We start from the raw sequence: 53294 nt of genomic DNA on the forward strand, positions 1-53294 counted from the left end.
GAATATATATTTAAATAGGGGCGAATCCAAGTATAAAAATTGGGTCACGTGAACACATGGTCACCCGACTAAACTCGGTATATTATGTATATAATTTGTAAAATATATCTACTATTAATTAAAGGAACACATGCTCAAACTAAAACGAATGGAGCACTGGCTAAGTGCTACCTTTAATATCTTAGGGGTCGTTTGGTAGAAGGTATAAGCTGGGATATCCCAGCATTAATTTTTATACCATGTTTGGTAGAAGGTATAAATTTATCCTGGGATAAATTTATACCTTGTACCAAACATGATACAAAAATTAGTGCTGGGATATCCCAGCTTATACCTTCTTATCCCACTTATACTGGGATAAATTAGTCCCGGGATTATAATCCCGGGATAATTTCGACTATCTACCAAACGACCCCTTAAGGTTGTGGGATCGGACTCTACTAAATGCACTTTTGCGTCTTTTTTTTTAAAGAAAAAATCTAAGGTGAACTCATACTGTTGAAATTCTGAATTCGCCTCTATATCTAAATTCGAACCGTGTAAGGCCCATCTAAGAGAAAGCACTCCCGAATTTAACTTAATTTTACTGCCGAAAACAAAAAGGAAACAAGTAACTAATTAATGAGGAATGCTACTCCGATCCCATTAAACGTAAATTGTGTGTAATTATATAATGCTCGAAATAGTGAACCAAATCCGGCCACGTCTTCAAATTGACGAATAACAAAGTTTCAAGAATGAAATGTGGTACTCATATGGCCAGCTGGACATATGCTTGAAGTTAGCAATATTGATTAAGTTGAATTTTGCTACCCTTCAAATGCTTCAATAAAGTACTATTTTTGAAAGAAAAATGTGTGATATTGATATAGTTCTGATAAGTTTGAAACCAATTTATTAGCATAAGGATGTGGTTAATGGCTCAACGCCTGTCCAAAAGTTAGAGGTTTACTTTGTGATGGATTATGGATGATAGCTACTTACTGATGTGAATCGACATATGCATTGAGATCTTCTTATCATAATTTCAGTCATTACTGGTTTTAAGTCTCTCACACCGACCTTTTAATCGTGATTCATCAATTTTTTTTACTTTGATACTCCAAATTATGATTTCTTTTATTATCTCAAAGAAAAGATATATATCCTTAGATCGATTGATAGGAAACAAACGATGGGATAAGGAAAATTATGGCCGAAGGCACCTTATGTCTAGCAATGGTCGATTTTTATACTAAATATAAATATAAAGAGAATTTAAAAATATAAATAATAAGAATACAATTTGACCCGCAAGGGTGGCTCAGTTGGTTGAGCATGGGGCTTTCATAATGGAGGTTTTAGGTTCGAAACCCCCTGCTTACGACAGCAGGGGATTTGCCTTATGAGTCGAGCTCATCGCACGGGGCTTGCCTAGTGCGGGTTATCTCTCCTGTGTGGTTTGCGAGTTATTGCACAGGAGTTGGGTTTACCCTGTGCGCACTCAAAGAATAGCATCTGCGGGTTCCCATGTCATAAAAAAAAAATACAATTTGCATGTCGTCTTAGACAACTGGTTAAGTGCTTGATCTGAGCCTTAACCAGTAGTTAACCTCAATATTTAGTACGTTTTGAAATTCTATTAAAGCTTCAGTTATTAAAAGAAAAAATGCAAATGTTACAATGCTTTTGTTATAAAACTACATAATTGGAATAAACAAGAGAAGCAAACTAATAACTTTGTAGAAAGGAGGGAGAGATTGTATTTCACTTCTTGTTGATATCTCTTAACAAATTGAGAACTTAACCATCTATTTATAGAGATGGTGTCACACCCCATTTTAACCCCGGAGGTTAAAATTAGAAGTACGACATATTGGAGATTCCTGTTTTATTGTTTGTGTTTGTTTTAAGGAGTCGCCACCTAATTATTTATGGTGAATTAGGACACCTAAAGTTTATTAAAGTTATTTTCTAAAGTTAGTTCTGTTTAAGGTCTGCGAAACTTAAGATTCTAGGTAAGGGTTCAATTAGTCTAAAGGGAAGGTATTAGGCACCCTTTAAGACCCATTAACAATGGTTGACCGACCGGACTTATGATTAGTTAGGCTAAGTGTAAATAGTATTATAGGATAGAAAATAGCTTTGTAAATATGGCCAAAGTTGTAAATAGCCATGTAAGAATGCTATTTAAAATAGGACTTGTAAAAAATAATAATTTGTATAAAAGAGTACTTCTAATGCTATTTTGAAAACACGACTTATAAACGTTGTTAAGGTTTTAAACGAAAGTACAATAGTATTGTTTAAAATAATACTTGTGGAAAACATAATATTTTGCGTAAAAGAAGATTCTAAATGTTTAAATGAGACTTAAAAGATATTGCTAAAGCCTTAAATGAAAATATAGTAACGTTATTCAAAAATAGGATTTGTAAAAGGTAATAAATTTATATAAAAGAATATTTTCGATGCCATTTAAAAAAAAAAGTATTGTAGAGGAGATTCGACAAACGCAAATTTGAAGATGATATTGCATGAATAGTGTGATATAAAAACTCTAGACTTATATTTTCTTTTCTTTTTGTAAAATGGGATGTAAAACAAAGGAGTGAATTTCTTTCTCTTTTTATTAATTCTTACTTAACCATATTCAACTAAAGAAAATGTGTAATTGAATAGATCGTGAAAACGCTTATAAAGTCTAATCAGATTCTTATTTTGTATGTTAGTGACGTTTTGGAATTATGAGATAGTAAGAATGAAAAATGATTTCTTTAACCCAAAAGTATGTAGTCATATTATTTGTAAATCAATTACTCAAATAAATGTTATAGATACTATAAATAGTTTGAAACATAAATAGAAGTGAATATAGTTTGTGTAATTAGCTACCCTTTACTAAACTAAAACCCTTAAGGTCATTAAAGTTTACCCAAATTGACAAATAAAATGTTAATCATACAATACACATTAAATGCACACAAAAAAATAAAAATAGAGGGGTAGATATGATGTAAATGGGCTCAGCCCATTTTGGACCGCTGTGATCTGTTTGCAGTTGGGCTTCGGCCCAGCAACAATTTATATATGTTGTTGCTGTTATCACGCTTATTGGGCTTCGGCCCAGATTTCATTTTCTCTGTTTGGCTGCGGATTGGCTGCAACTATATGGGGCTGACTCGAGAGGAGTTGTGTTGGGCCTTTGGCCCAACGCCAAAATGCGGGAGAAGATGACGAGTCGCTTGGACTCGTATGTGAGATATCATGCAAAAAAAAACAAAAAGAAAAGGATTAGTACATGATCGACGAATAAAACTAAACATACCTAATGTAAACTTGAGAAGGAAAATGCACAAATGACCTTACAAACTGCATAGTTAGCCTATTATGAAGTAAGGCAATTCAAATAGCAACCAATTTGTTCACAGAATCTTAAACAAAGAAAACAACTCAAGGGATGGGCCTCCACAGCCTTAAAATTTTCAAAGAGGAACCAGGAAAGAAAGAAAGAAAATAAAAATAAAAGACAAGGCCATTTCTTCCAATTTTCAGAGATAAAGAGTCAAGCGAAAAAGAATCCCAGCTAAATACTCAACAGTTTAAGACAAGAGGATGATATACTCGACTAATGCAAGTATGCATAGCATATACAGTCTCAGTTGAACAACATCGCAGAATAAAAAAAGATCCATTTAACATGTAAAATCATACACCTCATTTCCAGGTAAAACTAAGTTGATAATCTAGAAGAGACTACTCATTTTGGAAGGCATGGAAATGAAAAAAAACAAAGCCGAAGGCTGCCTGATAGTAGGATTATATCAAACAAGTCTACCACTGCACAACTAGACATGACCAGGTATAGAGATCAATCAAAGCAGTGGCACAACAGCGCAATTTTAACGAAGGATGAAGGCAAGAGTAATTAAAATAAACAAACAACAAACCTCAATAGAGGAACAACCACTATTTAACAGAACACTATTTTTCAGAAGCAAGAAAATGATAGCATGGTGATTAATCACATAGGTATCAGTAACTAGATTCGAAGAAATCCAATATGTTAAGTTCAGAAACTTGGACAGCCTTAGAGTCAAGGCCTACTAATCCACAGAGAAATCAGAACTTGTAGGCAAATGATGAGAAGCAAGGAAAGACACAATGGGTTAAAGCCATTTATTCCAGCACAACGGAACAATGAATTTTGACACAGATTTCCCATTCACAAACTTATGACTTCAACTTAAAAGAGTAAAACATCATTCGTGTTCCATTTAATGGGCCTTCGTAGTTCCAACAGATGTGACCAAACTATGAACGCTACTGCTATACGCCACAGCTCTTAAATTAGTATCTAGAAGCAGCCTCAAACTGAACGTTCCTTTGTAATGACTTCAGTTCCATATGGACAACAGACGAGACTAATTAATTCGACACCCATTCACACAAAACAGCTGCATTCAACAAGGATATTCATGTTTGCAAATGGACATATTTAACGACATAGAGATGAAAACAGAACATGGTAACAAAAAATCCATACTTCGCATACATGTTGCAAGCTGAAACGACGTTAAATATCTAAATTCGTAAAACTCAGCCTTGCTTGATTAATTCCAGATTCCTAATAAACAAGACAAAACTCGAATGATACCCACGATATTCAGAATATAGAAACCAATAACGAGCAATCCAATGAAGCAAACAATTAAAGTTCAGATCCAACTTAATATCATTATGACGCACAAGCCAATAATTCAGAGTCCATATAACTGATATACACGATATATACTCCAATGTACAAATTCTTATAGCTCAAACGCATGCAGGAACTGTATACATCTAGTATATTTTAGGTATATCTCCCATACTCTCAAACAGAAAATCAACACTTACACAAATAGGACACGCTTGAACATTATAATTACCAGCAAACGTCTTTGGCTATACTAACATACCCGAGTGCCGCAATCATTGAGAATACGCTATATTAACTAATCTAAGTTCGACTAAACCAAATCACTGCCAACCCAGCTGTTAACTAACACATCATCATAAATTAAAACCCAACATGCAGAATACTAAAATTAAAGAAAAGGGAAAGGTTTACTGACCTTTTGTAGGTGCAATGAACGGGGCGTCGGAGTCTCGAATCTACGCTCGAACTAAAACGAACCCGAAACAGAAACGGAATTTAAACAGGAAAAATCCCAGATCTAGAGTAGATAAAGTAGGAAATGTTTAGGGTATTAAGTTATCTCCCTTTTTATGTGTCAAACCAGATATAAAAAAAAAATTAGGGATTCCTTTTTTTCCTTCCCAGAAATCCCCAAAAAATTGAAAAATCTTTCTCCTCAGTTCCCCCCCATTTGCAATTCAATTCCCCCAGATTTATAGGGTTTCGTTTGGTTTTAAGAAAAGAGAGAGAGAGGAGCGTATGAGAGAAGAAGTGGGGAACAACGTGTTGTGGTGAATGGAGAGAAGCGGGGGAGTGATGTCGGGTGAGTGGAGAGGAGCGTGTTGTGGTGAGTGGAGAGGAGCGGGGGAGTGGGGTAGCGGTGGCGAGGAGATGAAGAAGAGAAAGAGAGAGAGCTGAAGAGGGTGGGGGTGTCGGCTGAAAGGAAAAAAAATGGGAAAGAGAAAGGGATTAGGGTAGAAAGGGGAGGGGAAATGGATGGGCTGGACCGGGTCGGGTAATGGGCTGGCCAATAATTCGTTTGGGCCGGCCTATTAATTTAAATATGGGCTGATATAAATGTGGGTTGGGTATTAAAATGTGGGTTGTTTATTTGGGTAGGAAAATAATATTGTATTTGTATTTTAAGCCATTAATTGGCTGAAAATTGTTGACCGTTCCTCCGCTATTTAAATATTTTGGGATTCTAATTTTAATAAATGGTATAATATATATTATGTAAAGACAATAAATAATTAATATGTAGAAGAATAAAGATTTTGCAAAATGTGGTCTTGTAATAAATTTAACGAGTCCAAACCCGAAAAAAACGAAACGATGACTAACCGTTTAAAATTTGTGATAGAGTAATACTTATAATGTTAAAAAATAAAAGTAGCGAAAATAATAGTTGTGAAAATAAAGTATTTAGCTCGTCAGTAAATTTAGAAACCCGGGTAAATTAAATAGGAGAGGGACAAAATTGGGTGTCAACAGATGGTAAATCTCTTGATGAAGTCATCAATGACAACACCAAGAGTTAAAATCAAACTTGTGTTGCTTCATTTTCTTCATTTCATACATGCCACCAAATGTACATGTACCTACTCTTATTTAGGACATGTGAAAAACCTACACTATATGGACATTCATATATATATTTTATAACACTCCCCCTTGGATGTCCATTGATAGATAATATGCCTCGTTAAAACCTTACTAGAAAAAACCCAGTGGGAAAAATTCTAGTGAAGGAAAAAGAGTACATATTTCTAATAATATACATTTGGTTGCCTCATTAAAAACCTTACAAGAAAAACCCAGTGGGACAAAATCTTGTATGGAAAAAAGAGTACAACATGTATTAACTCTCCCTGATGAGAACTTCAGTCCAAATATTTGAGTATTCGCATTCCAATCTTGTGCACCATCTTCTCGAAAGTTGCAGTTGGTAGAGACTTGGTGAACAAATTAGCCATATTATCACTTGAACGAATCTGTTGCACGTTGATATCACCATTCTTTTGGAGCTCGTGTGTGAAGAACAACTTTGGTGAAATGTGTTTTGTCCTATCTCCTTTTACGAATCCTCCTTTTAATTGGGCAATGCATGCTGCATTATCTTCATATAAGATTGTGGGTATTTTATCACATTTCAAACCACACTTTTATCGAATGAGATGTATCATTGACCTCAGCCACACAACTTCACGGCTCGCTTCATGAATAGCTATTATCTCAGCATGATTTGATGAGGTAGCCACAATAGACTGCTTTGTAGATCGCCAAGGTATGGCAGCGCCCCCACAAATAAATACATAGCCTGTTTGAGATCTAGCTTTGTGTGGGTCAGATAAATACCCTGCATCGGCATAACCAACAAGATCGGGACTGCAATTGCTAGAATAAAATAAGCCCAAATCGATAGTCCCCTTTAGATACCTCAATATGTGTTTAATTCCGTTCCAGTGTCTCCTTGTAGGAGCACAACTATGTCTCGCTAACACATTAACTGAAAATGCTATGTCAGGCCTTGTGGTATTGGCAAGATACATTAGTGCACCAATTGCACTAAGATATGGTACTTCTGGACCAAGAATTTCCTCATTCTTTTCTTGAGGTCGGAACTGATCTTTATTCGCATCAAGTGATCGAACAACCATCGGAGTACTTAATGGATGTGCTTCATCCATATAAAATCATTTCAACACTTTCTCTGTATAGGCAGATTGATGGACAAAAATGTCATTTGTCAAATGTTCAATTTGCAAACCAAGGCATAATTTTGTCTTTCCAAGATCTTTCATCTCAAATTCCTTCTTTAAATAATCAATTGCCTTTTTGAGCTCTGCAGGAGTTCCAATAAGGTTTATGTCGTCAACATATACAACAAGTACAACAAACTCCGATATTACTTTCTTTATAAAAACACATGGGCAAATTGCATCATTTGTATAGCCTTCCTTTAACAAATATTCACTAAGGCGGTTATACCACATGCGCCCAGATTGCTTTAAACCATTAATAGATGACGTGCCTCGTTAAAACCTTATTAGGAAAAAACCCCGTGGGAAAAAGTCCTAATGAAGGAAAAAGAGTACACATATCTAATAATACGCTTTGAGAGCTGCCTCATTAAAAACCTTGCCAGGAAAACCCAAATGAGACAAAACCTTGGTCAAGGGAAAAAGAGTACAGTGCGTATTTGCTCCCCCTGATTAAAGCATCACATAATTCTTGACGATGATGTAACAAATCTTGTATACCAACTTATCATATCTTGAGATTGACAGAGCTTTTATCAGATCTGTCAAATGATCATTTGACGAACTGGTTGATGATCTGCATCTTCCTTTCTCAGATAGAGTTGCATCATCGCCGTATAATATTGTTGCAATTAGGACAAGTACATCATGACTTGCTTCATAATCTCTTGTTGTCTTTCTATGATTTGACTGTCATGACAATAATCCTTCATGGAAATAGATAAAACATCTGGATTGAATTCTTATGTCGATCAGATGAATGCCCTGTATGTCCAAAAACACTTAACAGTATTGGTTAGGACAAATACATTCATGTCAGGGCTTTCATTTGCAATGTGCAGTTGATCTATTTCAATAACTCCATGTTGGAGTAAATTATATCATGCCTGTAGTTATAGCAAGATATATAAATGCATCAACTCCACAAATATATGGTACTTCAGGACCATTTCAATTTTCTCATTTCAGCAGATATAATCAAGTGCTTTTGGAAACTCTTCAAGAGCTCCAATAATATACAAGTCATCAACTTGCATAATAATATGAAAGGTTCTGATTATCATATAGAGACAAGGGTAAACATGATCTTATTGGTACCCTTCGTCAATAAATATTCATTAAGGCGATTTCAGTACATCAACCTTGATTCATTTAATCCATTTAAGGATTATAAACAAGTTTCCCAAGAATTTGTATATGCTTCAGGCATTTTGAACCCTTCAGAAATTTTCATATAAATTTTGTCAAGTAAGCCATATAGGCTGTGACAACTTCCGTCATTATAAATAATGTGACATTTTCTGATGTTTGGACTGCTGGCCCAATAAACATTACGTTTACCAAGATGCATCATTTTACTTGGTGATTATCTCTACATCAACATGCTTTAAGATACGTAGAAATAAAATCCTCACAATCTTATACAATATTGCGCGCTATATTGTATCAAAATATTGTCGACAAGATATCATGTTGTATCGGTTCGCAATTCGACATAACTTACTGAGATCTCATCACTTCATTATTTTCAGGTACCTGAACCTCGCATAAGGTTTCATGAAGTGTTATGTCGTCGGCTCTTCAAGAGCACTTTGCCTCCTTATTATGATCATTTGCTCCTCCCTTTTTTTCAAGGATTATTATATTTGGAACCGATTGGTTTACCATGCTCCATGCATGTTGTAGACTCTGTCCTTCAGGGACATTAGGAGCATTTTGCAGATGAAATATGAAATAGTTGGGTCAGCAAATGCTTCCAGCATTTGACTTGAATTATCTGAGGATCATACTGATGATAATTCACAACATATTTCTTAGCTGCTTATTCTCTCCCCCTTATTTTAGTGACATATGTCCCCATTTTCTTTGGGAAAATCCATCTGTGTGTATCATGGTATATCCATTAATCATGTACCACACATCAAATGCTAAAAGATGGAAATATCTAGTTCCTGACCCTGAACCAAATATGAGGGGAGAATTTATCAAAATTTATTGATCTGAACCATACAAGTGCTGTTGTATGCAATATATCATATCTCAGACTAACATCTGAAACTCTGTTCTCATAAGCAATGGTTTAGCTGTATTATGGAGGCATCTAATGCCAAACCAACTTAGATATAAACCAGCATTATCAAGATGATTGTCTTGATTACATATTCTGAAAATTGTGCTTCCAACTCAATCATTTTGAGCAAGCAACTTCATAAATGTCAAACTGCCAGTTGACAATAAACATACATGTGGCCGTCTCATAGATGCATCTATTTAAGACATTACATTACAAGTGAAGGGGCCCACATTCACCTTTTATATTTTTCAGAATTTTGGGGATTCAGTCCCAATATTAGCTGGTGTAATCAACTTATCATAAGAACAAGCAACACAAACAAATTCTTGAAGAATCTTCTAGTTCTTCAATATGTTTTTAATACTCAATTAGCACATCAGATTTAAATCAGGACGATCAAAATGGTCTTGTCAACTGATAAAATTATCTGTACCCGTAAACTTCAAGTTTACCATGACGAGTGCTATTTCTTTTGATAAACTTCTGGTTTACTATTGCATGAAATTGTATATCAATAAACTTCTGGTTTATTGTGGTATGTGATCTCATCATGCTCGGGTAACATTTCACTTGTGTATTTCTTAACCATAGTAACTTGAAGATATTTAATATTCCGATCATTTGTAGTCTCAATATGATAACCATTTTTATTGTTAGTAAACTTCAGGTCTACTACAGTGTTCCGATCGTACCAATTACGGTCTACGATGAATGGTATTATCATATATAACATCTTCAAGAGACTTCAATTTATTTATCATAATCAGATATTATTTGGACATTGCTAGTGTCATGATATTTGTAAATAAATAATTAGCTCTTCTGGAGCCTTTGATCATTAATTTCTATTACCAAATATTTCTTAAATACTTCTGGTACCATGAAAGCAAATTTTGATACTACTTGTGTCACGAAATAAACATTGAATTCTAAACTTCAATATTTCAAACATCTCCTTCAGGGAGATTCATCATTAACTGAGTATTTTGTATCTAAGCACAAACACATAATAATCAAATGCACGTTTATATTTATAAGCTTTGCTACATATTATCACATTCACTTCAGGAAATGGATATGTATTTGTAACATTTATCAAAAATTCTCATTCTTCAGGAATAGAACAAAATCATCTCTACGTGTTCTGAGCATATCAAATTATGATAGCTTAATACCTCTTTTAAGATGTTGCTACTTCAGGAGCAAATCAAGGTATCCACATAACGTAGAGTATTTTTCTCTAACATATCTTCAATTGTAATCACAATATGCTTATGATAATATTATCACTTCATGTGACATAGGCATAAATTAAAAATTATCATAAAAAACATGATTAAGATAATTTAAATATTACATATCTGGATCATTACAAACTAAACTTCCGTGTTGTCCAGTAGTTAAAATTCCATGATTAACAAGAATAGATACATATAGTAGCTATATTCAAAAAGCATTTGTGCAACTTATTGTAATAAGAAAATATTGAAGTCATTGACATATATAATAACATAATCAATAAATCTACCAGACTTATTTGAGGTATATATAGCCATAAATTTACGTGACAGAAAAGTACTTACATCTCAATTACTTTCCTTTGAGGTTGAGTAATAAAGCTACGAATTCAAAGTGCAAACCTTCCTCATCAAAGGTTTTCGTAGACAGAGTGTTCGGATCAGTATCATACCCCAATCAAAAGAGCAACTCGTCAATCTATTGGAATCCAATTAATAGTGGTAGAGTCTCGTGCTGATAACGTGTTATAAAACTACATAATTGGAATAAACAAGAGAAGCAAACTAATAACTTTGTAGAAAGGAGGGAGAGATTGTATTTCACTTCTTGTTGATATCTCTTAACAAATTGAGAACTTAACCATCTATTTATAGAGATGGTAAATCTCTTGATGAAGTCATCAATGACAACACCAAGAGTTAAAATCAAACTTGTGTTGCTTCATTTTCTTCATTTCATACATGCCACCAAATGTACATGTACCTACTCTTATTTAGGACATGTGAAAAACCTACACTATATGGACATTCATATATATATTTTATAACAGCTTTGATTTAGTATCCTCTGGAGTATAATCGTCTTAATCACTATACCAAAACTCGTGATATAGAACTATTACAACTGAACTTCAAAAACTAAAAAGTAGTCCAGACGAGTACTAATAATACTCTTGAATTATTATTTTTATTAAAATCATAATATCGTTATAAAGATTCTTTCTCTTACTTACTTCTTTAAATGTCCTTTTCAATGGAAAACTTAATTTGGCAAGAGACACTGGAACAAGCTCTAATTATATCACGTGCCTAATTCTTATCACTACTAGTCTACTACACTGCTGAACCATTTTTTCCCCAAACTAGACCTGTTATTGAGAAACCACGTTCTACTATTTACCTGACAGGACAACTTGTACCTTTTTTTCTTTTTGGGACAAAATTGTTGAAGCATATGAACATTAGTTTAGGTTTGAAGGGTTCTAGACATACATCGCTCTCGTATCTTGATATACGAATTCTGTGCAGTGCAGTAGCTAAAGAAGTAAATATTTGTAGGTATTTTTTTTTCCCAATAAGCCAGAGTCCGCGACTTAAGTAACACAAAAAAAAAAAATTGAACCAAACTAGTATTAAAAAATAAATAAATACACATTAATAGGTTTCACGCGCGAATTTCGTGCGTGAAAGGACCAAACTGCAAAAATGCACTTTGGGCCTTTCACGCACTAAATTCGTGCGTGAAGGAGGGGACCATAAAACCGACCCCTCCTTCCCTTCGACGACTCCATGTTTGAGGATTTCGTGTTTGATACGGCACCATCTGCATCTCCTGCACCGGAGGCCGCTCAGGAGCCCTCTCACCAGGCATCTCAGGAGGCTGTCGACACATAGGTTTGACTTTTACAAAAAAGTAAAATAATTTATTAATTATTTTTTTTATTTCAGGTTAAATCTAATCTAAATTATTTATATATTATTTCAAGTTCATTCCACTGCGCCTGTGGACCCATCTCCTGCACCGGGCCCCACTCAAGAGACCGTTGAGGAGCCAGCTCAGGAGCCCTCTCACCAGGCATCTCAGGAGGCCGTCGACACACAGGTTTGACTTTTACAAAAACGTAAAATAATTTATTAATTATTTGTTTATTTCAGGTTAAATCTAATCTAAATTGTTTATATATTATTTCAGGTTCATTCCACTGCGCCTGTGGACCCATCTCCTGCACCGAGCCCCACTCAAGAGACCGTTGAGGAGCCAGCTCAGGTGCCCTCTCACCAGGCATCTCAGGAGGCCGTCGACACACAGGTTTGATTTTTACACTAAAATAAAATAATTTATTAATTATTTATTTATTTCAGGTTCATTTTAGAATAAATCTAAATTAAATTGTTTATATGTTATTTCAGGTTCATTCCTCTGCGCCTGTGGACCCATCTCCTGATGAGATTGACGAGGAGCCATGTTATGAACCGGCCCCACCGCCCACCGTCATTTCCCATAGAAAGCATGTTATGAACCAGGTTCCGGGTCGAAGAAGGGAAGGAAGGGAAGCAAAGATGATCATGCGATAGAGCATGTACAGATTAAGAGGAGGAAGGGGGATGGAGATGATGGTGGTGGTGGTGGGGTTAGCCTTAGGCCTAGCCGAACTCTAAAGGCTCCCACTTGTGGGACCTGAGATTGTGAATGCTGTAAATAAAATGTACATTTTATGTTATTATTTTCTTAATGATAATTAGTTATCTTAATAATAACTCGTGCAACGGATTGAAAAAAATGTGATTTTAGTAGGTTAAAAAAAAGTAACCTATTAAATTTGTGCGTGAAAGTGAAAGTGAAAAAACTTAAAGTGTTAGGAAAATTAACCTTTCACGTAGGGAAGAAGGGGTCGGTTTTATGGTCCCCTGCTTCACGCGTGAATTTTGTGCATGAAAGGCCCAAAGTGCATTTTTGCAGTTTGGTCCTTTCACGCATGAAATTCGTGCGTGAAATCTATTAATGTATTTTTTTTTTTTGGGACTAGTTTGGTTCAACTTTTTTTTTTTTTGTGCTACTTAAGTCGCGGATTCACCATTAGGTTGTGAGCCTAAGGTGTGGAAGGTTTGGCTTGATGCGTACCATGTTATATTAGTAAGAGAACTTACAATGACTAGAGGAGGACATGGAAAACCTTGCCTCTAGCCTACAAAAGATGAATTGACAATGCAATCCATTGAGAGGAACTAGCCTATACAATGTTCCTTCCAGAAACTAAGAGTACAAATTAGCTTACATAAAAAATACATTTTTCAAATCTCCTTCTGAAAGTAAGAAGTTGTCACTTATCAAGTTGCAACAGGCCCTTTACTTCTCTAGGAAGATCCTGATAAGAAAGATATAAGGTCCTGTTACCACTTGTAGTAGCCTTCTTAGCCAAAAGATTTCCAATCTGATTTGTTTCTCTATAACAATGAGTGATGATGACATTAGCTCCTCTTAGAATGCTTGATGTAGCTCTCACCAAATGTTTGAGCTTCAAATTGTTGGTGTCCCACTTGATTAGCATATCAGTTCTCAATAAGGAGTCCATTTCTATGTGGAGGTTAGAGAAACCATTTTGAATGCACCAATTGATTCCAAAGCTTGCAGCCTCCATCTCAGCATGATGGTTACTAGGACAGTTAATAGGAATAAAGAATCCCATGATAAAATCCCCTTGGTCATTTCTCACTATTCCTCATATTCCTGCATTGCCAGTATTGCTCACGTAACTACCGCCATCAGGTTTCATTTTGATCATTCCTCTAGTTGGTAATTTCCAATATACTGTGGTACACTTAAGAACAGGACACAGTCTTTCAATGTTATCACAAGTGTTAGACCAATAACCATCCATCTCAATGGTAGGAAACGTGTTATTGATGATAGCTTTGATGTTCCAAACACACTGCTTAACCATATGATACTGAGAAAAGTTACTTCTATCACCATAAGTGCAAACAGTCCATGATTTCTATATTTCTCAACATATGACTACAGGAGTAGCTTGTAAAAGTAGTTTATGGACTCTATTGTTTGGTTTAACACTCCACTAATGCTGAAAAAGTGTTCTAATATGGGTATTGTTGTGGATCATTCCCAAAGGAGCTCCCATGAAGTTCCATATTTTCTTTGCTACTTCCCCTTCTACAAACACATGTTTTATGGTTTCAGTTTGAGGTGTTGGACAACATAAGCAATTAACATCCTCTCTGTTACTAAGCCAAAACATTGCTTCTTTGAAGGAAAGTTTGCCAAAATACAACCACCAGTATATGAATAAGAATTTAAAGGGAATAGAGTTGTGCCAGATCTTTGATAGACCAGTAATCAAAGTTCTCTACTCCCTAACCACTTGCCAACCACTTTTATTAGAGAAGTGACCATCTTCAGACTTCAACCATATAGCATAATCCTTCTCATCATTGAACCCCAGAGGAATAGTACTGATATGTAATGCAATTTGAGCTGGAATCATATTATACAGTTTCTGCAAGTTCCATGAATTGCCTACAATGAATTCTTTAACTCTGAGCTTGTAGTTTCTGTTGTTGATCAACATATTTGTAGGTATTGTGCGATGAACATATGTCTTTTTGGGTTATTCTTGTGGTAAAAAGGATTACAAATTGCTCAATCTTTCTACTCATGCCATATTATTCTCTAGAGATATTGTGTTCCTTGAGCACACATTTCCTTAATACACTAATACTTCTCTTTTTCCTTTTCCTCCTAATGATCATATTTTTACTGATCTTCCTGTTAACCAATCCACTATTTCAGTTCCTGTTCAACCTTTTTCTTCTTCCAATGATTCATCCACTTCTGCACCAACCCCCATCCTTCTAACCTACTCATAGTCCATCCACCTGCTCCTATTCTACCTACTAGACAGAGTACCAGACCCAAACATATCGTCTAGGGCACCTTGCAGATTTCATTTGCACTCCTGTCTTTCATCCTTCTTCTCTTCCTATCTCTGAAACTTCTAAACTATCGTTTGCTGACCTGTACCTGCATGAGCCTCAATTTTTTCAACAGGCTACATCTCAGCCTGCTTGACAAAATGCCATACTAAAAGACTTTCATGCTCTTGAGGCAAACCATACATAGGAGATTGTTCCCCTTCCATCACACAAAAAGGTCATTCCTTGTAAATGGGTATACAAGATAAAACAAAGATCTAATGGCACTATTGAAAGATACAAGACCAGACTTGTGATTAGGGGTGACATTAAAAAAAAAGGAATTGATTACAATGAGACTTTCCTCCCAGTTGTGAAGCTTACTACTATTAAATGCCTTTTTTTTATCGTGGTTAAGAGACATTGGACTGTTTTTCAGTTAGATGTCAATAATGATTTTCTTAATGGTGATCTCTATGAAGGTTTCTATATGAAAGTGTCCCCTGGTCTTTAGATTTCTTCTTCCTGTTCACAGTCTTCTACTCCCTTTGTTTACAAACTCAAGAAGTCCTTGTATGGGCTCAAACAAGCTTTCTGGCAATAATTTTCTAAATTATTTGAGGCTTTGTTATCCAAAGGCCACATCCAGGGGCGGATTTAAAGGGGCCCGAGGGTGTTCACCCGAACACCCTCGGCAAAAAATTACAGTGTATATATAAGATAGATTTTCTGTATTTATGTACATATATTAACTTTTGAACACCCTGAACAAATGCAAAAGGTTAGCTCAAGCGGTCCAGGGTGTTCAAAATTGTCTCTATTGTCGTAGGTTCGATTCCCATTGAGAACATTATTTTTTTATATTCAGCTTTTGTTTTTTCCGAACCCCCTGAATGAAAATCCTGGATCCGCCACTGGCCACATCCAAAGCAAGAATGATTATTCTCTTTTCACCAAGTCATCTGATCCTTCCTTGGTTGTTTTAGTGGTATATGTTGATGACATTTCATTGGTTGGTTCTGATATATTTGAAATGACTACCCTAGAGACTTTCCTTGATGATCATTTCAAAATTAAGGATTTAGGTTCGGTGCATTATTTTTTGGGCTTGGAAATCACTACTCATCCTTCTGGTTATTTGATGAATCAACACAAATACACTTACGATTTGTTGGAAGAATTTAATTGCTCTCATTTTACCCTTGTTTCTACCCCTTCGAATCTTGCAATTAAGTTAACCCCTGATCTTGGCGAACCTTTGTCTGATCCTACCACTTACAAAAGGCTAAATGGTAAACTAAATTTTCTACAACACACCAGGCCTGATGTGTCTTTTGTTGTGCAACATCTTATCCAGTTCTTTAACTATCCAAGGGTTCCTCATATGTTGGCTGGTATTCATGTGTTAAGGTACCTCATGAATGCTTTTGATCAAGGGTGTCCTCTTCCCATGATTACTCTCTTGTGGCATTCTCTGACTCAGATCAGGCTGCTTGTGCCTTGTCTAAAAAAAATCAGTTAATGGGTTCTACATTACTTTAGGTAGTTGTCCATTCTCTTGGAAGATTAAGAAGCAGCCTACTATATCTAGTTCATCTGTAAAAGCAGAGTATAGGGCCTCGAGAAAAGTGGTGGCTGAAGCAGTTTGGCTTGTTAGATTGTTAGGTAATCTTGGATTGAGTATTTAACTCCTGAACCAATATTTTGTGACAACCAGGCTACTTTACATATAGCTAAAAAATCTATTTTCCATGAACGCACGAAGCATATCGAGCTTGATTACCATTTTGTTCGTGTTTCTGATCTGGTTTCTCTTCATGTTGTGAGATCTGTTGACCAGTTAGCTGATATTTTGACAAAGGCATTGCCTGGTCCTCTTCATCATTCACTTTTGTGCAAGCTAGCCGTGCTTGATCCCTGCAGCTTGAGGGGGGATGTTAACATTAGCCCATCTCCAGATGTTGACCTAGGCCCAAGCTAATGGAGACCCGGTCTAGATATTTTGTTTTGTAATTGCTTTAAGTTCTTGTATTTTTAATTTAATACATATATAAGAAACATGTATATTTCAGATTGACACTTTTGGCATGTTAAACATTCAGATGAAATAAAAACTTCTCTCTCTTTTCTCCCTTCATTTTAGGGTTTCTCCACTTATATCTCCGCATCGATCTCTAGTTTTAGTGATCTAACACAGATAGCCAAAAAAGCAGAAATTAAATGCAGTAGCTGATTTGATTATAAATAGTCCCTTCGGTTTATATTAAATAAGTGTCCACTTACATTATCAAGAAGAAATTAACTTTATTTTGAGTAGATTTAATTTCAAGCTAAAAGATCCCTAACTTAAAAGATATACGTAGTATATATAGCCTACAGTATAAAATCCTACAAAATAAAGAAGGTTCTTCATTCAGTTGAACCTAAGTTATCCAGTCCTCAGCCTAGGTTAATTAATGGACGATTTAGGTGAACATGTATACTAAGTAATAGAAGTCCTCAACCTAGGTTAATTAATGGACGACTTAGGTGAAAATATATACTAAGTAATAGAAGCATATGCACAAAGTCATATCATCTATTTATTGATTTGGTGTGAATACTCAATACTAGGGGCAGAAGTAATGAGGTGCAAGGGGCTTCAATTGACATCCGTCGCTTGAAAATTATGCTATATATAAATAAGGTAAAAATAATTTTTTCCCTATATATAAACTGTTGAATCCTTTTGGCATAAGATTTTTTCTTTTTAAATTTTCTTATTTAAATTCCTAGCTCCGCCACTTCCTGATGTAGATAAGCTTTTACCTATCTAGCTAGTAATAAATGATTTTGACTGGGCACATGTTACGTTTCCATTTTTTTTTTAATTTTTCCATTGTAGGTGGCGTCTCTCTTGTATTGATAAAGACATAGAATACAACAAAGAGGCAAAGGGAGCGTAGCTACCACCCTTCCTGGGGCTAAACGGGGTTACAAAAATTCCCCATTACCCGAAAGATTGCAACAAAAGAATCATATGTCCCTTCCTATAGGAGCAAAGAGAAAAGAGATGAAGGAGGCATATGTAGCAAAATAATAAGCCCTATACAGTAAAAATCTTCAGCGGCTTCTAAATTGTATCTTCACATGCTTGCGCCTGAACGATGGAATTTGGATTAAATCAAGTCTGAAGGGGCCGAGAGCCTCTTTTGGGAGGTTATTACAGTTGTAGACGATCATATCTTGTCCCCTTGTGCTCACTTTAGCCATGGCATTCGCTACTTGATTCCCTTCCCTAAAACAGTGTTGTGTCACCACGTTTATGTGAGAAATTATCTTTCTAGTCTCCTCAATAATATGGTACAGTTGCCAAGGTACAGCACAAGCATAGTTCAACATATCTACAACCAACTTAGAGTCACACTCTAAAATAACATTGTGCAAACCATTCTACTTGCACCACCGAAGCCCAACGAGGGCAGCCTTTGCCTCAGCGTAGTTGTGGCTGCCCGAATCTAAACTTTTTGCAAACGCCATATACATATGGCCAGCGAAGTCCCTGATAACACCACCTGCCCCGATGTGTCCATCACCGTATTTACTACCATCCGTATTTAATTTTACCCTATTCAGTTCGGGCCTTTCCCACTTAATAATGGAACATTTGAAGTCGTCTCGAGAATTCATGAGAGTATTGCAAATCTCTGGCCAGCTAGATTCCCAGTTGATGTTCAAATCATATTTAGCCAGGATCCATTTGAGATGAAAGAGAATTTGATAGATAATTCTGGAAACATACATCTTTTTCTCACCGAATTTAGCGGCGCACCTAGATTTCCACAACTCCCAGATAGTGATCAAAGGTAAGACTGTAATAATTTCCTTGTGGACTGAATTAAAATGCTTGGCGCTCCACCATTTCAACAACATAGCAATAATAGAAACATCCTCCCAAATGATACCGAGAGGGACCCCAAAAAATTTCCACACTTTGGTTGCACAGTCCCCATTTACAAAAGCATGTAGCATAGTCTCTCTTTATGGCATGAAACAACAGTGACATCTAGAGACGAGTGAAATGTTGAATCGCAATAAAATGTCATCGAAAAGAAACTTTCTTTTGAGAGCTCTCCATATTAGGAAGGACATTTTAAAACGGAGAAATTTATGCCAAAGCTTAGCAAGAGTGTTCATGTTATTTATGGACTGCCTCAACATGTTCCAAGCAAATATAGTAGAAAACTTACCTGACACTGACGGCATCCAAATAGCAAGATCTGGAGTATCAGGATCACCAACCTCAATGGAATTAATGAGCTCAATAATATATTCAGGAAGTTGGTGAAGCTCAGGAAAGGCCCATTCTCCATCGATTCTGGCATCTTTCACTAGTAGCTTTAAATTTGCCCCTGCTGTTTCGACCATAAGTGCTAGGGCCCCTTGACCGGTCCAATTGTCCCACCATAAACTGATATCTCCCCTGTTAATCCTCCAAAGAATATTTTTTTCAGCTTCCATTTTTATCTCCATTAATTTCTTCCAACAATGAGACTGCCCAGATTGATATTTTCTCTCAACTGGTCCAACTCTTTTGCAATATTTGGCAAGTAGAAAATCTGACCATAAGGTTCTAACCGATCGAAATCTCCACCATCTTTTGTAAGCAAAACTCTCTGATATGTCAATAATTCTTCTAAACCCCATCCCTCCTTCCTTTGTAGGATAGCATAATTTTTCCCATGTAGACCAATGGAATCGATTTTTTCCATCAGAGGATCCCCAAAAAAATTTTGCCAAGTAAGCTTCAATTTGTTTTATGACAGTATTGGGAGGATTAATAGCAGCCAAGAGATGAAGGGGTTGGGATTGCAAAACATGTTTGATGAGCACTGCCCTTCCCCCTATAGATAAGAGTTTACCTTGCCACCCATTGGTTTTTCTTACAATTTTGGACACCACTTCATTGAATAAAACAATCTTCTTTCTTCCCACATAAAGGGACATCCCAGATAAGTTATAGGAAAATCACAGTGTTTGTAGCCAGTTGATAGTTTGAGCGCCCGGATTAGATTATCAGCAGAATCTGGAGCCACTAAAAAGCAGCTCTTATTGGCATTGATCAGCTGACCCGAACACTTATCATAGAACCTAAGTTGTTGAAGGACCAGCTCAATAGAAGACCGAGTTCCAGATGTGAAGATGATCACATCATCTGCATAAGCAAGATGCGTAATCTGAGAGCCACGAGGCTGCATTTGAAACCCGGAGAATTGGGGATGCAAAGGGAGTCTGTTTAACAATTTGGAAAGAACCTCGTCCCCTAGTAGAAATAGAGATGGGGATAGAGGATCCCCTTGTTTTAAACCTCTGGTAGAATGAAAGAAGCCCCTCTTGTGGCCATTAATCAAAATGGAGTACCAATTCCCAGAGACAAGTCTCAATACCATATTGATCCAAGTGTCAGAAAAACCAAATCTTGTAAGAACATTCTTCAAGAAATCCCAATCAACTCTGTCGTAAGCCTTGGACATATCTAACTTCAAAACTACATTTTCCCCGATCTTATTTTTTCTTATGTCATGAATCACCTCTTGAGCAAGAAGAATATTCTCCGTGATCAGCCTGCCCGGAACGAACCCACTTTGATTTTCTGAAATTAAAACTTTGAGCATTGGAGACAATCTAGTGCTCAAAATCTTAGAAAGGATCTTGTTGGTGAAGTTGCTCAAGCTTATTGGCCTGAATTCTGTGAAAGAGACAAGGTGTTCAACCTTTGGAATAAGCACGAGACAAGTGCTTGTGTAGAATTTGGTTAGATTTGAACCCTTGAAAAAATATTGAACGAATTCCACGACGTCATTCTTGATGATATCCCAACTGGATTGAAAAAAACAGCCGCCAAATCCATCAGGCCCCAGGGCGCTGTTTTTGTCAAGGTCAAAAACAGCTTGCCTTATTTCCGCCTCCTCGGGAAAAAAACACAGTCTATCATTATCTTGCTAACACAGCACCTTTTCAATACAATTACAATGGTCGGAGACTGTAAGCGACCCCTCTTTAGTGAACTGGTGAAGGAAAAATCTGATCGCTTCTTCTCCAATATCGTGATCTCCAGAAATCCATTGGCCGTCCTCCTTTTGAATTTTGTGTAAAGTGAGTCTTCTCCTTTTTTCATTTATAATAGCATGAAAGAACTTACTATTAGAATCGCCATCTTCCAGCCATTTCACATTTGATTTTTGTCTCAAAATAGAGTCCTCGCATTTAAGCCATCTTGTGTGTTCAGCCTGAGCTCGATGAATCTCAGCTTTACTGTTCACATGATCATCATCAACGTATTGAGTTTCCAAATGGACCATTTTTTCTTCCCACTCCTTTACTTTCTTGAAAACATTCCCAACCTGATTTCTGGACCAGCTACTCAAAGATCTAGCAGTGTGTTTCAATCTTTGTTGAAGTCTCCACATTATATTCCCTTGTACCTCCAGTTCCCATGTCTGTCGTCCCATATCTAGGTAGTCTGATTGATCAGCCCAAAAGTTGAGAAATTTAAAATACTTGAAATGATTAGAGATTGTCATATAACACCTTGCTAGCATAGGTGTATGGTCAGAACCAGTGCTAGCAAGATGTTCTACCTCAAACCTCTGGAACTTAGCAGTCCATTCGTTGTTGATGAGAACCCTATCGAGCCTCTTCCAAATCCTCTGGCCAAAGCCCCTAGCATTGCACCACGTAAATCTGGGGCCAGAGAAACCCGCATCCACCATACCACATTCTTCACTACAAGCTAGAAAATCCCAACTTTTTTTCATTCTATGTGGTCTTCCACCTTTCTTTTCATCTGCCTCCCATATAGCATTGAAGTCCCCTGCTATACACCAAGGACCATTAATATCTTGATTGCAATTCTTCAAACTTTCCCACAAAGGTAGCCTGAGATGAGTCTTGGTCTTAGCGTAGACAACAGACAACAAGAAAACCTCGTCTGAGCCTTTAAAAGTTAGTTTGAAAGTCACTTGCTGGTCATCTTCTTTAAAAACAGAAGCAGAAATAGCAAAATTCCAGAATGCCCAAATTTTTCCATTACTACTAGAGTGACATCCATCAAAAAATAAACCTCTTCTGAAATCTTCAATTTTTGTTTGTTCCACCAATGGCTCTTGGAGAGTTACAAAATGGACTTTATACGGTTTTGTGAGGAACTTTAGCCTGTCAAAAGCTCCCCGAGATCTTACCCCCATAATATTCCAAATAAAGCAATTAAACATTAAACCAATTGAGAGGTGGAACCAATTTGAGAAGCTTTCCCCTTGGCCCTCGTAACAGGACCAAGGTCGAAGTCAATTTTTTCAACTTCCTTTCTTTTTCCCTTTGAATCTTGAGAAGAGGTTGCCTTTGAGAATCATTTGATTCAAGTGCTGATCAGCTGCATTAATAGTCTCCCCTTCGTGCCAAGCAGTTCACGGGGAAAAAGCTTTTATGAGATTCTCCTCGTCCGAAGAATTACATTCTTCGAACTCCTCAGCAATCTCCCTTTCTTCATCACTCACTTTATCTTCACTATCTTCCGATTCATATTCACTTGTATCAACATCATCCGGAATAAAAGGATCCTCTTCGACAACATTAGATTGCAGACTACGGCCATCAGTCCTATCATTTGAATTCCAGATGTCAACAGTGAGATTTATCCCCATAAGATCATTAGCAAAAACCACCCTATTAGAGTCACCTTCACCCGTATGCATACTAGACGACTCCCCAGCCCTTTCATCAGAGGACGACGAACTGGGCAGAGGAGGATCAAAATCATCTTTGGGAGCAGGGGAAAAAACACTTTTAATAGTAGGGGCCGAAGATGAAATCCTCAGAGGCTGAGAATTAGCAATTGAGGATTTTGCTTGAACTGATTTGGTCATTAGAGCAGGGACAATATGGGATTTTAACATTTGGGAGGGAGGGGTGTTAGGGACCATGTCTCCGTCATCAGAATTAGACCCAAAAGGGTTGCTTACAGCATCCACAAAGTTTTCCAAGTGATGAAACATATTATTCACTTTCACAGGGATCTCCTCTACAACCATCAGAGAAGGCTCGATAGAATTCACCACGCTGTCCTGGGCTAAGTCATTTACAGGCGGAGCAACCACAGAAACACCTTGTAAAGGCTCATGAGTGTCCTTCTGCTCCATAGAAGTATTAGGCTGATCGCGAACATTAGAAACTAGTTTAGGCCTCCAGCTAGAAACAGATGGTTTGACTCCTTTGTGAAAACTATTCTTGGTGTTCCTCTTGCTCTTACCCTTCGCATTAACAATCGGTTTTGATGGCCTTTTATCTTGGCGGAGCTTTCCTTCCCTAGGATTGGCTTCATTTTTCATCGCCCTATCGACATTGGCCCCATCTATCGGATGAAAATTCCTGCTGGTTCCAGCAAAATCATTGGTAAAATGAGGAGCTTCAATGAAATCCTTTGCGTTCTGCAAAATTGCTCTTTTATCACAGAGTGCCAAAAATTCTGTCCTGCGAAAGCATACGGCCTCGGAGTGTCCCTGGTGCATACATTTGAAACAGTACTCCGGAACAGATTCGTATTCAATCATTTGCCAAAAACCACCCATTTCAGTACCTTCTTTATCCTTGATCCCAATCCATACCGAATTCCTCCTTTGAATAGCCAAATCGATTTCGACCTTAACCTTTGCACAGTTAGGTCTGGATTTCATGGTTGTCGCTTTGTCCACCACCAGAAGATTTCCAATCGGATCAGTAATTCGCTGAAGTGCATCCCAGTTATAGTAATGCCATTTCAAACCTGGGAGATAGATCCAAACCGGTGCTAGAGTTGTCTCCTCTTCTGGGACAAAGTCTTTGGTCCATCTAAGGATTCTCATCAGATCCCCCATGATAAAAAGCTTTTCTCTGAAATAGATGTTGCGAAAATCAGCCTCGTCAGTGAAATCCATGAAAATTAGCTTTGAGCTGTAGTGACCAATCGTCATCGGGCCCTTGGTCGGAAACCTAGCTTTGAAATCCCGACGGATCTCGTCAATCGTGGCTCTTCCATGAGAAAATTTCCCCAATAAAGTGAATCTGCACGCTTTGGCCAGTTCCTCCTCTTCCAAAGGGGAGAAGAAAACAGCATGTTTGCCTTTGACGATTTCCGGGGGTCTATATTTTAGCTTAGGACCTTTAGATCTTGAAGGGACAGCGATTTCTGCATAAGATGGTTTTGTTGAGGCATCAAGAGTATTAGAAATAAGGTGGGGAGAGATGGGTTGACCACCGATGGGAAGGGGGTGGCCGACCATGGTCAGAGATGGTGTTAGAGAAGGTCGCGCGTGAGGCGCGTTCTATATGACATTTTTTCTAGAGAGAGGATTTCAGGTTTTATTTTTTCAGGTTTTTCATGTTACGTTTCCATGGGCTGTCGATTTGAAGATCGCTGTTTCCATACACTTGACAATTGACATCTCTCTTGCTATAAGTTAGTACAACAGGTGATATTGTCTGGAAACAATACAAAAATGCTGATATTATGTAATAACTAATACGTACACCAACCAATGCTTATGCGAGTATGTTTTTAGTCAAACAACCAAATACTACATGAATTAGTTATATATGCGGTAATTGTTTTGTCTTATGTCATATTATATTATGCGAGATTTTATATATGCTGAAAGCAAATTATTAATACGATCACCCAAACAATCCGTTTAACAACATACTTTAAACATAAGTTTGTAAGATTAGTCACTTAACTGAGTCCATTTGGATTAGCCGAAAAAAGTGGCTTTTAAGCATAAGTGCTTAAAGTACTTTTTAAGTGTTGAAAATTATTTTATAAATAAGTAGCTACGTGTTTGGATAAAAGTGCTTAAAGGTTTTTAGAAGTAAGGGCGGTATTGGAATTAATAGAAAATATAAGGAATAAAAGGGTAAAGTTGTTGGTCAGACAAAAATGGCTTTTAAGCCCAAAAAAAAAAAATGGGGTTGAACAACTTCTTGGTTTTGGCTTATTTTAAACACTTTTTAACTTAATTTAAGTTGTTTTACCAAACACCCAAATAAGTTATAAGCCGGTTTGACCAACTTATAAGTCAATCCAAACAGGCTCATAATGTTGATTAATTACATGTAGTTAACTTAATCAGTCAAAACTAACCCAGTTTACAATGTCATATAAAAGAAGGCAGTTTAATCAATCAAGGCCTCATATGTGTGGTTGCTAATATCTCCATTAACAATGCCACCTTTATTATTTATGTGGTACCATTAGTAAATAATATTGACAATACCGGTTCTTGATTCCAAAACTAAACAGTGAATTATTCAACCCAGAATTTATTCTACAGACGTACAAAACGACCCTTAGTATAATATTTCTAAATTCAATCAATTAATTTGACTATAGCACATGCATGCATGTACATATATATATTATTAAGTTGAATGGTCAAAAGCATCGAAATTTGACTTATAATATATGGAAGACAATAAAATTGGATGGTCAAAGGTATTGAAATAGTAGTAATTTGAGGTGCATTATCATTAAAAGAAGCTTCAGGTTGAATCATTCAACTTGAATGAGAGAAAAAAGCTTAGGAGCTATTCAAGGTCTTCGTCTTCGCTCCATGTAAAATATTGTATCATGGCCAATGGCGGACACATAATATTTTTCTAGAGGTATTATATACAATGATCAACCGTTTCATTTTACGTGTCTTAGTTTGACTAACAAGAATCAAGAAATTGAGTGAGACTTTTAAATCTTATGATCTAAAATTAAAGGATACCGAAATGTCATTTGAGTATTTTGGTGTTAAACATGCGATTAAAATGTTAAAGTTAAAGAGTTACTAAATGTAGAAAGTTTTATTGGTGAACCACTAAAAAGAAGTTGGCCGCTTAGACTTGGATTAGACAATCGAATGCGGAGGGTGTTGTGCTCCTCTATATACATTTGTTCAGCCGTTAATTACGTACTCTTACTGGCTAATTACCCACTTACCCCTTTTTACTACTTTAGATGATATTCTCGGAAACTGAAATAAAGACAATATCACTTAAAAGTACTACTACTAGTACAAAATAAACATCAATTTGAGATGGAAGTAAAACTCTTAAAGTCCCACAACCATAAATCCATGCGGAAATTCAGTTGTGAAATAGGCAGACACAACTTGCCGTAAATTATGTGCACGTAAGTCAGTCGTCACAGCATCATCAAAGGTTAGATAAACCGATGGTAATAAAGTTTGTAATTCTCATATGGTTAGAAAATATATACTCTATCTATGATGCTAACTGGGGTTTGCCGACTAGTGAAAAAGTTCTAAAGAGGGAAGAAGAGAAGCCTTTACAAGTTACACGTCACACGACATTTTCTCGGCGCATAATCCTGAAAAGTTCTCCGCCGCAGCCAACTTTCTAGTTCTAGTTTCAATTTCCCCATAAAAATCACGTGATAAATCTGCATAATAAAGAAGTGTGGCAAATTTCAACCCTCGTGTCATTTTGTTCCACAAATATAAATATAGCCACTTATCGATCCCTCAAAGTCAATCAAACCTCATTCACTCTTTCAGTTAGCCCCTATCTTCCTCTAAAGCCTCAACATTAATTCACTTTGCTAAAATCATGTTTCTTTCACTTTTTCTTTTCTTCATTTTAGGGTTTCTTTCTTTCTTATTTTTGTACTTGTCCAGAAAAATTCATCTCAAATTCCGAAAATTCACTCCCATCTATGGCCCTTCCTCTTATCCCATCCTTGGATGCCTTATTTCCTTCTACAAAAATCGCCATCGACTATTAGATTGGTATACTGAACTTTTATCGGAGTCCCCCACACAAACCATTCTAGTTCAACGCTTTGGCGCTCCTCGAACTATAATCACAGCCAATCCGAATAACGTTGAGCACATTCTCAAAACGAACTTCATAAATTATCCAAAGGGGCAGCCATTTACGGATATTTTAGGCGATTTTCTTGGGCGTGGGATCTTCAACGTGGACGGTGAGCTGTGGAGCGCGCAGCGCAAATTGGCTAGCCACGAGTTCAGCACAAAGTCATTGAGGGAATTCGTGGTGAAAACTCTAGAAGAAGTAGTTGAAACCAGGCTCATTCCTTTACTAGACCAGGCTGCTAAATCTGGCAAAGTGTTGGACTTGCAAGACGTGCTTAGGCGTTTCGCATTCGATACTATTTGCAAGGTGTCACTGGGTACTGACCCACATTGCTTGGATGATCTCTCGCATGTGCCAGTTCTCGTAGAATCATTCGACGATGCATCTCAAGCTTGTGCCATGCGTGGGATGGCACCTATATACGCTGTTTGGAAAAGCAAGAGAGCTCTCAATATAGGATCCGAGAAGAAGCTGAGCGAAAACGTGAAACGCGTTCACTGTTGTATTAACGAGATCATAGAAAAAAAGAAACGGACGATCATTAATGAAAATGGCCGAGATCACAAAAACATGGATCTTCTCTCAAGATTATTAGTTGCAGGACACGAAGATGAAGTGGTGAGAGATATGGTCATAAGCTTTCTCATGGCAGGAAGAGATACAACTTCTTCCGCATTGACATGGCTTTTTTGGCTCACTACCAATCATCACAACGTCAAAAACGAAATGATCAAAGAAATAACGTCGATCAACAAGGGCGATAAGCCTCTCGAATTCGATGATTTAAAAGAGATGAAGTATTTACAAGCGTGCTTGAATGAGTCAATGAGGCTTTATCCGCCAGTGGCTTGGGACTCTAAGCACGCAGCTAAAGATGACATTTTGCCAGACGGCACAAGAGTTCAAAAAGGCAATAGAGTTACTTATTTCCAGTACGGAATGGGTAGAATGGAGGAGATATGGGGAAAAGACCGGCTTCAATTTAAACCGGACCGTTGGTTGGATGAAAATGGGGTGTTGAAAAGTGTTTGTCCATATAAATTTCCAGTGTTTCAAGCAGGTCCAAGGGTGTGTTTGGGAAAAGAAATGGCCTTCACGCAGATGAAGTATGTATTGGCTTCAGTACTTAGGCGGTTCGAGATTAAACCGGTTAACGTAGATAAACCGGTTTTTGTGCCTCTTTTAACTGCACACATGGTTGGTGGTTTCAATGTGAGAATCTATCACCGTGGTGGCTAGCGGGTGAAATGAAATATATTACGTACTAACTTTTGTAAATGATAAATATAAATAAACGAGTATATATGTATATATATATAGCTTTTACTTGTGTTGTTGTGCATTAGTTTTTGGTGGAAAGTCATGACGAATGATCAATTAATTTCATGAGACAGAAATGCCGCATTTTTTATTATGTTAGAGTGACATGGGAATGGGATAGCTAGCTGGGGTTAATTGCCTCCGTGTATACATTTGATTTACTGAGTTCAAATCCAGGGGCGGAGCCAGCCCTTCGGGTGGGCCGAACCCAGTAGCTTTGTCTGAACCATATATTTGTATTAAATTTTTTGTCAAATATGTACAAATTATTAATTAAGAACCCAGTAACTTTAAAGAATTAGAACCCCGAATCCACAAGCTTCGAATCCTGGCTCCGCCTCTGTTCAAAATCTAACCGGCTGTGTAAAGATTCCAATATACATTCTGAGTAAAATAAGTAGATCAGACAAAGTGAAAGGTCTAGAGTGCTGTTTCACTCGTGATGCAATGAGTTAGAGGGACGATAGAACCTTGGGATCTTCATATGCCAAATGTGAAAAGTCAATACCATGTGACAGACAAAAACCCAAGAGTTCAAGACTAAAATACGGACCTGACACATGGAAAGAAAATATTTCATCCATTCTATATAATAAAAATATTGATGCTTATAAGACTAACGAATGATCCATGATAATAGCAGTTCGAGTTATTTTTGCGTTTACATATATACCTACATGTACAGTTAACATTCGTCAAATTTACCCAAATTCCACTTTCTTTATTATTTTTAATTTAAAATATAAAAGTTTCGTTCAAGCTGTGAATTAAAGACTTTTCTCACTTTGGGCAAAAGATATGGAACTCTAATATTTTTTAATTAGACAATCAACTCATCTAAGAGATTACGAATGGATAATTATTCATAAAAATAAAATTATCAATCGAGAAAAGAAGGCAAAAGTTACCTACTATAAAAGTGTCAAGCATAGCGAGTTAGATATAGGCTTTCTTTAATTCACTACCAGAATCATCATTTGGCAGAGCTAATAGAGCTTGGTCCTCTCTTGAGCGGGACATCAAGTACATCTATCTTAATGGAGACCAATGTAAATGCTGGGATAGATTCTAAATGCGACGTTGCTTGTTCAACAAGGCGATATTCAAAATGAGCATGTTTTCTTCTCATACTCAAGTTTGACTTCGATTATCGTCTCTTGTTTGCACGAAACAAATCTTCCCCTTTCAATGGTCATGGGCTTTTCTCTATTCCTCTTATATTTCGTCATAAACGCATCACTACAAGAAAGTATAGAAATTGCAACAGTTCTTTTGGCAGCAAAAATAATATAGTTGGCAAAAGTCAATATTTGGCAGCTAAAAAAAAAGTTGTTGCACGTCGTTGCAATAACAACCGTTGGAAAAAGTTTATGCAACAACAAAAAAAAATGTTGTTGCCAAAAGTATTTTTTGCAACAATAATCTATCTATGGCAACAACAAAAATTTTGTTGTCAAATGTCTTCTTTTTTGTAGTGTATATTCAATCGTACCGTCATGACCCCGCTGATTTGTCTCGATCAGAGCATATCAAGCAGCGCAACCCAATTCTACTTGATTAAGCCCATGTGCTCCTTAACAAAAATTCTTTACATTGTTTCCTGCCGATTTTGTATGTATCATTGCCTCATTGGAAGACTGTAAATAGTTTTTCAAAAGTTTGAAAAAAAAAAAGGGTGGATAAAGATTTAGTGAATTTCTTATTTTTCGCATTCATAAAATACCACATTGTTTTGCTTCCTTCTCTATATAATCACTATTAAAACATGTGTTGTAATCTAAATATATACTCAATATCAGAATTTCGGTCTTCAATTGTTAGTTCGTTGAAATTAATGAAGTCCACCACCATGTCAATTTTTTTTCTTTCTACATTTTCGCGTTATAAACCCAGCATTTGAGTTGGCCAGATAATCTCACAAACGAACTTCTAAGGTGTCATGATGCTTTAGAAAATATTAGTTTAAGAACTATTGAAAGGGCCATTTATTAATTGGAATCATTGAGAGTGCCACTCTATTGAAGAATCAGAATTGTAATCAATAATAGAACTCTTTTAGGATCCCAGTCCCACTAGAACCAAAGCCCCGCTAACTTTTAAAGTGTAAAAATACCCCCACGGATAAATGAATTTCACTCTCCATATACGACAAATAGTTTGTCTACTAATAATGATTCTCGAACTTTTAGGATTTTGTAACCTCTGAAGATAACTTTAATTTTCTAATAAATATTTCATTGGAAACAATTGGAAAGATGTTATATGAAACATTTGCATTTTTCTATTAATTCATACAGGGAGGTTGAACCAATCTAGCAGGTAGTTAGAAAATCAAAGTAAAATTAGCCAAACGAACGAATATTGATCTACTAGCGAACCATTGATTTGTCTATTCTTTAATTCATAAGACCTCATTTTTTTCAAATCAATTCGGAAATGATACGCGTAAGGGAAAGAAAAAAAATCTGTGTAGTAATCCCCTAACTAAAGAATTATTAAAGAATCCTGATCGAAAACAACAACCATCTTACCAATTTAGTTATTATTTATTTTAAAATATTCAAAATAATATTAAATTTAGATATAAGGTGTTACATGCAAGTAAACATTTGTCAACAATACTACGTCTCAATCCAGAGTAAACTTTCATTAACCAGTCACTTCATTAAACTTTTCGTATTTCCATATTATTCATTAGTATAATAATAATTTATATTTCCTATTGCATATAAATCTCTGATACAAGTAAAATATTTGTTACCATGAAAGCTAATTTTGAAATTATTGTTAAGGAACATACACGCAAAGCACGCTATATTTTATTGGTTGACCAAAATATCCTTCAACTAGTGACGGACTTTTATACCCTTACTAGTACTACTAACATTTAATTACTAATAATTCTAATTCTATTAAACTGCCAATCAACCGTTACTATTTACTAATCCTTTTTTTTTTTTTCCTGAAAACTAATTACCAATATTATTTCAACTAACCTGCCTTATAGCAGACTTTTAGAGCGGCTATTTACCAATAATCTCTTTTTATTATCTTATTTCAATTGACCGACCTAATAGCTGACTTTTAAAACTAAGGTCCTAGTCCTATTTCGGTTGATCTTCTTCTCCTTTTCTATCTGAATTGTACTCCCAATTCAATTTGCTATGGGGCCAAATACTTCTAACAAAACCCCATTATTCCACACATTTTCCATTGTAGTTTTGGTTCAGAGAAGTCATGTTTTAATGGTTGTAGAGTCTTAAGTCTTTTACAACTTAAACCATCCTTTCAAAGTATGAAAACCATCCTTTCAAAGTATGACTTTCAATTCGTAGTTGGTTATACAAATAAGGATACGGAGAGGTCTCCAATTTTCTACACTATCCTATTTGGTCTAGAAGTCAAGTTCTCAATCAATGTCATGGGTTATGGGTTCAAATATTCGTTTATATAAGGTTGCTGAAAGGGATCTCTAAAACTTGGTAATTAAGAGAAGATTTGGTTCCACGGTGTCCGATCAGATGGAAGAATCGAAAGGAGGCATCAAGCATATTGTTAGAAGCTTGGCGGTATATGTTAATATTGTAAAAGCTCCATGGTGTTGTGTCGAGCTTCCAGCATTACAACCAACTAGCAGTGCGAAACGGGTGGGTTAGATCCGATATTGATGAGCTGAAAACGATTTATACAAAAATGGATCAAATATTCTATTTGCCCATGTCTAACAGAGATAATGGGTTAACCAATGGACAATATGTATATCATATATATTACCCATGACTTTAGGAATAGTCAGGTGAGAACACAAGTTAAAAGCCAAAATAAGTTTAGTCTCCCAAAAAGCAAGAATTCATGAAAAATAATAAGCAGATAAATGGGTATTAATAATATGGATATTCATATTATCCATCTGGTTCCATTTCTTTAATGGATAATATCCATATTTGATCCATTTTTAAAAGTCGGTTCTTCAACCCATATCTAATAGGTCGGATTGGATAGTTACTTGTTTTTTTAACCATTTTGCTAGCCTAATTGCAACTAAAATATCAAATTTACAGGTTGCTTTAGCCGATCCAATCATATAAGGTAGAGCTACGCACTAGGAATTTGAACTAACGTAATGGAATGACTAAAACATAATTTTCACGCAAGGACGAAAGCTATTGCATGCATAATACTTGCCTGTGAATTACCATAATTAGATAAATGTTGGAACAGACGCTATTCAGGATGAAATTTTGATTGTGGATCTGAAATTAAATTGCACATAAGAAATAAAGCAAATCAGGAGTTACTTGGACGAGTATAAACTAAAGGTGAAAATGATATATGTACAATTTAAAATTTTCGTTGTATTTAGTTAGTTCATGCTACAACTTCAATTCATATATTTCCAATCTGTGAAGCTTTGAAAATAAAATTAGATTCTAATGTAACTTCAATTTTTTTTTTTTTTTTTGTGCCCATAATATATGAGTACACTATACAAATGCAAATGGAAATATTGCAGCCATCAGCTTGCAAAGCCTCACGTTAAGTTACTCTTGACACACCCTATCTTTTTTTTTATTGAATTTCAATGCGAAATGTTAGATTAAAAATAAAAATAAAAACTTACAATGCTAATAAAGTTCATATCTTTTAGAAATTAGTTATTTCTTGAAGTAGAGAATTCTCAAGTTGGATAAAAGTATATAACGGTTAGGACTTTGAATTCAGTTTCGAATATGTCACTTAGGACTGGGCATAAATACCGAAAACCGAAAAACCGAACCGAACCGAACTAGTTTGGTTTGGTGTTTAGTGTCCATCATCAAAAAACTGAAACCGAAATAGCCAAACCGAAGTTTGATAAAACCGAACCGAAAAACCGAACGCGCACCGAAATTTAATACATTAACCAAAAAAATTAAAATAGTCTAGGCCCACTAAGTTTAAAACAAAAAAAAAAAAAACAATTGTAATAAGTCCTCTTTTGCATTTGTATGCCTAATTATACACTTCAATTGAAAAAATCAAATATCCTTAACAAAGAAAGGCAACTAGGATGTCTCTTTAGGATTATTGTATGTCATTTATGTGTTTTTAATGTATGTCCTTTATGTGTTTTCTTAATTATTCTTACGGTATGTATATAACACCTAGTAATCCTATGTCATGATTATAGTTTTCTGTTCTTGTGTATCCTGTTTGTTTGATTTTGATTTTGATTTTGATTTCAATTTATTAGTTTTATGTTTTATTGCTTTTGAGAATATGAATTAGTGTCAATGGAATCGCTTCTAATATTATATTAAAAAAAACGAATTGCAAAAATCGAAACCGAACTTTAAAAAACCGAAACCGAAAGAACCGAACCGAACTAGTTTGGTTCGGTGTTTGGTGTCCACCTTCAAAAAACCAAACCCGAAATAGCCAAACCGAAGTTTGATAAAATCGAACTGAAAAAACGAACGCCCACCCCTAATATCACTTTCAATTTAAGAGCAATATTGGCAGTTTATAAATCAGCTACCATTGCAAACATCTTTGACTTTTCATTTACGAAGTAATCCTCACCTCTTTTGACATTAACAAAACAAGTATACAATTCTAAAACATAAAGGATATATACCAAAAAGAACATTTTAATGGAAGTATTAAGTGAATACGATCAAACAATTTATGTATGCCTTATAAAGTAACTAATGTCACACCCCGCCGAGGGGTATGACGGGCTTCGACCCATAGGTCAGAACCACCTAACTTAATAGTTACTTTGAGTATCATATACCCTAACTAGTGAATTAACCCGCGCTTCGCGCGGTCATAAGACCTTAAATTTGTAAATAATTTATTTAATTATCTGAATACTAAAATGGAGTATAATTTTCACAACCTTAAGTTGTCATTAATTTGTCTTTCAAAAGTTTTTTTTTAAAAAAAAAAAAAGCTTTTAATTTTAGTCTGTATGTATCTTGAATTTGAAAATTATAGCCACTTACATGTCCATTCACATTTCAAGTGAAACAAAATTACAAAGACCACAGAACTTCAAGACTAATCCATTGTAACGTAAAGCCAATAGTATTGATCCCTTCACAATCTGCCTCAAAATTACCAATCAATTCCGCTAAATAGTATTCTCCAACCATAACTTGATATGATAAATAGTTAACAAACGATCACAACAAATTTTCAGTTAAACTTTAACATAAACCCATATACTAAAAGTAAGAAAAATTTACTCAAAGAAATTACTATCTCAATCTTTTCTCTTTATAATTTTTCGTTTTACTATATGCTTTTGGTCTTTATAATTGCGCATATTGAGAATTGTGTTTGGTTGACAATTATATTGTTAGGTGTAAAAATAAAGATAAATCTTTTAAAATGATCAAAAAACAGTTTAATATTTTGTGAATGACCGCCTGAATAACCTTCCACGAATGCAATATAATTTTATTGATCGCGAAAGTAATTATCAAGTAGAGCACCGACCGAAAAATATAAGAAGATGAAATACTTAAATAGAGGCGTAAGTGTGAAATTTCAATTATTGCGGAAGATTTCAATCTTCCTCAACAAAAGAAATATAAGATTTAAATTGAAATATAAAATCAAGAAATAATTACATATAGTTCTTGTTTGCTAAAAAAATAGTATTAGAGAGTCTAAGTTAGTAGAGCAATTAGATAAAGCTAATGCAAGATTCTTTTTTTTTTTTTTTGGGTTTCTCAAGTTGAAATAGCTTTGGAACAAAATACACGTCAAGCTTCCTCCACTCTAAATCAATATTTTTATCTTCAAGATTTCTCCAAGACAATATTTTTCTTCAAATCTTTACACCATAAGGTGACTCTCCTATTTTAAAAATTATAACTTAAAACACTTCTTTTCAGCAAAAGTTCATCCTTTTATCTACAACAAACAGGAAATATAAGTAAATTTATTTACATCAACGAAATTATGCGGCTTCTTTCCAATTTCTCAATAAATGCCAAGCAAATCATCATTTCTGGTTAAGAAGTTACGTTTTGACTCTATTTCAAATTATTTCAGTTTCAAAATAGTTGTCAAAATTATATTGTATCAATTTTAAATAGATCTAATCATATTCCTGAACGAATCTAATAAAAAAGTTGTGCATTGTAAAAGAAATAAAACAAATTAATAGGAATGGAGAAAAGTTTATGAATTTTAGAAAGTGCATATAATTACTTCCGAAGTAATGCAACCAAAGTTGAGAGAGATATCATCGAGTATACCAGACTCTCGATGCAGATGACATGGCACGAGTCATCAAAACTTAGTAAATACGTACGGAGTAAGAAATTGTGTGACAAAAAAGTATCTTTTCAATTCAAACATTGACAAACCTTTGCCCCTAAAGAAATTGGTACATGTAAGATCAACCAAGATAAAAATCTACTAACACATAAAACTCACTAAACAAATTGTTACAATGCAAAGTAAAAAACAATAAATACAGTGAACCTCATGCTGGAGAATTTCTAACTATTGGAGCTAAAATAGATGAATCATACTCCATATTGAATAGCTTGGCAGTATGAGGCATAGGTTAGTTCTTGTCTTTTTATCTCCTATATATCTTTGGCACAATCATACCCATTAATATAAAATTAATTAAAGGGAAGGGAGAAAACCTTAACGTTTTTGTCTTTTTGATAACCTACCCTCAGCACATTACTACACAATAATAAAATTAATTCGAGGGAGGAGAACAACCACAATGTTTAGGGAATCTAAAAGAGACCTCTAAGATTTTTACTATAAACGTCTTTTCTTTAATGCAAATATAGGTATCAAGATGTAAGATATTTATAATACCAAAAACTAAAAGCAAGCATATTGTGATGAAAATTAAATTTCAAACTTATAAAGAAAAAACATTATACATATAAAATTAAACAGAAAACAAATTCAAATAACCTTCAAGAGATTAGATAATCTCATGTGATTACCTTTGTGAAGCTAACGTCTAAATGATTGGCATAAAGAGAAAACGCTAAATGCCGAAATGCTTACAAGAATGTTGGAAAACTGATCAGTCTTGATCTTTATTTATAGTCTGGATATTTGGATTAATAAACCACTCATTTACATGTTTTTTAAAGCACCCATAATGCTTACAAGAAAGTTGAAAAACCGATATTGCTTTGGTCTTTATTTGTAGTATGGATATTATATAGCCTATCTTCAAAACTTAATAACTTTTCATCTCCGTAACTTCTCCATAACTTCTTATTTCTTAATATATGAGTTTATTACAATTTAAAGCTTCTGCCGTTTCATTCCACCATAAGCATGTTGTAATGGATATTGAAATAGTGCTCTAAAACAGAAGCAAAAAAAATAGTGCTCTAAATGTGGCTAATTGTTGGATTATTTAATTTTATTAGACCTAATAAGCACATTTCACATAATTAATTAGATAATAAAATTACAACCTTTAATTAGTGATCCCATCAATTGGATAAAATTAGTTACTAATTAAGAAAGTTAAAGGAGTGTCTTTTGAGCTTTTTTTGACATGGCACATAAATGGAAAAAATAGAAAAAAAAGGAAAAAAAGGAGAAAAAAGATAAATAGCATTCTAGGCCATAGAGAGGTGCCACATCACCTTGTCTATGCCTAGCTTTATATTATATATAGATTCAAAGAACAACTGCACGCAGAAAAGGCCCAACATAGAAATATCCAATAATCCAACATATATATTCATATGTGCACCGAGAAAGTCGCTACAACATCACGAGTATCACAAAGCCAGCAAGGCTACCAGAAAAGTATTAAGAGCTCAAATAAGGCCGACAAGGCCATACATAATATTTACATACCCCACTATGTCCATGAGCCTCTAAGAGTATACATATGAAGATGTATTATACTAACAGAAAAGTACCAAAAGATAGTAAGCCCGGAGTAGTGGCACTTGCTAACACCGCTGAAGCTGAAAAATCCTACTGCGGTTGCTCTTTAATAACTCTGTCGGAACCTGCAGCACGAAATGCAGCGTCCCGTGCAATGGGACGTCAGTACGGCTAAAAGTACTGAGTATGTAAGGCAGGAGAGTAACAACATAATTAAGATATAATGTAACATTAATAAGGGCAAAAGAAAACTGAACATCTGGAAGTAGCACGAGATACAATGCATGATAAAATCATTTGATATATATATATATATACATACATAACAAATAATATCCATGCCCGGCCGTAAGACTCGGTGTTATATGTGTAAAATCATGTCGGGCCGTTAAGGCTCGGTGTCATACATAATATCATACCCGGCCATTTAGGCACGGTGTTATCATCATTAGCCCGCGTCCGGGGCAATATCATAACATGCCCACTGCAGTGGTGTACGCATCTACGCGCCATGCCCGACCGACTATAGCGCGACACGGTGTAGTAAAATAGTGCAATACATTTATATATATATATATATATATATATATATATACAATGCATGAGAAGTCAATAATCTGACCTTGGCCTTTCGGAGTGACATAAGGTCGGTAGCCTCCGAATAACTTATGGAATTCGTATCGAGTCCGAAGAAGTAATCGATGATGATAAGTAAAATAATATTTCAAGAATCAATCAAATAACAAGACATTAAGATTTGAAATACAAAGCATAGGAATGGAGTGGATTTGTTATGGAACGCTCGTGTTTATGTTCTATTTGGATTTGTGCCAAAGAAGGAGGGAAACAAACACCTTACACACCTTATTCGTCAAGCCACCACTTAAAGTATCCTTTCCTCCGATGCTCGCCCTTCACCCGAACCTATATAGCGAGAAACATATCTTTAATCATACTTCCATCATATTTCTATCAACGTATAAGCACTAATTATTGAAGACTAATTTGGGTTACGAAAATTTGGGCAGCATTTCCCCTATATTTTTTACCTCCGCCAAATACCAAAACAACTCCCAAACAATACCAACAACATCAACAGCAATATCATCAAGATTTTACAAGATAAATATGTATAATTTCATCCAAAACTTTCTTCAACTTCAATCCACAAGCCAACAATACCAACACCACAATCCATAGCTCTTATTCTCATAAATATCCTTAAATCAATATTAATAGAGAGAAATTCATACCTTATATTTGCTAGAATAGGAAGATCTTCAATATTTACTTTGATTCTAAGCCAACTTCAACGCAAAACGAAACTATAACCGTAACTTGAAATCTCTCAAAATCCTCACTTTTATGTTATATGTAAGCTCTCATATGTTGCTGAATTTTTTGGGGAATTATTATGACAAAAAAGAGGGGTTTTAACCCTTATATAGTGTGCTAAAGTCGGTGGCACTGTAGCAACACTATAGTAACGCGCCCTGCTCTGCCCGCCTAATTTGTAATGTCCATAATTCTCTACTACGACGTCGTATCGACGAGCGGTTTGTTGCGTTGGAAATTAGACTCGACGAACTTCATTTTAGGCTTTTGAAACACCTTAAAACTCCTAATATACCTGGAGATATACCCCTCCAAAGTTGACCCAAAATTCTATCCTTAATTCTGCCAACTTTTTCCAAATTTTTAACAAACTTATTTTCTTTGATTTGCTTGGTCCCATTTGCTTGGTCCCGGAGTCTTCCATAGCTTATTATATGAACTTAAACCCTTGTAACCATGAGATAGGTTCATACAATCTCACATATCCTAGGAAGTCCTCCAGGTCTGCACTTAAACAACTAATGCCTAATAGATTTCACGTACAAAACTACGAGGTGTAAAAACTAATATGTCATTTCAAATAACATTACGTAATATTTTTATGATTGACAGGAAATAACGTGCGAGGCACGTTCATAGAGACTAGTAAGCCTATAAGTTTGACAGAAAAGTATAGCCTAAAATTCATTCCTCACATCTTGCCTTTGCAAGAGACCACATTAATTACATGTTTAAGATCATTTTTTTTGTGTGAGGATTTCCCTTCAAAGGCACTAGTCTTTAATTTTTGCCCTTCGCCTAATACCATGAGGTTTGGGGTTCGAACTCTGGCTCAATAAAAAAAAATCGCAAGGCAAAATTTCGTAGCAAAATTAGGCCTATTTGGGCAAAAGTTAGACCTTAAGGCAAAGATTTGCAAAATTTCAATTGAGTGAAAAAAAATGCCTTAATGCAAACCTGTCTTATGCCTGAAGGTAGGGTTGTACAAAGGAAACTGATAAGTTGCACCAAACCGATAAACCGAACCAAACCCGAAAAAAATCCGATTAGTGGTTTGGTTTGGCGTGGTTTTAACTAAAAAAAAGTAAAATCGAAACCAAACCGACCCGATTATATGTATACTACTTTTAAATTATTTTATACATAAAAATATTTATTAGAATGTAATTTATAAATATTTTCTTAAAATTTTTCATAATTTCTGTATTTTAACATTCAGATTTAGACTTAATCTGTGAAATGGTCCATAAGTTTTGAAGCCCATCCATCAACTCTAATGTAGTTTGTAGTTTTGCCAAATTATGTTTTGTCTCTAATGCTATTGGAAGCGGTTGGATTTAAGTGTTGACTTTCTCTGGCTATCATTTCCTTGTAGAGGTTATTTTTTAGCAATTACCATTGCCATATCTTTTAGCAATTATCCTTGGATTTAAGTGGTGAAATCGGTGGCAAGCAAAAGCATACCAACTTTTTTTCTGAAATGGAGAAGCTTACTAACTTGATCCCATGGTTTCCTTTATGTCTAGTGATATGAATGTGGTTTTTTGTTAATCAGTAAGTTTCAAAAGGGGTTGGTTATACATTCCTGAGAAAGTGTTGTCATTCAAAAGTTGTTGAAGAATCCCATAATACATGATTGTCTTTTAACAGTATCTATTTTTAAGAGCTGTTATGGTATTTTCTTTGGAAGTATTCTTTGAAAAATCTTAGTAAGGAACTGATGTGTATAACTCAGGTTTTGTTAGGTTTATTGTAAGATGAGTCACATCAAACCACAAAAAATCCGAGAAACCCGGAAAAAAAATCCGAGAAAATCCGAGATTGAAAAACTCGACTTTTGTTGGTTTGGTTTGGTTTATAGATTTAAAAACCCGATATAATTGGTTTGGATTGGTATTTGAAAAACCCGATCCATGTCAACCCCTACCTGAAGGTAAAACTCTGTCTTAAGGTAGAGTTTGTCTTATGCCTGAAGGCAAAACTCTGTCTTAAGGTAGCAAAACTCTGTCTTGCAGATCCAAACCCTACCTTGCGATTTTTATTTCTTTTTAATTTTTGATTGAGCGGGATGGACCAAGGGTTTTTATTGAAGGACAAAAATTAAATACCACCAATTTGAGGTACAAAAATTAAAAACACCCCCAAATAAGGGTAACCGTGCAAATTGCCCGCGATTACAAATTTAAAATTTGTATAGTCAAATAAACGTTGTATGTCATTTAAGATTATAAGTTCTAATTTTTTTCTTTTTCTTTTAAATTTTGTGTTCAGTTAAAATAAGAAACGGATAAATCACCATAACTGTAAACTCTTGCTCAAGCAATAAAGTTATGGAGAGGAATAGTAGCTAGTATCATTTTCAAATGATTAGCTAAGTAGAAAAGCATATCACAAAATTGAGACGGTCGAAAACACCAATTATATGACAGCAACTGGAAAAGGCAGATCATGGTGACTGGCTCTTGAAATAGGACGGAGGACAAAAATAGTTAATCAAAATTCCAAGCTCATGCCGACCCAATTTTATTTTCTCTTGTCCAATTTGCTCATCTATGCTTTTCGATACATGTAATTTTTTATGTTTCTCGTTGTCTCGAAGAACAGCGCCGAATTATTTGGATAGCGGCCAAGCAGTTGACTAGTTGTGCCGCAATTTACTGGACAAAATTTTATGGTCCAACTAGTGAACCGAATCAATCCGTGCTAGCTTTTAGATATGGAAATCATAACAAACGTTTCAAAAATGAATATATATTTATAATATATATACTGAATAGACAAGAAAGGACCACAAATTAACTCAAAACTGATATAAATGCTCAGTGAGAAACAACGATTAACGACTTATGACTCAAAGCCTGGCCAAAAGTTAATTACATGGGCGGAATTATGCTTATCTAATACAAAAAAATAAATATGATGTCGGTATATATTTATAAGGGGAAATTTCATAAATATATGATTGGGTCATTTAGATTGCAAAAAAATAGCTTAAAACTTACATTGCAAAACTTTAACCCAAAACTCCCCTCTTCTCCCCTCTCTCTCCACTGCCTCCTTCTATTTCGTTTTTAATTTTTTTAAAAAACAAAATTGTTGGAGTTCGCCACTGCCTCCTTTTTTATTTTATTTTTAAATGTTTTTATTATTATTTTTTTTAAAAAAAAATAATAGAGTATTATAATTCATATATCCATATACACTCATATACAATATTATACAATATTATAATCCATATACTCATATACAATATTATACAAAAATTATAATCTATATACCCATTTACATTCATATACACCTATATACAAATATTATACACCCATGTACAATATTATAACCTTTATATCCATATACACCCATATGCAATATTATACACCCATATACATTCATATACAATATTATACACACATATACAATATTATAACTCATATATCCATATACATCCATATACACTCATATACATTATTATACAATATAATACACCCATATACAATATTATACAATATAATACACCCATATACAATATTATACACCCATATACACTCATATACGCTCATATATAGTCATAGCCGAAGTTCCGTTCTCCAGTGTATACACCCATATACACTGACATATAATATTATACACTCATATACAGTCATCGCCGGAGTTCCATTCTCTGGCGAACTCCAACACCACCACTAGAACCAACTGTTCAAACATCAAAGATCCGGCATGACAGCGGGAGAGGGAAAATAAAAAAAAATAAAAAGAAAATTAAAAGAAAATAAAGATCTGACGTGACAGAGGGAGATGGGAAATTAAAAAAAAAAAAAAACTAAAAACTAAAAAGTGTAAAAAAAAAATTAAAATTAAAAAAAGGGAGGCAGTGGCGAACTCCAAAAAAAAATTAAACAAAAAAAGAGCCAGTGGCGAACTCCAAAACAAATTTAAAAAAAAAAAAAAGGAGGCAGTGGCGAACTCCAAAAAAAAAAAGAGGCAGTGGAGAGAGAGAGAGGGAGGAAGAGGAGAATGAGTTATTTTTTGAAAAGTAATTTTTATTTAAACTGAAGATGGGTTACTGTGGACAAGAAACTCAAATATGGGCTAAATTTAGGCCAAATCCATCGGGAGAAACTTGTGGTTGACAACATTTTTCACTTAAACACCTCAACTAAGCCTTGTACCTATTGAACATTCAGACTACATCGAATTTGTTTCAATTAGACACTTTTTTGGCAATCTGCTAAATTTACAAAATGTGTTATTACACTCGCAGCTGACGTGGCATGATGACTAATTAAAAGAGGACACGTGGCATTTGGTTGCAAAGTAATAATTTAAAATAAATAAAAAGGAAAAAGAAAATCCCGCCCCTACCAGACTATTACCGAACTAACAATCCCCACCCCCGATCTCTTCCCTTTCTTTTTGGCTTTCAACTTTAGCACCATAATTGAGATCTCCACCATAACTCCATTTGTGAAACAACAAAGCAAAGACAATTGACCAATGGTCAACACACTCAACTTCCAATTCCATTTTTGTTTCTGGGCCAATTTTTTCCATCATCGATTTTTACTATCGATTTCGAACAAAGGCAGTCGACAATAGCAATTTTAGACTCAAAATGGAAAAATTCGATTTGGGTTACGTTTCTTTGTTCATATACACTTATACTTGTTTGGACGGTAAATGTGGGAGGTAAAGGTGTGATCAAAATGAATTATAAATTTGCTGGGTCGGAAGGATTTGCGTGTCCTAAAGCTCATGATGAAATGCGCTATCTCCGAATGCCAAAATTGAACAGAGCTCAGATCGGTCTTTTCTTATCATTTTTCGTTAAACTAATTCTCCATTCTTAAAAAAAAGGAGTTAAGACTTAAGATTTCTTCCAATTTGGCTATTGCAACTGTAGAGATCAAATCTCCACTGAAGGAGTTTAAGCTTGGGGAAATGGTGGGAGGTAATGACTAGAAAAATAGGGAAGAAGAGATTAAAACAAAAATCGCTAAATAGAGCCTCCTCACGCGCTGATTATGAGTGTATTACACTCAGCATGCCATGTCAGCAAAAAATGTCTAATTAGAACAAATTCAATGTAGTTTAAGTGCTCAACAGGTACAAGGTTTAGTTGAGGTGTCTAAGTGAAAAATATTGTCAAGCACAGGTGACTCCCGATGAATTTGGCCCTAAATTTAATCGCATCGGTACCCCAATTGATACTGAGTGTAATTATCTCTATTTATAACTTCAAATCTTTTTTCAAAATATTTCTACCAAAATAACCTCAGTAGCAGAAAACTGAAGGGATAAGAAAAAGATGGGATACGAAAAAGATGGATAGTCCGACACTCTGACATCGATGTAAACCGGAAAATTATTGTCCCATTTGTTGGAACACATCGTATATATGGGGGATGGGCCCGTCGTCTATAACAAAGCATGCTCTAAATGTAAATTGTACATATATCACGTGTCTAATTCTTATCACTACTAATCTACTACACTGCTGGACCAGCTATTAATTTGAAACCACTGTTTGGACTGGTACTATGTTTAATTTATCCAAAATTCATCGAAGTATGTACTCATTTGATTAGTTTCGGTTTGAACGGTACTTCAACTGCGTCTTCCATATGCAGTATTGATGAGTGATCAAGAATGATTGATATAGGTAATTAGCCAAAAGGAGAAAGCTTCTGGCTATAATTTAGTAGCACCACACAACTACATATCATAGCCCACAAATAGGTTGCACTTTCTTTTTTCTTTGAATTTCACTTTGAGATAATTACGGTAACCATCATACCGTTAGCTGATCTAACTTATCCAATTTGACCGAGCTCTTTTAAGTACCTCTGTAGCCCAATTGGGATCCCCTCCGGTGAATTTAGCTCCAGTAAATTTGGTGTACTCTTTGATTTAAGCCACGTGGTAGCTAATTTTTTAAACGCTTGATGGAAGCCACGTTTAAGTCCAAGCCTCTCTAATCTCAACTAAGGGTGAATGGCCTAAGGATGAGTATTCTAAAATTAAACAAAATATTGAAAACTTGACACCAAATCGTAAAGTGAACAATTCAAGTAAACAATTCATGTGTTTAAATTTGGTCACTGTTGAATTTGTGATATATACCATAAGTTCATCAGTTGTGAAATGCATACATATCAACATTGAAAAGACAATTTATGACCATATAAATTGTTTGGTGCTATCCAGTAAGGAGCCAAATTATACAAGATGTTTGAAGATTTATAAGCCCGAAACCGCACCGGAGTTGATCTCAAAGAGGCTCGAGATGCCGGACATCCCAAAGAATGACGGGACGACGGATCCGCAGGAGCACAGAACGGCCTACACCATAAATGTCAAGGGAAATGACTGGAAATTGAATGACCTAGAATCGATCTTGATCAAGAAGTTTGCGGAGACATTGGCTAAAGGGGCTTTAACTTGGTATTCTCTTTTGCCCGAACACTCTATTGATTCATTTATTATGCTCGCATATATGTTTATCAAAGCACATGCTGGAGCCCGGAAGGTGCGAACGCGAAAGGCAGACATCTTCCGCATAACGCAAGGGGAAACCGAGTTGCTCCATGGCTTCGTCACCCGATTCCAGAACGAAAGGATGTTGCTATCCGTGGTTCCGGATGAATGGGCAGTTGAGGTTTTCACTATGGGTCTCAACCCTCTAAGTTCAGATGCTTCACGAAAACTCAAGGAAAATATGCTAGAGTTCCAAGCAACGACGTGGGAAGATGTTCACAATCGGCATATGTCAAAGATTCGCGTAGAAGATGAATAGGTAAATATACCGACATCTCTTACGACCCGGAATCAAGGTCAACTGAACTTTGATCGTAGGGCCCTCTGTTATAAAGTCGTCAAGTTAAATGGCAAAAAAGCCGGATGCTTTGTTTTTCGGTCATAAAGTTAACCGGACATGTTATCCCGGACTTTGCCAAAACTAGAAGATTTAAATCCCTGGTCATTAACATCCCCGGCTGCTAAGGCTACGAAGTTATAAAAGTTTCGGGTATAACTAAAAACCCTAGAATCAACACTCTAAAATTAAAAGTTTTGGGAAAAACTAAAAACCCAAGAGTCAAGATTCAAAACTTTTTAAAAAAAAAATATTTTAGAAGTTTGGCCAAACAAACTATTTATTCTAGCAGAGTTTCTTCTCCGGCCCAGTTAACGACACTCCACCTTCTCTGCTAACTTGCTCTTTTGACTTCTCCATTTGTTTCTGCGGCTAGCTCCTTTCGTAATCGAGTTGTAAGTGCTCTTTATTTCGTCTTTCTCATCTTTAGTTGTTTCTAATTGATATTAACATCACTAATTATTTTTCTAACGTCGTCGTTGATTATTCAAAAGTGGAATTTTATGTGTAATTAAAATGTGAATTTGATTAGTTTGTGTTTAAAGGAATTTGGTTATACACAAATAGTCGGCTGAATTTAATATATATTTTTTTTGGTTGATATATATAGCTTATACGCAGTTATCACATATTACGTAAGTTATTTTTAGTTTGAGCAGTGATGAATGCCTATCTCGGTTCAATCTTTAAATAATACTCACCCCGTGCCAATTTATATGTCTTAATTTGACTAGGCACAAAATCAAAGAAACAAAGAGACTTTTGAATGTTATGGTTTTAAATTAAAGATGTGTATAATGTGCTAAAATATTTTTTAAATTTTGTGGCTATAAAATTATCATGTAGGATGTTTAAATTATCAACTTATTTCCTGCGTTTCAAAATAAGTGATGTTTTTAACTTGGGCACACCCTTAAAAAATTGCTCACTCCTAGAAAATTAGGAGTATTTTTACTAACTTATGCCTAATCAAATTTTATCTCTTTCTAGAAAAAGAAGAGCTTGTTAATGATTCTTGATTATGTAAATAAGAGTAATTTTTTAAGAATACGATCAATTTCTCCTTGAATCCTAAAACACCATTTATTTTTTAAAATAAAATAAAATACCACTTATTTTGAAACAGAAAGAGTACTAACCAATTATCCCTGAATTTTTGGAAATAGTTCATTCATACCCTTCGTTATACTTTAGGGTCAATTATACCCTTATCGTTATACTATGGGATCAATTATACCCTTATGTCTAACAGCTGTCACGTGGCATCATCCCAGCCCTTCAAAATTATTTTCCCCTCAAATAATTTTTTACCCATTAAAATAACTCAACCCGACCCGAATTTTGTTTTCTTTCCAGCCAAGGGGTATTGGGTTGGGTCCGTATCAGTTTGGCTTGAAAAAAAATCGGGTCGAATTGAATTATTTTAATGGATAAAAAATTATTTAAGGGGAAAATAATTTTGAAGGGATGAAATGATGCCACGTGGCAAGCTGTTAGACATAGTGAATAATTGACCCATAGTATATCGAAAAGTTCAGGGTAATTTTGGCCCTTTTCCGTTCTCATATTCTTAGCCGTTGTCTTCCTCGTTGCCTCCTTCCTATGCATCTCTCTCCTACCTTCTCTTTCTCCGACGGATCAGATTGTTTGTCTCTCTAGATATCCTTCTTTCTGTACACTTATTCTATTTTTTTAAATGGTAAAACACAATTTTTAGTGATTATACTGCTGTTTGCTAAAGCTTCAAATCTGATATTATAGTTCCTTACAAATTAATATATGTTCGTCTTTTGCTTTCGTGTGATAATGCCTCAGAGTTGCGAGTTGAGTTATTGATAAAAACACGTCTAGACTATCACCTTTTCATATCTCAACTATGCATGGTTCTATATCACTTCTTTTGTATTAAAACACACCTTCACGTTGAGCTGGCCTTCACGTGCTTGTTGTCAATTGAGTTTTAATATTTGACCAACTTAGCAACAACAATGACGGACTCAGAATTTAAGGGTCGTGGGTGTCTTCTTTTCTTTAAAGCCTATACTTAGGCACAAGAAACGAGGGATGGAAAGCTTAATTTGAGCATGATTAGTTAAAAAACTAAAAAATGTTGGGCGGGAGGTTCGAACACAGGTCCCCCAACCAAAGCATCCAGCTGTTTTATGGGTTTCCGTGGTGCTTTTATAATATTTATATCACTTTCATATATTTCTTATATAACTACACCTAGCTCGCGTCTGGTTTAACGGGTGTTGGAGTACCACTAAATTACACATAGGTCCCCTGAGCATTGAGATGTGTTTTAATACAAAGGGAGTGACAGTTTAGGTTGGTAAAAGGAATAATTGATAGTTGAGTTATGAATGTCGAAAAAAAAGTGATAGTTTAAGTGTGTTTTTACTATTAACTCATACTAATTTGGATTTGAGTAGTTGGGATAAGTTTCCTGAAAATTTAAATGACTTAAAAAAAGCATTTTTTAAACATTCAGTTTCACATTTAGTTGAAAAATTGAATTAAAGGTTAAATCTATTTTTTGTGTTCTTAAAGAATAGGATAATATGGAGGTCTATGCGGAAGATTGTAGAGTATTAGCATCCCAATTGAAGCAGCAAGGGAAAGAACTTAGGCTCAAAAGAAGGTAAGCTTTTTTATTTCTCTGATATCAGTTTAACTCTTCATTCGAATTATGCTATAGTTGAATTTTCATCATTTAATGTTTGCATTACAGTGATGATCCTTTCCAATTTTGGTTGTACCTTTCTTCGTCTAATACTCCATCGGTCTCATTTTATATGAATGTGTGACTGGTTTTATTAATTGTTTTTTGTTTTCATAATGTTTGATTGGATATGGAGGTAGAGATGAAATTGACTTTTTTTATAAATGAGAAATTCCTGAGGGGCAGTAGTTCAACCCCTCTATCCTTCTCCACTTAAATACCATGTTTTGTTTGTGACAAGGTTTGAACCCTTGACATGCTAACCCACACATCCATGCTGCGCTCTTACCACTAGACTGAAGCTCTAGCCCGTTTGAGATGAAATTGACTTGCATATTACATAGGTGGCAGTGGAGAAACTATTAAAGTAAGAGCTGAAAAATTAATTTGATAGACAAAAGATCAAAATATAAAATATGTGTAATTTGTGAAAGTATGTGCACAAACCTTTGTACAGTTTTTACACTGAATAAATTTACTTGGCAAAAAAAGAAGAATAATAATTTAATGAATTTTAATTTTGTAAATTTGTATGTGGAAGAATGCTGGCCAGTCAAGAACGTCCACATCCAAAAGATGAAAGTAGCGGAGATGAGGATGCTTAGGTAGATGTGTGGCCATACTAGGAGAGATATGATTAGAAACGAAGTTATACGGGACAAGGTCGGAGTGGCCTCTGAGGAGGACAAGACGAGGGATGTGAGACTGAGATGGTTCGGGCATGGGCATGTGAAGAGGAGGCGTGAGAGATTGGCAGTAGCAGGAGTTAGGAGAGGTAGAGGTAGTCCAAATAAGAACTGGGGGAGGTGATTAGACAAGACATGGCACAGCTTCAGCTGACTGAGAACATGACCTTAGATAGGAAGATTTGGAGGTAGAAAATTAGGGTAGAAGGTTAGTGGGTAGTTGAGTTTTTGTTGCTATGTGTAGGAGAGGTAGGAGACTAGCCTCTTCGTCTCATCTTCTCCTTTTCTTAGTAGTATTATTTAGGTATCGCGTAGATCCCCACTCTTTTTGAGCCGAGGATCTAACGGAAACAACCTCTCTACCCACAAAGGTAGACGTAAGGTCTGCGTACATCCTACAACCCCACTTTGTGGGATTACATTGGGTATGTTGTTGTTGTTTAGATTCATGAAAACTGCGTAGAGAGAGAATATTGTCAAACATTTTAGGATGTTCTAAAGTGGGTAGACTGTCATATAAAATTGGATAGAGGGTGCAATTTTCATTGTATCAGTAATGCAGTACAAAGTGTTTGTGGGAATAATCATTATTGAGGATTATTTTTGGCATAAAAATATTAATTTTGCCGGTGGTTAATGGATTTGCATTTATCCAAAATAGAGCAAAAGAAGATGGAAAGACTCAAACCTCCCGGTGACATGTGAGAACTTTCTTTCTCTTTTAACTTTTCTGTATATTTTCTTATAAAAAAACTTCTTTTGGCCTCTTGTATAAGTGTTTTCCTGGTAAATAAAAATATCTCTCCGTAGAAAATGCATTTTTGCAATTGCACTGCTTTCGTATTGTTGAATATTTGCAAAGTTGACGGTTTCATTTGACTGCAGTACTGGAATGCGATGTTTGTTAATTTCATTATAGTTTTCTAGACTCTCCCTTTGACATTTCCTTCTTTTGTTAGCAAATTAGGGAACTCATATTAAAGATCACTAAGTAAAAGTTCTGTTTTACATCTACTGAATGTTGAGATTCTTCCATTGATTGGTTTGCAGACCATATTGTAATGAATCATATTTGAATGGTGGTCTATGTAGCTCATGGAATTCTGAATTTGATATTTGGAAATGAGATGAACGATGACATGTGTTTGTGGTCCTTAAATTCAGCTTCTACAAATGTGGATTGCATTTTTCTTAGGCTAGTAGTGTATTAAAATGTGACACCTCGGCAAGTTCAAGGACAAAAGGAAATTACAGGAAAAGCCAATACCAAGGATAAACTGTGCAATAATTCACAAATATCAGAATTTTACAACCACTTCTTATTCCACATAAAAGATGTTTCCTAGACCAGGTTTTGATAGAAGTGAAGTGAGTTGCGTTTCAACGTTTCTTACGCGCAAAAATTAATACGTCTCTACCTTCTGGTGGACAATTTGTATGCTGGATTATTCCCATCATGTAAAATTGTAGCTTCACCAGAAAAAAAGAAAGACAGTAAATCTGTTCTGAGCTGACAAGATAAGATTTATGAACCCCTTTATTAGCCAGCCAGGGGAGAATGTTTAGCAGGGGAAGAAAATGGAGGACATGGAAAGTATTAGACTTAATGCACACATCTATTAAGGCTCATACGGTGTTAAATGCTGTAGTGATGGTGCAGTTGGAACTTCTTTTTTAAGTTGAATATACAGAATCATGAAAAGCACTGACTACAACAGTGCTTTCTATTGTACTTGATGATGAACCAGCAAATTTATCTCCTTGACTTGGCTCTTTTAAAGCATTGTGTTTTCTTGATGAAAGTTTCTTTCTGATACTCTTTCTATGTACTTATTAAAAGTGTACACTACTGTAGTGCATGGGTTGCTCTTATAGCTGATAACTTGGTATGCATGGTGTTATCTGGATTCATATTGCATTAGCATAGGTTGCATGTTGTTTTTCAAGTAAAGTTTTGCACTTCAAACTAATCCTCTACTCTTTTGTCTGTATTTGCAGGAGTTTACCTGAATCATTGCTTAGAGAAGATGATGTAAGTGTTCTTTCTAATGCTTGCTGATGTAATTACATACTGCAACTCAAAGTTGATAAAACATATCGACTGTATCTCTCTTGGTTTTTTTTTTTTTTAAATCCAAATGATACTGCTCACATGTAACTTTTCAAGCAAAAGAGTTAGAGTATCATGCACTCCCTATTTCAGAAAAACCTGTTTCTTTGTTTGTATAGAACATTATCTGTTGTTTCTAAACTGAATCTCAAAGTGTTTTCCCTCACTAAGCCGCTATATTTTCTTTGTGCCCTAATTACAGTTACATTACGCGAACATTCAAACTTCTGTTGCGGCATTTGGAGTGGATAAGGGTGAAAGGACATACCATGGTGCGCCAGCCACGTTGCTCCCCAATTCAGCTGAGAATTTGAGAGTCACTTCTTCCATGCTTGATAAGATGAACAACAAGGGGCTATGCTATATTGCAGAGACTGTAACTGACGGCTCAATTACTTTTGAGAAAACCAATTGGCAAATGAGAAGGATAATCAAGCAATTTCTTCCCAAAATTCTCCATAAGCATGATGGTTCCAGTCAAACTCGAATTAAGCAAATTTCTCAACTCCTCAAAAATCCTCAAAACTTCCGTGCTAATCACGGGGCTTCTTGTTTTACCTCAGAATCCTTTCGCAGTGCTGCTATTTATGTTCTGGATAGACTCAAAAAGCTGTGTCCTCGAACTGTGGCTAAAATGCATAGGAATCTGAGGGATGTCACAGATTACGTCCCTAAGACGCAATCTGAAATAAAAGATAGGAAACGTTTAGTTAAAAAAATCAAGGGAATATCATTGAAAATGTTATCAGACTATGAAGAAGGGGATGGGCCACCAGAGCCCCTGGCGAAGGCTTTGTCCGTAGCAGCCTTAATGCTAAAACCAGAACTTGATTATTGTCCCTCTCAAATGTTTTTCCAAAAACTTTCTATAGATGTAGAAGCATTGCAGAATGATATAGCAAAAGCAATCAGGATTCTAAGTGATAAAAATGAAGTAAGTTTCGCAGAGCTGAGAAAGTTGCCTCTTGTGCTGGATTTTTATGATCAAGCTGTCATAGATAGTGTTCGTTTGCGTGTGAATGTGAAGAAACTGTTGACTGAATATCTTCTCGAGTGCAGCGACTTGCAGTCTATCCCTGAAAATTTACTAGAAAGTCTAGCTATTATTAACAAAACATCTAGGCATGCATCTCGGAAAACTTACTCAAACAAGGAGGTAGAAGAAGAAGTAGAATGTGTGCTGACTATTAGTGCTCAGAAAAAACAAGTTGTTTGGGATTTACTCACTCAATGTGATGTCAGTGAAGATTTTGCAAATGCTTACATGGAGAATGTAGAGGAAAGTTATTATGAAGGTGGTGATGAAGATGAGCATCTTTCTGATCTTCCTCAAAATTGCAGGTCTGATCCTAATGTCTCATACAGCCAAGCAGCAAGTGTCGGCAATATAAACCAAAGCAATTCCCACTCACCAATCACTGCTGTCTGCTGTTCGAGATGATGGTTTATCCTCTCTGCTTTCACCGAAACTCAAGTCGAGCGTCAAACTTGAGTCAATGTATATGGATGATACTGATTCAGTTCATTCCCATTGGTTTAGCAATTCCTCATCATTCTTAGAATCAAAAGCTTCTGAAGACGCAAAGAGTATGAGTGGTATAGATTACCATTTAAGAAGCATAGGCCAACAGGAAGGAAGGGATTCATGCCCATCTATGTCAACTAGAGATCAAAATAGATTTTCTACATATTTCTCGCCTAATAAAGAATCAGGCAGGAATGATATGGAGGAAAAAGGAACTGCAGGGGACTTGGGATGCAGACCACCAAAATTTACATCGGCCGAGTGTTCAGAAGAAAAAGATGTATCGCTTCACAGACAAAACTCGAGTAAAAATCAGTATCTTCTTGTCCAGGAAGGTTCTGATGAGACAAGTATGGTTGCTTATAGTCTTGTCCAGGAAGGTTCTGATGAGACAAGTATGGATGCTAAATAAGTTTGCTGAGTTGGATGGGTTACAGTTAAATGAGGATGATGTATCATATCTCCAAGGCAATATTTCAGATCCCCAAAATGAAGATACTTGAACACTGAACTCT

At 35.6% G+C, this 53294-nt stretch overlaps 2 protein-coding genes across 2 annotated transcripts; both read left to right on the top strand.

Moving 5' to 3' along the window:
* The first annotated feature begins 26986 nt into the window (after positions 1-26986).
* On the top strand, positions 26987-28722 carry LOC132632517 (cytochrome P450 94B3-like). Its single transcript, XM_060348479.1, has one exon. The coding sequence runs from the start codon at positions 27070-27072 to the stop codon at positions 28573-28575; it is 1506 nt and encodes a 501-aa protein (XP_060204462.1). The 5' UTR covers positions 26987-27069; the 3' UTR covers positions 28576-28722.
* Positions 28723-51594: 22872 nt separating this feature from the next.
* Positions 51595-52695, top strand: LOC132631351 (uncharacterized). The gene has a single exon (XM_060346933.1). It carries the CDS (start codon positions 51595-51597, stop codon positions 52693-52695), a length of 1101 nt encoding a protein of 366 aa, XP_060202916.1.
* Positions 52696-53294: the final 599 nt, after the last annotated feature.

The sequence above is a fragment of the Lycium barbarum genome, chromosome 3 (assembly GCF_019175385.1).
Source record: "Lycium barbarum isolate Lr01 chromosome 3, ASM1917538v2, whole genome shotgun sequence".
NCBI lineage: Eukaryota > Viridiplantae > Streptophyta > Magnoliopsida > Solanales > Solanaceae > Lycium > Lycium barbarum.

Bases quoted from the DNA above. Each gene is read 5' to 3' on its own strand.
- LOC132632517 (XM_060348479.1), top strand. From the start codon at position 27,070: ATGTTTCTTTCACTTTTTCTTTTCTTCATTTTAGGGTTTCTTTCTTTC.
- LOC132631351 (XM_060346933.1), top strand. From the start codon at position 51,595: ATGAACAACAAGGGGCTATGCTATATTGCAGAGACTGTAACTGACGGC.